Here is a 72,089-nt window from a genome sequence, read left to right as displayed (position 1 = left end):
ACAAAAGAAGCAAAAAGACCACTAATTCTACCATAAATACAAGAAAAGGAACAAAAGTGGACTGCCCGGACCCTCAACGGCACCTCCCAAAACAAAGAGAAGAAAACAGAGTCTGAACACGCCCCGTGTCCAGCGAACACGGGGGCGTGCCCAGGAAGCAGCAGAAAAGACAAACCAGTAGAAGCTTCCATTGCTCACCACGGGGCCGTGCCCAGCGGGCACGGGGGCGTGTTGAAAGTACAGCAGGCGCATTAATTGTAATTCGCAATTACAATTAATGAAGAGAGAGAGTGTCAGACGGGCACGGGGCCGTGTCCAGCGGACACGGGGCCGTGTCCAGCGTTCTGTCCAGCCTATAAATAGAGGAGCTTGGTTTCATTCTCTCTCATCCCTTGGCACACCACCTCTCTCACACCTCATCCACCACCCACCACCACCATAACACCATCATCCACCACCATCATCCATTGTCCATCGTAGAGTGTGTGAGTCGTCTCGGGATCCAAGATTGATCGTAAGAGTTCTTGACAATCAAGGCCATGTTTGCCTAAGTCTCTTACATCACTTGGTGAAGACAAGTGTTTAGTATAATACTTTTTATTTTTAATCTTTTGCACTTTTTATTTGGTTTTGTATTAATGACTTTAATAACTAGTTACTTATGTTGAAGGTGATCTTTCCTTATCGTTTGTCCGTGGTGTCTTGGCATTATTTTACTGTCTATATAAAATAAAAGATTTTCACCATTCATATCTCCACGGTCTATATGGAGGTATGTTGGCTACCTGGTCGGGGGTTAAGGGAACGGTTTGGCAAAGGTCTTGCCCTTGTTCAGCGTTTAGAGGTCCTGCTTGGGACCTGGGTCAAATTTAGTAGGATCTCCTTCAATACCCATAGGTATTGGATGGCGGGGATCCAAACTCTTTGACCCCCTCATAAGCTAACTACTATTAATACTATAACCCGGCTATTTAGGACTGTATCCCTGCTGACTCAGACTACTTAGCCGAGGGTAACGTCACCGCCAAAAGCGGGGCCTACCATAATTTGCATTAATAACTTAATTCATTATCTTTCAATAATCCGACCCTTTAGGATTGTATCCTTGCTGACTCAAACTACTGGGTTGAGGGTAACGTCGCCTTCAAAAGAGGGGCCTACTACAATAACTAAGATAATCTCTTAAACAAGTGCAAAAGTGCGAAAATAATCAAAGGTTATACTAATACACGTGTCGGATCCAAGTGATTCATCTTGTCTATCTGTTTTTATTTTATTTTATTTTTCAGCATTTAGTTAGTTTTTATTTTTCTTAGTTTAAATCATTTTTTCTAACCTTTTGATTTGATTAGACGTTGAGGATAAACCGGTATTAAAAGCTCTTGTGTCCTTGGACGACCTCGGTATCTTACCAACACTATACTACGTCCACGATGGGTGCACTTGCCCATATGTGTGTTTAGTGTTAGTAAATATCGTGTTTTATAAATTTAAAACTTGGCTAAAAGTGTAAAAAGGGCTTAAATAAATATCTAAAAACATATATACACTAACACGCATCACTACCTGTTTGGTACACGATACCTGTTAAGGCCATACACGATACCTGTTAACTTCGGTAGGTTCATGTCGTGTATTCATGTAAAATTGCCAGCCCTAGCTGCTGCTGCTGCTGTTGTTGCTGTTGCTGTTGCTAGGCTATTGCTGTTGTGGCTCTTGCTTCACTACCCTGTTGGGGCACATGTTTGCGAAGTGGTTGGGATCACCACATGCAAAGCAAGCTCTAGCGTGGATCGCGGGTGCAGGAGCTGCTGGTTGGCCTTGGGGAGCGGGAAGTAGAGCTTGTTGAGTAGGAGCTGGAGCTTGACGTGGACCTGTACGGCAGTTGGTGGTGAAATGGTCGTACATGTTGCAATGCACACAGTATCTGCAAGCGATTCCCACTGGGTGGTGATAGGTACAAGTAGGGCAAGCCGGGTGAGGACCAGTGTATGCACGCTTAGCCAGTGGTGCATGGGTAACCGGTGCCACTACTTGACGGTGTTGAGACTGCTGTTGAGCAGGTACGACTTGAAGTAGAGCGGCAGTGGTGACAGCGCAATTTTTGCTATTGTTGTTGTTGTTCTTCCTCTTGCGACGAGAGGACTTTGAAGACTGTGGTGCGGCGGCGGTTTCAGTGGTTGAGGCAGCGGTGACTTGATGCAGATTCTTGGCGGCTTTATCCCAGTATCCAGCCTTGACTCGCTTGTCGTTGATCTCAGCAGCGATTAAAAAAGTTTCCTCGATCGTTGATGTCTTGGCAGCCTGAAGGAAATCAGCCACGCAATCCGGAAGAGCACGGATATACTTCTTGATGGTGATTTCGGGCGTAGAAACTTGGCCTGGACAGATTAAGCTTAGCTGCTTGAAGCGAGCAGTCAAACCAGCGTTGTCGCCATCCTTCTGCTTGAGATGCCAGAACTCGTCCTCCAACTTTTGGAGCTCGTGGGGAGGGCAGAACTCTTTCATCATCAAGTTCGTCAACTCGTCCCACGTCAATCCATAAGCTGCATCATTTCCTTGTTTGTTTCTCTCGGCCATCCACCAATCTAAAGCGCGGGATTGGAAGACGCCGGTGGCGTTAACAATTCAGAGATTATCAGGACAGTTGCTCTGACGCAGGGTGACTTCAATAGAATCAAACCATTGAAACATGGCCGCAGGACCATCTTCTCCGGTAAATTCCTTAGGACCGCAAGCTTTGAACTACTTGAAGCTAAAAGCAGACTTAGGTGAATCAGTCCGGGACTTTTCAAAAGACTTGCTAGTGTTTTCATTCAGCTCGCTAACAATTTGCGGGATAACTTTCGCCATTTGCTTAGCGACGAGGGCGGCGATGCGTTTGTCATCATGATTGCGGCGAGCTGAGCGCGAGTGAAACGATCTAAATGACGACATTGTCTGCAACAAACAGCGCCATAGGATTCAAAACGCTATATAATCGAATCTCACCTCCCACGCACTACTACTAAAGCTCAGGAACATGAATAATTACATAAACACATAGGCGCAAAGACACAGAACACATAAGCACGTAGAGCACAGAAACACGTAAGCACGTAAGGCATAGAAGCACATAAGGCAGTTAGAACACAAAAACCATACTGTATTTTGCACGTATTCACCTATCATTTAAAGTCGCGCGTTCAAGAATAGCGATTGCGATTAGTGAGTACACAACGAGTAATATAGCATAAGCGAGTAACATAGCATGCGATTATCCACAAGTAGCAACGATTTGTTAGCATTGTGTAGTGTGTTGTGTGCGATAGGCGGAACAAGAAGCGTTAAATCGAAACCATCAGTATCTCAATACGCTAACAAATAAACAAAACCACATAAAACACATAAAAGTCCACATAAAACGACAAATATCACAGTCAGCAGTTGCGGGCTCAGAATCGAAACACATAAAATCAGCGATTGCGAGCTTGAAATCGAAAATAGATTGTCTAAGGCTTGATAGACATTGACTACCCAAAGTGATTCGACTATTCTCAAAGACTACTGGTATACGTTTTGGCCTAATAGACTGTGCTCTATCACCGGCATACGGTGAATGGCACGCATCCTTTCAGTTTTACGCAACTCGAGTCGTTGGAATCCATCGAGACTTTGGTGAGAGATTGTAAAAACAAAAATGGAGAATGGAACGAGTCATCAAGGTTCGGGTTTCACCCCTAACATAGCGACTACATTCCTGTTTGTGTTATGAAATCATGAGATTGAAGGAGAAATCTGCGTCGAAGTACAGATTTCACTCCTGATTCAACACAAATTCGAGTGTTTATGGTAAAAATGCGGGTCGAACAAGCGATCTGATCGAGAGTTTGCGGTTTTCACACCTAATCTCGATCTAATCACTCGTCCATTTTCGAAAATAGTGCGGTGCGACTACCTTAGGAAAGGTAGTGTGATAGTATAGCATAAGAGCGAGTCGATCGAGAAATGGCAATAAGCTCGTGCGGAACCCCTAACGGGTTTGCACAAGGCGGTCTGTTGGTATTTAGACTATAGACTAGGTCGTTTCTAAGACATCGACCCGAACTAGGTCGAGTCTTGCCTAATTCCCTATAGTTATGGCTCTGATACCAATCTGTCACACCCCAACCGATGGCGGAAACATCGGGGCGCGGCACTGAGCGAAACAGATTGTCCAGGAGTTCCCATAACAACTACGTTTACCAATTATTCAAGCATCACGTCCCATACCGTGACATAACAAGTAGCATAGTTATTACAGACAATTCAAAGACAAATAATTTTGTTTCGACAACTCAGATTCAAATGAATAAATTGTTTCTGTTTGTTTCTAGACTCCATCCTACTTGATTCCACAAAAGCAGGTAAAGCACAATATCCTAGGCACCTGTCACATACGTTAAAATAGAGGTCAATACACATAGTGTAAAGGTGAGCATACAAGTTTGATATAGTATAATAGAGTTCGAAATCGTTTACGCATAACCAGCATGTAACATGTACAAAGTGAAGGCAAGTAGGTTATCGACAGAGAAATATGCACAAACGTGACTGCGAGTTGTAGAATGCGCAACACATATCCCCAATGGGACACGTGAAGTAAAGCCCTTAACAACCCCTATCCATGACAGGTGCTGAGTCCAAACTATAGTACTATCGTTGCTAAGGTGTTAGGCAACAATCACTGTGTTAACATAACATACAAGCCTTCATCGAATAACACGTAGCATGCGATAACAGTCAGCGTATACATAGTGTTTGCGTAGTGTGTCGATTGTGATTTAGAATAAGTAACGTATGTAACACCCAAAAGTGCGTAAAGCAAAAAGGTTTCGAGTATACTCACAGATAACGTTTAACATGTAAACATTATCTTGGATTGAAGGGAGCGTTGAGAGATTAGCCTGAACAGTTAAAGATAGCATAAACGATGAGTGGCGCGTAAAACGGCGAAAAGTGACTAAGTGTCGAGTGGCAACCCAATCGGATGTCAATCGTTCGGATGGTCATCCGATCGGATGGTCATCCGATCAGATGGCCATTCGATTGGATTGACATTCGTTTGGTAAGGATGTGTTTGTGTATGATGGCTTTGAAGTTTTCGTTGTAGCATTTTGAAAACGGAGAAGTATCTCTTCCTTTCAAGTCGTCGATCGAACGGTCGTTCGATCGGATAATGATCCGATTGGCAGGACACTTACTGAGAACAAGTTCAAAGCAGGATTGTCACTCAATCGGATAGCAATCCGATCGATTGGCAATCCGTCAGCTACTGATGATCTTCAAAAATTATGAAAATGATTAAGTGTCAAAGTTCCAAATGTCACATGATCGGATGGTCGTTCGATCGGATGGCTATCCGATCGAGCGGCATTCCGTTCGACGTTCAGAGCTTTGTAAGTTGGAAGAAAAATGTTTAAGTGTGGAATCAGTGCATGCCGATTGGATAGTCGTTCGATCGGATGGCTATCCGATAGGCGGTAATCCATCCCTACGAACCCGATCGTCTTGAACTTGGTTGTTTTTGAAAGTTTTGCAGTTTGCTCGAGACGGTATGACAATGTTCTAAACAACGGAACCTCGTCAAGTCCCAAGTCGTTCGATCGAACAGGAATCACCCTAATCTGATCAGCTGACTGGTTTGTGCCGGTTGTTCATGTTTAACCCGAAATCGGTTGTCTCTTTAATAGAAACCAGATCTTTAACCAACACATTGTCACACCCCCAAAATCCACCCGCGGAGTACCACCGCTTGGGAGCGTGACTGACCAGGACCAAGCCATCAATCATATCAAACATAGTATTTAATAATAATAATAATAAATATAAATCATCATGACATGATTGATGTTCCATAAGCAAACATCGTTTAAATAGCGGAAGCATAGTATGTAATCTCAAAATAATTATAAGTTCAGATAAAGTTCATGATCCATATCCCACAACGACCTGCTCCTCCCTGTGCAAGCTCCAGTATACCTAAGGTCCTGCAAGGCATGCAGCAAATAATCAACAAACTAGTTGAGCGAGTTCACAGAAAGTAAGTTCATAACATAGTGCATAAGTATAGCTAGTGGGGGGTTTCCCATACTAGTGTGTTCTAAAGGTGGGGGGCTTCCCATGATTATCCTGGCTAATGAGGGCTTCTCATTAACGGTACTTACTAGACTAACTTCCGACCATGTGTTCTTCTTTACCGAGAACAGGAATACGTACAGGGTCACGTAGGCTTTACGTGACGTGCCCTTCCCCGAGGACAGTGGTACGCGTGGGGGCTACGTAGGCTTTACGCAGCGTGGCCTTCCGATCTGGAAGCCAGTGGATGGTATTGGGTTACGTAGGCTTTACGTAACGTGTCCTCCCGACCCGGGAGACATATGGCAATTGTACTGGGTTACGTAGGCTTTACGTAACGTGTCCTGACTAACCTGAGGACGATGGTCTATAGTCTGGTATATGCGTAAGTACGAGTAACTCCTTTTACAATAACATAACCAACCCAATTCCCAACCTGGGAATCCCATGCCTTGGCTGTGTGAACTCACCTTGGTTTGCTCGGCAGATACACAAAAAGTACAGGTAGCAAGTAAATGGTCAACCACGTCCTATCATGGTTATTATGCAAGTTAGGTTCGTATATAGCACGTTTGTATCACTTATGGTATCAAGTATGATCATGGCAAATCACATAACGTATCAGCAGTTCATATCGTGTAACGAGTCCAAGTAATCGGCCCAAACAAATAAGCAGTCCAATTAGCAGTCATGAGTGTACTTGTGCGTGTTAACCCTGGCCCAACATAACCCGGCCCAAATAGTAAACACATACTGGTCCAATTAACAAACAGTCCACAAATCCAAATCGTTGGGCCCAAATGATTGGACCCGTGACAGTGAAGGCCCAACAGTGTACGTGCATTAACTCGTCTCGAGTCGCAACCGGCGATCTCGAGTCGCAACCGGAGATTACGAGTCGCAACTGCTGGTTACGAGTCGCAATGGTGATCTCGGTTCGTCATGGTCTGGTTACGAGTCGCAACGGGACTCGCAACCGTGGTCTCGGCTGGTGCTGTTTGTGGTCTCGAGTGGGGTTCCGACTCGCAACGAGTGATACCGAGTCGCAACCGTGTGTGTAACTGGTTTTCCTGATTTCATGCAGATCGGTTACAATCACATAATAGTTTCCAATTATACTCAACTCAATTAACAGATTTCTAACAATTCGTTTAGCATGATATCGATCAAACAAGGTATTTTATCAAGAACTCTCATGAACCCTAACAATCATATGAACAATGAACATATATCATAACATTTAATCCAAATCGTCTAACACATCGACTGATTGCAAGCATTACGATTACCGTTTAACTTATATCATACCATCCGATTTCTTGTGACCCTTGACTATACACATGAGCCGATTAACATCATACAAAACACATATATTCGATTTCATGAGCAAGCCAATTACATGAACATTATCTATCATCGACCCAATCTAATAATATCATACACAACAAGTTTCGGTATCAAGCAATCATCAACATACAAATCATAACACACAATCAATCAATACATAATCACTAACCGGATTGGAGAAGAAACAAGGGTGATCCGAATAGAATTCTTGTGCCGTCGGGTTCCAAGTAAGCGAGAGAGAAAAGTAGCAACTAGGGTTCTTGCGTGAGTTATGTGTTTGCAACAAATGAAATCGTAAACCTCATAGGGGTGTTTACACGTTTGAAGGGGGTGGGCCGAGCCCAACTCGGCAACCTATGTGCCCGCTTACAAACCACACGGCCCAAAGAGGCTTGTGCGGTTGTGTTGTGTGTGTGGGTTGTGCGGTTCGGGTCGTGTGCTTAACATACATACATGTAACACATTAGCACATAATATTTATCATTCACGAATGTTCACATAATTGCACATCATAATGTCATGGCATTCAATAATTACATCAAGTTCATATACGTTGCACATAATACAAAACGGTTTCGAAATACGAGTTGTCACATTATCCCCAACTAATTGGAAATTTCGTCCCGAAATTTGGTATGCACTCACTGAGGAAGCTAGGTAAACTGTATTGTTCACTGATTTTCCTGGGGTGTCACATCCTTCCCCCGTTGATCTGGAATTTCGTCCCGAAATTCCGAAGTAGTAGCTTCAGCCTCAGTAGTGGTTGCATTGGTTTCGAATAACTGGGGGTACTTTTCTGTCATCCTGTCTTCGCGTTCCCAGGTGTACTCTGGGCCACGTTTGGAGTTCCAACGAACTCGAACAAGAGGGATTCTCTTGTGTTTGAGGACCTTCACATCCCGGTCCGTGATTTCAACTGGTTCCTCGACGAACTGCAACCGCTCGTCGATAGTAAGTTCCTTGAAAGGAATGATGAGGTTTTCATCTGATAGGCACTTCTTTAAGTTTGATACATGAAAAACATTGTGAACTGCCCCGAGTTCAGCTGGTAAATTCAACTTGTAGGCTACCTTGCCGATCTTTTCTATAATTTCGAATGGTCCGACGTATCGCGGATTCAGTTTGCCCCGTTTGCCAAAACGGACCACACCCTTCCAGGGTGAAACTTTCAATAAAACCCGGTCCCCGACCTCAAATTCCAATGGCTTTCTACGCTTGTCCGCGTAGGCTTTCTGGCGGTCGCGTGCTGCCGCCATGCGTTGTCGTATCTGTGCAATCTTTTCGGTGGCGTCCACTACAATCTCTGGACCCGTGATCTGACTATCCCCCACCTCTGCCCAGCAGAGGGGCGACCGACATTTACGCCCGTACAATGCCTCGAATGGAGCGGCTTGGATGCTGGTGTGATAACTGTTATTGTATGAGAACTCCACTAAAGGGAGGTGCTTTTCCCAGCCGTTGCCGAAATCTATAACGCATGCCCGAAGCATGTCTTCTAGTGTTTGGATCGTTCGCTCAGACTGCCCATCCGTCTGAGGGTGATAAGCTGTGCTCATGTCTAGTCGTGAGCCGAAAGATTTATGCATTGCTTGCCAAAGTTCTGACGTGAATCGTGCATCGCGATCCGAAATGATGGACGTGGGCACCCCGTGCCTCGAGACAATTTCTTTAAGATAGACGTCTGCGAGGGTGGAGAACTTGTCCGTTTCCTTAATCGGCAAGAAGTGTGCAGACTTGGTGAGTCGATCCACGATCACCCATATGGTATCATTCCCACGCTGGGATCTAGGTAAACCCGTAACAAAATCCTTGGAAATTTCTTCCCATTTCCACTGAGGTATCTTAGGCTGTTGAAGTAGGCCAGCTGGTTTCTGGTATTCGACCTTGACTCTCGCACAAGTCAAGCACTTTCCAACATACGTAGCGATATGGGCCTTCATACTAGGCCACCAATAAGTAGTGCTAATATCGTGGTACATTTTATCCGACCCTGGATGTACCGAGTAGCGAGACTTGTGAGCTTCATCCATCACAAGTTCGCGTAAACCGCCATAAAGTGGGACCCAAATCCGGCCCGTTACATAGTAGGCGCCGTCTGCCTTCTGTTCCATTTGCTGTCGTGAGCCGCGTAAGGCTTCAGCCTTGACGTTTTCTGGTTTCAGTGCTTCTACTTGAGCATCTCGTATCTGTGCTGGAAGGCTAGACTGAATCGTAAGCTGTAGCGCTCGCACGCGTCGTGGTAGAGTGTCTTTCCGACTGAGGGCATCAGCCACAACATTGGCTTTGCCTGGATGGTACTTAATAGCGCATTCATAATCGTTTAGTAACTCGACCCATCGTCGTTGACGCATGTTCAAATCCTTCTGCTTAAGAATATGCTCGAGACTCCTGTGATCGGTGTAAATCGTGCACCTGGTACCGTACAGGTAGTGTCGCCATATCTTAAGCGCGAAAACAACAGCTCCCAGCTCTAAATCGTGCGTCGTGTAGTTGCGTTCATGAACCTTGAGTTGACGAGAGGCGTAAGCGATAACCTTGTCGCGCTGCATTAACACACATCCCAGTCCCCGAATGGATGCATCACAATATACTACGAAGTCTTCTGTGCCCTCTGGCAAAGAGAGGATAGGTGCACTGCAAAGTCTATCCTTTAGGTGCTGAAAAGCAGTCTCCTGGGGCTCTCCCCAGCGATAGGTAACACCCTTTTGTGTCAATAGCGTAAGCGGCTGAGCAATCTTCGAGAAATCCTTGATAAACCGTCTGTAGTAACCCGCCAAACCCAAGAATTGGCGTATTTCGGTCGGTGTACGCGGTGCAGGCCAGTTCCTGATCGAATCTACCTTGGATGGATCGACATGGATCCCATCCTTGTTCACCACGTGGCCTAAGAAGTGGACTTCACGAAGCCAGAAGTCGCATTTAGAAAGCTTGGCGTACAACTGTTCCTTCCGAAGGAGTTCCAAAATAAGACGAAGATGCTGCTCGTGTTCCTCCTGACTCTTGGAGTAAATCAGGATGTCGTCGATGAATACTATGACGAACTTGTCGAGATAGGGTTTGCACACCCTGTTCATAAGGTCCATAAATACAGCAGGTGCGTTCGTTAACCCAAACGGCATGACAAGAAACTCGTAGTGACCATAACGAGTTCTGAAGGCTGTCTTGGAGACGTCCTCATCCCGGACTCTCAGCTGATGGTATCCCGACCTTAAGTCTATCTTCGAATAGTAGCACGACCCTTGCAACTGGTCGAATAAGTCGTCGATGCGCGGAAGAGGATAACGGTTCTTCACCGTCACCTTGTTGAGTTCACGGTAGTCGATGCACATCCTGAACGTACCGTCTTTCTTTTTCACGAAAAGTACTGGAGCTCCCCAAGGCGAAGAGCTTGGACGAATGAAGCCCTTTTCCAAGAGCTCTTGTAGCTGCTTTGACAGTTCCTCCAATTCCGATGGAGCTAAGCGATATGGTGCGCGAGCTATGGGTGCTGCTCCTGGAGCGAGCTCGATTTGAAATTCGACCTGACGGTGAGGCGGTAAGCCAGGTAAGTCTTCAGGAAACACCTGAGGAAAGTCACGTACAATTGGAATATCCTCCAATTCCTTTTCTTTCGCTGATGCGTCTGTAACGAGTGCCAGAATGGCAGTGTGCCCCTTTCCTAAGCATTTTTGAGCCTTCAAGAAAGAGATGATGCCAACCACTGCACCACTCTTGTCGCCTTGAACTTCTAGAGGTTCCTGACCAGAACGAGGAATGCGAATAACCTTCTCGCTGCATAAGATTTCTGCCTGGTGTTGGGATAACCAATCCATCCCAATCACAACGTCGAAGCTACCCAAAACTATGGGAATGAGATCAATAGAGAAGGCTTGGCCAGCTAGGATAAGATTACAACCCTGAACTACGTGCGTGGCTTCTAGACTTTTACCGTTAGCTAACTCTACTACATGTTTGGTGGGTAAAAGTGTTGGTGCACGTTTTAGCAGTTGACACATTTTCACAGACATATAGCTTGTGTCCGCACCCGAATCAAACAAAACAGTAACGTAAATATTGTCGAGGAGAAACTTACCCATAACAACGTTGGGATCGTTCACTGCGTCTCCTCTTCCCAAAACGAAAGCTCGACCTCTTGCCTCGTTGCCATTATTGTTGTTCCCGCCGTTGTTGTTGCCGTTGCCCTGGTTGTTATTGTTGTTGCGGTTCTGGTTCAACTGAGGGCAATCGCGTTTGAAGTGACCTTCAGCCCCACACTGGAAACATCCCCGGTTTCCACGCTGTGGTTGCTGTTGCTGCTGCTGGTTGTGTGGAGCGGGTTGCTAAGGCTGCTGATTCTGATTCGCAGGTCGTGGACTCCTACAGTCTTTGGCCTCGTGCCCCATCTTAAGACACCTTTGACAACGACCCTTGTTGCATGGGCCGTGGTGATGCCTGTTGCAGTTGTGGCACCTAGGTTGACTACCCTGATATCTCCTCTGTCTGTGGCTACCAGAGGATTGCTGACTAGGACTCTGATAATGGTCAATCTTCTGCTGCTGAGCTTGTGGCTGAACAGATGCTGAACCTTTACTGGAATCTCCATCCCATTTTCTTTTACTGTCACCAGATGTAGCAGGAGTAACTGAGGTGGTGACGTTAGCAGTAGCATTAACACGCTTGGGCAGTTTATTCTGGTCCACTGCCTGATCGGTGATACGGTGAGCGAGGCGTTGGATTTCCTGGATGTTTTCGAGGTTAGCCGACGTCACGTGGCTCTGAATTTCTGGCGCCAATCCCTTGAGATACAACTCAATGCGCTTGTATGGAGGGTCCACCATAGTAGGACACAGAACGGCCAGCTCGTTCGACCGTTTAGTATACGCTTCGATTTCTGATCCAACCATTTTCAGATTATACAGCTCGTCTTCCAGCTTGTGAATATCTTCACGCGTACAGTACTCACGCTTGATGAGTTCCTTAAAATCGTTCCATGGGGTGGCGTTAGCAGCTGCCAACCCTAAGATTTGAACTTGGGCGTTCCACCAAGTCAATGCTATTCCTTCCAAAGTACCGGTGGCAAACTTGACCTTGCGAGCCTCAGGGCACTCGCACATTTCGAATACTGATTCTAGCTTTTCAAACCAATGGAGGAGTCCCACTGCCCCCTCTGTGCCGCTGAAAGAGTTTGGACGACAGTCCATGAAGTTCTTAAAAGTGCAAACTTGCTGCGCTGGTTGACCTATTGTGTACGAATAGGACGAGGTTAAATACGAGAGTTAATGTAGGATCTAAAGATCCTAGTGTGTGCCTATACTGCAGGATATACTACCTGCTTGAGCTGCTGCAACTGCCGCAGCAACTTGAGCTTGAACGAGAGCCTCTAGCTGGGCTTGTGTCATGTTGATTCGTCCAGACATGATCTTCATTGTAACAAGTAGCATACGTAAGAATGGTTCGCGAGTAGGGCGATGACAGAAAAGTGTAAGCACGTAGGGATTCTTATGCTATAGTATCATGTGTATCTAAGCGTAATGCGAGCAAAGTTCTAAACAGTTCTAGCAAACAGGCAATAGACATAAACCTTATTACCTAGGATGTCGAGTCTTGCACGTGGAGCGAAGCGTCGTTGTGGATCGTTGAGAGCACTGTTCTGGTTATAGTCCGGTTTTAATAAAACGTTTTCCCATATTAAAACCAAGTTCTCTATAACCAATGGCTCTGATACCAATCTGTCACACCCCCAAAATCCACCCGTGGAGTACCACCGCTTGGGAGCGTGACTGACCAGGACCAAGCCATCAATCATATCAAACATAGTATTTAATAATAATAATAATAAATATAAATCATCATGACATGATTGATGTTCCATAAGCAAACATCGTTTAAATAGCGGAAGCATAGTATGTAATCTCAAAATAATTATAAGTTCAGATAAAGTTCATGATCCATATCCCACAACGACCTGCTCCTCCCTGTGCAAGCTCCAGTATACCTAAGGTCCTGCAAGGCATGCAGCAAATAATCAACAAACTAGTTGAGCGAGTTCACAGAAAGTAAGTTCATAACATAGTGCATAAGTATAGCTAGTGGGGGGTTTCCCATACTAGTGTGTTCTAAAGGTGGGGGGCTTCCCATGATTATCCTGGCTAATGAGGGCTTCTCATTAACGGTACTTACTAGACTAACTTCCGACCATGTGTTCTTCTTTACCGAGAACAGGAATACGTACAGGGTCACGTAGGCTTTACGTGACGTGCCCTTCCCCGAGGACAGTGGTACGCGTGGGGGCTACGTAGGCTTTACGCAGCGTGGCCTTCCGATCTGGAAGCCAGTGGATGGTATTGGGTTACGTAGGCTTTACGTAACGTGTCCTCCCGACCCGGGAGACATATGGCAATTGTACTGGGTTACGTAGGCTTTACGTAACGTGTCCTGACTAACCTGAGGACGATGGTCTATAGTCTGGTATATGCGTAAGTACGAGTAACTCCTTTTACAATAACATAACCAACCCAATTCCCAACCTGGGAATCCCATGCCTTGGCTGTGTGAACTCACCTTGGTTTGCTCGGCAGATACACAAAAAGTACAGGTAGCAAGTAAATGGTCAACCACGTCCTATCATGGTTATTATGCAAGTTAGGTTCGTATATAGCACGTTTGTATCACTTATGGTATCAAGTATGATCATGGCAAATCACATAACGTATCAGCAGTTCATATCGTGTAACGAGTCCAAGTAATCGGCCCAAACAAATAAGCAGTCCAATTAGCAGTCATGAGTGTACTTGTGCGTGTTAACCCTGGCCCAACATAACCCGGCCCAAATAGTAAACACATACTGGTCCAATTAACAAACAGTCCACAAATCCAAATCGTTGGGCCCAAATGATTGGACCCGTGACAGTGAAGGCCCAACAGTGTACGTGCATTAACTCGTCTCGAGTCGCAACCGGCGATCTCGAGTCGCAACCGGAGATTACGAGTCGCAACTGCTGGTTACGAGTCGCAATGGTGATCTCGGTTCGTCATGGTCTGGTTACGAGTCGCAACGGGACTCGCAACCGTGGTCTCGGCTGGTGCTGTTTGTGGTCTCGAGTGGGGTTCCGACTCGCAACGAGTGATACCGAGTCGCAACCGTGTGTGTAACTGGTTTTCCTGATTTCATGCAGATCGGTTACAATCACATAATAGTTTCCAATTATACTCAACTCAATTAACAGATTTCTAACAATTCGTTTAGCATGATATCGATCAAACAAGGTATTTTATCAAGAACTCTCATGAACCCTAACAATCATATGAACAATGAACATATATCATAACATTTAATCCAAATCGTCTAACACATCGACTGATTGCAAGCATTACGATTACCGTTTAACTTATATCATACCATCCGATTTCTTGTGACCCTTGACTATACACATGAGCCGATTAACATCATACAAAACACATATATTCGATTTCATGAGCAAGCCAATTACATGAACATTATCTATCATCGACCCAATCTAATAATATCATACACAACAAGTTTCGGTATCAAGCAATCATCAACATACAAATCATAACACACAATCAATCAATACATAATCACTAACCGGATTGGAGAAGAAACAAGGGTGATCCGAATAGAATTCTTGTGCCGTCGGGTTCCAAGTAAGCGAGAGAGAAAAGTAGCAACTAGGGTTCTTGCGTGAGTTATGTGTTTGCAACAAATGAAATCGTAAACCTCATAGGGGTGTTTACACGTTTGAAGGGGGTGGGCCGAGCCCAACTCGGCAACCTATGTGCCCGCTTACAAACCACACGGCCCAAAGAGGCTTGTGCGGTTGTGTTGTGTGTGTGGGTTGTGCGGTTCGGGTCGTGTGCTTAACATACATACATGTAACACATTAGCACATAATATTTATCATTCACGAATGTTCACATAATTGCACATCATAATGTCATGGCATTCAATAATTACATCAAGTTCATATACGTTGCACATAATACAAAACGGTTTCGAAATACGAGTTGTCACATTATCCCCAACTAATTGGAAATTTCGTCCCGAAATTTGGTATGCACTCACTAAGGAAGCTAGGTAAACTGTATTGTTCACTGATTTTCCTGGGGTGTCACATCCTTCCCCCGTTGATCTGGAATTTCGTCCCGAAATTCCGAAGTAGTAGCTTCAGCCTCAGTAGTGGTTGCATTGGTTTCGAATAACTGGGGGTACTTTTCTGTCATCCTGTCTTCGCATTCCCAGGTGTACTCTGGGCCACGTTTGGAGTTCCAACGAACTCGAACAAGAGGGATTCTCTTGTGTTTGAGGACCTTCACATCCCGGTCCGTGATTTCAACTGGTTCCTCGACGAACTGCAACCGCTCGTCGATAGTAAGTTCCTTGAAAGGAATGATGAGGTTTTCATCTGATAGGCACTTCTTTAAGTTTGATACATGAAAAACATTGTGAACTGCCCCGAGTTCAGCTGGTAAATTCAACTTGTAGGCTACCTTGCCGATCTTTTCTATAATTTCGAATGGTCCGACGTATCGCGGATTCAGTTTGCCCCGTTTGCCAAAACGGACCACACCCTTCCAGGGTGAAACTTTCAATAAAACCCGGTCCCCGACCTCAAATTCCAATGGCTTTCTACGCTTGTCCGCGTAGGCTTTCTGGCGGTCGCGTGCTGCCGCCATGCGTTGTCGTATCTGTGCAATCTTTTCGGTGGCGTCCACTACAATCTCTGGACCCGTGATCTGACTATCCCCCACCTCTGCCCAGCAGAGGGGCGACCGGCATTTACGCCCGTACAATGCCTCGAATGGAGCGGCTTGGATGCTGGTGTGATAACTGTTATTGTATGAGAACTCCACTAAAGGGAGGTGCTTTTCCCAGCCGTTGCCGAAATCTATAACGCATGCCCGAAGCATGTCTTCTAGTGTTTGGATCGTTCGCTCAGACTGCCCATCCGTCTGAGGGTGATAAGCTGTGCTCATGTCTAGTCGTGAGCCGAAAGATTTATGCATTGCTTACCAAAGTTCTGACGTGAATCGTGCATCGCGATCCGAAATGATGGACGTGGGCACCCCGTGCCTCGAGACAATTTCTTTAAGATAGACGTCTGCGAGGGTGGAGAACTTGTCCGTTTCCTTAATCGGCAGGAAGTGTGCAGACTTGGTGAGTCGATCCACGATCACCCATATGGTATCATTCCCACGCTGGGATCTAGGTAAACCCGTAACAAAATCCTTGGAAATTTCTTCCCATTTCCACTGAGGTATCTTAGGCTGTTGAAGTAGGCCAGCTGGTTTCTGGTATTCGACCTTGACTCTCGCACAAGTCAAGCACTTTCCAACATACGTAGCGATATGGGCCTTCATACTAGGCCACCAATAAGTAGTGCTAATATCGTGGTACATTTTATCCGACCCTGGATGTACCGAGTAGCGAGACTTGTGAGCTTCATCCATCACAAGTTCGCGTAAACCGCCATAAAGTGGGACCCAAATCCGGCCTGTTACATAGTAGGCGCCGTCTGCCTTCTGTTCCATTTGCTGTCGTGAGCCGCGTAAGGCTTCAGCCTTGACGTTTTCTGGTTTCAGTGCTTCTACTTGAGCATCTCGTATCTGTGCTGGAAGGCTAGACTGAATCGTAAGCTGTAGCGCTCGCACGCGTCGTGGTAGAGTGTCTTTCCGACTGAGGGCATCAGCCACAACATTGGCTTTGCCTGGATGGTACTTAATAGCGCATTCATAATCGTTTAGTAACTCGACCCATCGTCGTTGACGCATGTTCAAATCCTTCTGCTTAAGAATATGCTCGAGACTCCTGTGATCGGTGTAAATCGTGCACCTGGTACCGTACAGGTAGTGTCGCCATATCTTAAGCGCGAAAACAACAGCTCCCAGCTCTAAATCGTGCGTCGTGTAGTTGCGTTCATGAACCTTGAGTTGACGAGAGGCGTAAGCGATAACCTTGTCGCGCTGCATTAACACACATCCCAGTCCCCGAATGGATGCATCACAATATACTACGAAGTCTTCTGTGCCCTCTGGCAAAGAGAGGATAGGTGCACTGCAAAGTCTATCCTTTAGGTGCTGAAAAGCAGTCTCCTGGGGCTCTCCCCAGCGATAGGTAACACCCTTTTGTGTCAATAGCGTAAGCGGCTGAGCAATCTTCGAGAAATCCTTGATAAACCGTCTGTAGTAACCCGCCAAACCCAAGAATTGGCGTATTTCGGTCGGTGTACGCGGTGCAGGCCAGTTCCTGATCGAATCTACCTTGGATGGATCGACATGGATCCCATCCTTGTTCACCACGTGGCCTAAGAAGTGGACTTCACGAAGCCAGAAGTCGCATTTAGAAAGCTTGGCGTACAACTGTTCCTTCCGAAGGAGTTCCAAAATAAGACGAAGATGCTGCTCGTGTTCCTCCTGACTCTTGGAGTAAATCAGGATGTCGTCGATGAATACTATGACGAACTTGTCGAGATAGGGTTTGCACACCCTGTTCATAAGGTCCATAAATACAGCAGGTGCGTTCGTTAACCCAAACGGCATGACAAGAAACTCGTAGTGACCATAACGAGTTCTGAAGGCTGTCTTGGAGACGTCCTCATCCCGGACTCTCAGCTGATGGTATCCCGACCTTAAGTCTATCTTCGAATAGTAGCACGACCCTTGCAACTGGTCGAATAAGTCGTCGATGCGCGGAAGAGGATAACGGTTCTTCACCGTCACCTTGTTGAGTTCACGGTAGTCGATGCACATCCTGAACGTACCGTCTTTCTTTTTCACGAAAAGTACTGGAGCTCCCCAAGGCGAAGAGCTTGGACGAATGAAGCCCTTTTCCAAGAGCTCTTGTAGCTGCTTTGACAGTTCCTCCAATTCCGATGGAGCTAAGCGATATGGTGCGCGAGCTATGGGTGCTGCTCCTGGAGCGAGCTCGATTTGAAATTCGACCTGACGGTGAGGCGGTAAGCCAGGTAAGTCTTCAGGAAACACCTGAGGAAAGTCACGTACAATTGGAATATCCTCCAATTCCTTTTCTTTCGCTGATGCGTCTGTAACGAGTGCCAGAATGGCAGTGTGCCCCTTTCGTAAGCATTTTTGAGCCTTCAAGAAAGAGATGATGCCAACCACTGCACCACTCTTGTCGCCTTGAACTTCTAGAGGTTCCTGACCAGAACGAGGAATGCGAATAACCTTCTCGCTGCATAAGATTTCTGCCTGGTGTTGGGATAACCAATCCATCCCAATCACAACGTCGAAGCTACCCAAAACTATGGGAATGAGATCAATAGAGAAGGCTTGGCCAGCTAGGATAAGATTACAACCCTGAACTACGTGCGTGGCTTCTAGACTTTTACCGTTAGCTAACTCTACTACATGTTTGGTGGGTAAAAGTGTTGGTGCACGTTTTAGCAGTTGACACATTTTCACAGACATATAGCTTGTGTCCGCACCCGAATCAAACAAAACAGTAACGTAAATATTGTCGAGGAGAAACTTACCCATAACAACGTTGGGATCGTTCACTGCGTCTCCTCTTCCCAAAACGAAAGCTCGACCTCTTGCCTCGTTGCCATTATTGTTGTTCCCGCCGTTGTTGTTGCCGTTGCCCTGGTTGTTATTGTTGTTGCGGTTCTGGTTCAACTGAGGGCAATCGCGTTTGAAGTGACCTTCAGGCCCACACTGGAAACATCCCCGGTTTCCACGCTGTGGTTGCTGTTGCTGCTGCTGGTTGTGTGGAGCGGGTTGCTGAGGCTGCTGATTCTGATTCGCAGGTCGTGGATTCCTACAGTCTTTGGCCTCGTGCCCCATCTTAAGACACCTTTGACAACGACCCTTGTTGCATGGGCCGTGGTGATGCCTGTTGCAGTTGTGGCACCTAGGTTGACTACCCTGATATCTCCTCTGTCTGTGGCTACCAGAGGATTGCTGACTAGGACTCTGATAATGGTCAATCTTCTGCTGCTGAGCTTGTGGCTGAACAGATGCTGAACCTTTACTGGAATCTCCATCCCATTTTCTTTTACTGTCACCAGATGTAGCAGGAGTAACTGAGGTGGTGACGTTAGCAGTAGCATTAACACGCTTGGGCAGTTTATTCTGGTCCACTGCCTGATCGGTGATACGGTGAGCGAGGCGTTGGATTTCCTGGATGTTTTCGAGGTTAGCCGACGTCACGTGGCTCTGAATTTCTGGCGCCAATCCCTTGAGATACAACTCAATGCGCTTGTATGGAGGGTCCACCATAGTAGGACACAGAACGGCCAGCTCGTTCGACCGTTTAGTATACGCTTCGATTTCTGATCCAACCATTTTCAGATTATACAGCTCGTCTTCCAGCTTGTGAATATCTTCACGCGTACAGTACTCACGCTTGATGAGTTCCTTAAAATCGTTCCATGGGGTGGCGTTAGCAGCTGCCAACCCTAAGATTTGAACTTGGGCGTTCCACCAAGTCAATGCTATTCCTTCCAAAGTACCGGTGGCAAACTTGACCTTGCGAGCCTCAGGGCACTCGCACATTTCGAATACTGATTCTAGCTTTTCAAACCAATGGAGGAGTCCCACTGCCCCCTCTGTGCCGCTGAAAGAGTTTGGACGACAGTCCATGAAGTTCTTAAAAGTGCAAACTTGCTGCGCTGGTTGACCTATTGTGTACGAATAGGACGAGGTTAAATACGAGAGTTAATGTAGGATCTAAAGATCCTAGTGTGTGCCTATACTGCAGGATATACTACCTGCTTGAGCTGCTGCAACTGCCGCAGCAACTGGAGCTTGAACGAGAGCCTCTAGCTGGGCTTGTGTCATGTTGATTCGTCCAGACATGATCTTCATTGTAACAAGTAGCATACGTAAGAATGGTTCGCGAGTAGGGCGATGACAGAAAAGTGTAAGCACGTAGGGATTCTTATGCTATAGTATCATGTGTATCTAAGCGTAATGCGAGCAAAGTTCTAAACAGTTCTAGCAAACAGGCAATAGACATAAACCTTATTACCTAGGATGTCGAGTCTTGCACGTGGAGCGAAGCGTCGTTGTGGATCGTTGAGAGCACTGTTCTGGTTATAGTCCGGTTTTAATAAAACGTTTTCCCATATTAAAACCAAGTTCTCTATAACCAATGGCTCTGATACCAATCTGTCACACCCCCAAAATCCACCCGCGGAGTACCACCGCTTGGGAGCGTGACTGACCAGGACCAAGCCATCAATCATATCAAACATAGTATTTAATAATAATAATAATAAATATAAATCATCATGACATGATTGATGTTCCATAAGCAAACATCGTTTAAATAGCGGAAGCATAGTATGTAATCTCAAAATAATTATAAGTTCAGATAAAGTTCATGATCCATATCCCACAACGACCTGCTCCTCCCTGTGCAAGCTCCAGTATACCTAAGGTCCTGCAAGGCATGCAGCAAATAATCAACAAACTAGTTGAGCGAGTTCACAGAAAGTAAGTTCATAACATAGTGCATAAGTATAGCTAGTGGGGGGTTTCCCATACTAGTGTGTTCTAAAGGTGGGGGGCTTCCCATGATTATCCTGGCTAATGAGGGCTTCTCATTAACGGTACTTACTAGACTAACTTCCGACCATGTGTTCTTCTTTACCGAGAACAGGAATACGTACAGGGTCACGTAGGCTTTACGTGACGTGCCCTTCCCCGAGGACAGTGGTACGCGTGGGGGCTACGTAGGCTTTACGCAGCGTGGCCTTCCGATCTGGAAGCCAGTGGATGGTATTGGGTTACGTAGGCTTTACGTAACGTGTCCTCCCGACCCGGGAGACATATGGCAATTGTACTGGGTTACGTAGGCTTTACGTAACGTGTCCTGACTAACCTGAGGACGATGGTCTATAGTCTGGTATATGCGTAAGTACGAGTAACTCCTTTTACAATAACATAACCAACCCAATTCCCAACCTGGGAATCCCATGCCTTGGCTGTGTGAACTCACCTTGGTTTGCTCGGCAGATACACAAAAAGTACAGGTAGCAAGTAAATGGTCAACCACGTCCTATCATGGTTATTATGCAAGTTAGGTTCGTATATAGCACGTTTGTATCACTTATGGTATCAAGTATGATCATGGCAAATCACATAACGTATCAGCAGTTCATATCGTGTAACGAGTCCAAGTAATCGGCCCAAACAAATAAGCAGTCCAATTAGCAGTCATGAGTGTACTTGTGCGTGTTAACCCTGGCCCAACATAACCCGGCCCAAATAGTAAACACATACTGGTCCAATTAACAAACAGTCCACAAATCCAAATCGTTGGGCCCAAATGATTGGACCCGTGACAGTGAAGGCCCAACAGTGTACGTGCATTAACTCGTCTCGAGTCGCAACCGGCGATCTCGAGTCGCAACCGGAGATTACGAGTCGCAATGGTGATCTCGGTTCGTCATGGTCTGGTTACGAGTCGCAACGGGACTCGCAACCGTGGTCTCGGCTGGTGCTGTTTGTGGTCTCGAGTGGGGTTCCGACTCGCAACGAGTGATACCGAGTCGCAACCGTGTGTGTAACTGGTTTTCCTGATTTCATGCAGATCGGTTACAATCACATAATAGTTTCCAATTATACTCAACTCAATTAACAGATTTCTAACAATTCGTTTAGCATGATATCGATCAAACAAGGTATTTTATCAAGAACTCTCATGAACCCTAACAATCATATGAACAATGAACATATATCATAACATTTAATCCAAATCGTCTAACACATCGACTGATTGCAAGCATTACGATTACCGTTTAACTTATATCATACCATCCGATTTCTTGTGACCCTTGACTATACACATGAGCCGATTAACATCATACAAAACACATATATTCGATTTCATGAGCAAGCCAATTACATGAACATTATCTATCATCGACCCAATCTAATAATATCATACACAACAAGTTTCGGTATCAAGCAATCATCAACATACAAATCATAACACACAATCAATCAATACATAATCACTAACCGGATTGGAGAAGAAACAAGGGTGATCCGAATAGAATTCTTGTGCCGTCGGGTTCCAAGTAAGCGAGAGAGAAAAGTAGCAACTAGGGTTCTTGCGTGAGTTATGTGTTTGCAACAAATGAAATCGTAAACCTCATAGGGGTGTTTACACATTTGAAGGGGGTGGGCCGAGCCCAACTCGGCAACCTATGTGCCCGCTTACAAACCACACGGCCCAAAGAGGCTTGTGCGGTTGTGTTGTGTGTGTGGGTTGTGCGGTTCGGGTCGTGTGCTTAACATACATACATGTAACACATTAGCACATAATATTTATCATTCACGAATGTTCACATAATTGCACATCATAATGTCATGGCATTCAATAATTACATCAAGTTCATATACGTTGCACATAATACAAAACGGTTTCGAAATACGAGTTGTCACACACATCACTAAGAAAGAGTAGAAGGTCTGTACAATCTCCGATTCTAACAGTTTTGAGTGCATTGAGTGTATAAGAGTTGAATGAAAGTTAGAAAACCATCTTTCAATCCTTTTAACCATGATTATGTGTAGATTTATGCGAAAACATTGTTTATTCTTGTGGAAATCCTTTAGATCTGAGTTATTCTTGGTGGAATGAGGCCAAAACTTGAAGTGCATGAGAACTCCATGATGACATCACCCTAGAACACCTCAAATCCACTGATTTCACAGTTAAAAGTTCAGATTAAAAAGAGAAAATGATGAAGAAGTGTGTGTAGATCATAAAAGTACAAGATTTTGGTTGAAAACTTACAAGAATCGCGAGAAATCAAGAGAAAGAAGGCTTGAGTGCGGCTGGTCGAGTGAGAGAGCTGTCACATCACAAATGATGTGACAGGTGGGTATTTATAGCGTTTCCAAAAGAGGAAAGTGCACAAGGGTCGGATTGGCCACTGATCGGATGGCGCCTTGATTGGATTGCAATCCCATCGGATGGCCACTCGATCGGTTGGCCATTCGATCCAAGTGTCCGGTGTGTTGAGTTTTGTTGTTTCGATTCACGTGTTGAGCGTTGCGATGCGTTTCGAGCGAGCGATGCGATAGAATAATAAACACACAAATACTATATCTAAAATACAATCACTATAAATAACTTGCGTTCAGCGTTTGCGATTAAGTTGCGTTGCGATTGTGTTTCGATTAATCACCACAAAACATAAAGTAAACATGCACAAGTAACACACACACGTAAAACAATATTCAGAATCTATCAATCAAGGCGTGAATGCAATTGCGATGCGATAAGCGATAAAGCGATAAAACATGCGATAAACCTTGATTAAATCTCGATCATTAACAGATACTCCACATAATACAACTAAAGCAAATAAAATAAAAGATTCGATTACAAGTCAAAGAAGTCAAAACAGTAGTTGAGTAAGGAGTGACAGATCGCAATTAGCAATCTTTTCTTCCTTTGACTTCAATCTTGACTTTGACTTTGACTCTCGTAACACGGGGTGTTACATTAAATCTCATATAATGTACACAGTCACACTATGAATAACAAGACACCATAATATGTTTGAATTTCTAAAATAAAACACTATAGAAATAAGATTGAAAGATTGAACGTAAATAAAAAAAATTATTTGAATTCCAAAAATAACTACAAACACGGTTACAAGATAATGTTTATCTTTAATTAGGTTTTTTATTAGATTACTTAATTGCCCTTATCCTAATAAGTAATGACATGTTCTTGTATATATATATATATATATATATATATATATATATATATATATATAGGATTAGGTTCAAAAGTGAACACTAGTGTAGCTTGCGAACTGAGTGAACTAATCCTGGCCATACACGTGTGTAGATCAATTGATCTTATCATGTTCTTATATATATAGAAACGAGATCAGGAGAAAACGCTCAAAAGTGTGAGAACGGTAAGAACGCATTCTGGCCCAACACGTTTCCCGCGGCATAGAGAAGGGAGGATGGGCTTTTTTGTCTTTTCATTCTTCTTTTATTTTCCCAACGCGGTATAATATTTTCTGGCATCTAAGTTTTTTTTGGCGTTAATTGTATTTATTAAACTTTTTGGCGTTGAATTAATTGTTTTTGTGTCACATATATAATTTTTTGGCGTTATAGCGTTTTCTGGTTAATTTTTTTGGCGTTTTGTATAATAATTCACTATGAGTAATTAATATTTGCATAAGATTACAATAAGACAAATTTTTTTTGGCGTTTAGTGAATTTTTTGGCGTTTAATACCCTTTTTACAAGGTGTTTTGCCAGCAGCTGTTCTCCGAGTTTCTATACTACTAGTGTTTTGGTGTTTGTAGTTTTTGGCGTTTTATATAATAATTTATTTTATTTATAGAGAATTAGATAACAAAACAACATATAACTTGATATCAAAACAATATAAAATGAAAACAAAAATAATACAAAATGGTAATCTAATTTTCTTCCGAATCTTCAATGTCATCAACCTCTTCTTTCTTGAATTTTTTTTTGGCGTTTTGAACCTTTTTTGAATACTTTAGCTAGATGCCAACTTTCCTTCATAAACCCCATTTTTTTTAGAAGAAGCTGCTTAGTGGCAACCTGTTTTTTGGTGTGATATTCTTGTTTGGTGGCATGCCATTAAAGATCAACTCTTGCTTGATGCTATTTGTAATAATGGAGTCCAAAATAGCATTTTACACTTGTGTTGATCCCTTTATTCCATGCCTATAATCATCAAGAACAAAGCTCACATGATGGCATATCACTGTCATTAGTCTCTTTTTCTTGAATATTTGTCCATCTTGTAGGATCGTGACTTGACCCGAACGAGTCGTTCAGAGGCGTTCTCCTATGTTTCAGGTGCGGAATAACAAGAAACTTAGGTAGAAATAGCTAGTACTTCACTTTAATCCACTGTTTTATTGATTTAACAACGATTACAGCTCAAACGTCACACCGGCAGCACCTCGGTATGGAATTTGTCAAAGGTTACAAATGGATTCGCTTCAGGGGTTTGTATAGTGATGAGGTTTCACTTCAAGTGATATGATCACATAAGCGAAACCTATCACTTTGATATTCAAGCGAAACCTTCTAACAAATGACCCTTTAAGCGAAACCTTGACCTAAAACCTATACAATCTCATATTTTCTCGTATATTGTGCCCTAATCTATACGATACAATGTAGGACTCGATCTAAGACGAAATCAACAGATGTAGTGCACTAACAGACTCCCCCTCAGATGTTGATGGAGTCGTTCATCACCATGCTGTGACCTGATATCTTCAGTCTTGATCAGTCTCTGTGCTTTTCTTTCCTTTTCTTCACCAACAGACTCCCCCTCACGATTTGCTGGCATTCATTTGTTCTTCAGCAACATCTTCAGGATCTTTGTCTGACCTTCACAGATTCTCAGGATCGATCAACCTGGCTCAAACAGAGGTCTTCAGGAATCAAAACCTGGCACTCTATCTTCAGATCCAAGATCAAACCTGACTAAACCTGCACATTCTTACCTCAGCAGTAAAATTTCTAGTTTTTAACAAATTTAGTGCACCAATACTAACTCTTTCTCAAATCCATGTGTACCAACATAAACTCCCTATCAAAATAACTCTTCCACAGATTATGATGAACCACTTGAAGATTTGAAAAAAATATGTTTTGAAAATTAGTCACTCTCCCCCTCACAACAGTGTCATCATGTTTAGCACTTGGAACTTTGAAAATCAGCTTTCCAACATCAGTTGTCGAAAATCTTTTTGAATTTTCTGAAACTTTATGCTAAAACACACTAAAAATCTTTTTGGATTTTGTAATAACGAAACATGTAATGCAGTAAAGAAATATTTACAGACAATATTTTTGTGAGTTCGTGTAAGAGGATCATATCAGTTTATGAGACTTGTCACTAACACCGTTAAGCTTCATTTCATTTTAAGTTCTAAACAATTCACCTAGATTGTCAGTATATCGGTCCACTGAAATTTTCACACAAAGTTCAATTGATCTGAGATACGATGTTAATGTCTTAGATACTGACTTATTCGTGTGTCTCACTACTTGAATATACTCCCGTATCCAGATCCCAATATTCAGTCTTACAGGTGAGTATACCACAGCTGATATCTGTATAGGGGTTAGATGCGAGGGCCGTGAGAGCTCAGGTCGATACTTCCGTATACGCAGAGAGATGATGGCTTCGACTTTTCGGTGTGTCCCCTTTAGAGGATCTTTTGTTTCAACAGCAGTGACTATCAATTTTATTGTTTCATCAACTTGCTGAGGGCGGTGCTGTGTTTCAAGCATTTGCAGAAAGTATTATCCGGGGACTAGGTCAGTATTTCCATACAGCAGAAGTCCCGGGATAATACCCCAGATATCACTGAGCATAAAGACCTAGTATCTCAGAATAAGGGACCTTTCAAACAAGATTTCATGGGTTACCTATATATCCAAGTTTGTGTTAACCCACAGAACAAGCAAGTTTGAAATTTAGATTATATCTCGTCACAACTTACTAAATGTGTGAAAACCTACTGACATATCCACAGCGAGATTGTTTATCACATTTTTCTTTACATATCTTTAGCATGTTGTGACAGCCTACTGATGTACTATCATTTCCTCTTTTCACAACGAAACTCATTTTTGAATTTTATCATGTTTTTGGCTTTTTCAAATTTTCTAATGTTTTTGGATTTTCTGAAATTTTCCCTACTCCCCCTAAAATGCAAACACATTTCAAAGGAAATTTGAAAACTACTAGACTCTTGACCCACTTGAAAACATAGAAAAACAACACAAACTGTACAGAAACTTGACAACTGACATCGAATCACATCAAATCGCCATTCACTCGGCATAAACAATCTTAACTCCCCCTATTACAAACCATTTTCTCATTTAGATCTCAAAACACTTAAGTTTGTTTTAATCAAAATGATTTTTTCGGAAAATGAGTTTGCTTTTACCACTTGTAAGTTAGCATCCTATTCGGGGATGTGGTTCATCATCTTGTCTATTTTAACCATAGTTAGTAAATCAAGTACAATTTAATGTCCCTGATTTACCACTCACGGTTCACAAACCTCTGTACCACTTGTAAAAAATAACCACTTGTAGGAATATTACGTCTACATTTTACCCGTCAAAGTGCCGATTCCTGCTTCGCACTTACCAACCTGGAAGCTCCGGCGTAGTCCTTTCACCTGTAAAATTCAAACACTATTCAAAATCTTTCAAACAAACTTTTCAAACACTAGAATGATGCTGATTCCTGATCCACGATATAAACTTGGGATCTCCGGCGTAGTCCTAAGACTTTATGGAAAGCAAACTTCCATCCAAGTCTTTTCAGACTTGAGGGCTTTCAACTCTTGAGCAGTAGGGTTGTAAGTTGCCTTTTTAGTTGCGTAAAAGTCTTTAACCCCCTTCGCTTTCCCACTTAACATTTTTCCAAAAATCTTTTTAACATTCCCGTTGAATGTTTTCTCGACATCAAAATCCTTTTTCTCATTATAAAACTGATTTGAAATCTCATTTTTTCCAACTTTCTTTTTAACTTCCTCAAACTTCAGTGATGGAAATTCATCATCATTCACTGAAATTTTCTCCTCAACCTGTGGCTCTTCTGGCTTTGTGGAACCAGATTCATCACCGACATTCACATCAACCTTTTTAGCAACCCACACTTGGTTATCTTTTCCTTTCTTTTCATACCTATTTTTCTTTGAACACTCACCAACCTCATAAGTTGAATTCTCAAAAACTTTAAGTTTTTCAGTTGGTGGTTCAATATCAACAACTTTTTCTTTTAATTTCTGAGAAACTCCCTGTTTTGTTTTTGCATTCATTGAACAATTCCACGCAATGTGACCAGCTTCATTGCATTTGTAACAGGTTCTAGTCTCTCTTTGATACACCACTTCATCTCAATTCTTTCTCTTCTCAGCAAGAAACTCTTGATTTGACTGTCTCCAGAATGGTTTCTTCTGTTCATCTTCTGAGCTTCCACCTGACACAAATTTTGTTTTTGTATTAGTATTTTTCTCATTTTTTTAATTTTCTGGTGGAATAAAACCAAGACCTTTCTTTTTGTAGCTACGATTCTGGTTAGATTTCTTTTGAAAACCGGAACCAGAATTGTAACCTTTTTTTCTTGTTTAATCGTTGTTGAACTCTTGAAGTGTATTTTTTAGATTTTTCAAAACTTTTTAAAACTTTCAATTCAGGAATATTAATTTCTGTTAGTTTGAAAGTTTTATTAATCAATTCTGTTTTAATACTCATTATTGGGAACTCTTTGTTGTAATATAATTAGTCAGAACCATTCAAAGTATATAAACAACTTCGAATGTTTCATCATTCAAATTTGCCTCTGATAACAAAAATTCTTTACTATAAGACCGTTTGACCGACGAATATTCCCTGTTGACTGACGAACTTGACTTTCCAGACTCAGACTTTGACTCAGATTCCTCATCAGTATCCAACACCTGATCGACCACCTTTTTAATTAACTCAGACTCATGATCAGTATCGGACGAGGTAAACGTGACATCAATGTTATCTCGTAAAACGTCAGTTGTATTGGTTTTTAGCTTTATATTGACTGCTTTTTCCAATTGCTCCTCGTTTGGTTTTCTAGGAGAGTATCCTTCCCAAATTGGAGGTGGACACTTGTTATAGCTAACAATCGGTTTCTTACCACAATCTTTCTTCTTCTTTTGCTTCTCATCTTGAAAAGCTTCCATTCCTGCAACAGTTGGGTAAATACGATCAATGAGATAATCGGAACTAGAATAGCTTTGCAGTAAACGTCTAATCCTCTCATTTTCGATCTTCTCGGTCTCCAACTCTTGCTTCCACTTAGCACTCTCTTCGATGTAGAAGTTGATGGCTTTCTGCTTTGACATCATGACTGCATTCATCATCGTCAGTGCTTGTTCTCTTTCTGAGTTTGTCTTTTGGAGACCAGTTACTGTTTTGTTCAAGACATCGTACGATTCTTTCACGTAGTTGAGGTTGAACAGTAACTGCTCCTTCTTCTTCTCGTACTCAGCAATTATATCGTCTTTCGCTGCACATTCCTTGCATGCTTCCAAACACTTCTCGCAAGGCTTTACAACTTCGACAATCTTCTCAACTTCGATTGTTTTCACAACTTCAATCACCTTTTCTTCTTCAACCACCTTCTCAGCAACACTTTCAACATTCTCATTCTGAACAACCTTTTCTGATTTCTGTTGTTGTTGTTTCTTAGCAGCTCGTTTCTCCTTCAGCTTTTCCATGCGATCTGCAAAATAGAAATGAAAACTCTCAGGAGAAAGATGAGATTTTGCAATATTGATATGTTTTTCTTCCTCATCATCACTGCTACTATCAACTGGTGACTGATCAAATTGTACAGATTTTTTAGAATCAGCATCTGAAACACCAGAATCAGATGGTGTTTGATCAAATACAACTTCCTTTTCCGAAGTAACATCATTCTGAACACTCTCATTAGCACTTTCTGAGCTTTCATCAGACGTAACAGATTTTTCATCCTCACTTGTCACATTAACTCCAATAGACTTCATCCAGGTAGCAAACATGTCTTGCTCTCTGACAATCTTGGCGATGAAGGCTTTGAACTCTCCTTTTTCATCAATGAACATATCCCAGCTGAAACCTTCAGGTAGTCTCTCATCATCTTGATCAACTGTACAGGCTTTGCTGTCAGGAGATATGTATTTGTCCCAGCTAAAGTCCACTAAACACGCTCTCTTAGAATCTTCAATCTTCCTACCATGAGCCGTCTGTGAATCTTGTGATTGACCAACCTGCTGATAAATGGCTTTCCGGTAGTAATCATCTTTACCAAATGGATTCTGAGCACCGCTAGCTTCTCTATTCTTGCATTCCCGTTTGAAATGGCCTTTCTCCCTGCATCGAAAACAAGTAACTTTAGATTTATCAAAACCTAAAGTAGATACATGAGCATCAAGAAAGTCATTTCTCCCAGTGATTGTTTTGAACTTTTCAGCACGTCGAAGAACACTTGCAAGACACCATTTGATATCCATTAATTCCAACTCTTCAGCGTCTATTTGGTCGTAATCCTCTTTGGTGAGCATAGGATTTCCGATCCGACCAGCTACTAGACCCTCATAAGATAACAACACTGAACCAAGAAGAGCCATGTGGTCTTTAGCAGTGTCTTCTGAAAAGCTTTGGCCTTCTGGAAGATTTAGCGCGATATTACACTGAATCACATATCCATTTCCCGTTTTTGTGCTTTGTGACTGAAAACTTGAATTTGACTCTTTAAGATTAACACTCGGAAATGATGAGAATCCACTGCTGCTTTTGCCAGAACCCTGATCAGCCTTTTCTGATGAATCCCCAGCACTGAACGCAGTTTGAATTTTCAGACTTCTCTCAGCTTCAGGAACTGGAATACTACCTTTATAGTACATCTTCACATCCTGTTGACCACTCGGACTATTCATCCTCGCGATCTTTTGCTGTTCTAAATCCTGACTCTCGATCTTTTCGACAAACTGTGAGATTGTCAGTCCGTCATAAACACCCGTGTTCTTCAATATCATCAAATACGTTCCCCACTCCTTCTGAGGTAACGCATCAGCCAGCTTATCCACCCACTCTTCACGGTCTTTGGTAATACTGAGCATTGACATTGATCTCACTAGGTGACATTATCGTTCTATCAGCTTCTTCGTGTCTTCACCCGGTAGACTGCTGAACAAATCAAACTCTTTCTTTAATAGCGCCTTCTTGCTCTTTATTATATTTTCGCTTCCCTCAAATTTGACTTTAAGTGCGTCCCAGATTGACTTTGCAGTTTTATCATGCTGTAGCAGAATGAAGATGTCTTCCTTGATAGCTTGTTGAAGCAGACTGATCATCATCTTCTCCCCTTTATACATAACCCGTTCCTGATCTGTAAACTCCGATAGCTCTTTGAGAACCTGCAACTCCGTTCTAGGCAGCACATATTTCTTTAGTATGCATTCCCAAGACCTGAGATGATTCGCTTGAACCCAGTTCTCGAATCGATCTTTCCACCCGTAGTATTCTTCGATACTCATCAATTTCGGGGGCTTTTGGGTGGTTCCCGTCTCGTTCTCTAAGTTCATGGCCTGAGCAATCGCATCTGGACCAGACGGAGTAGCAAACGCGTTGTAAAACTCGGTATCCATCATGACTTAACACGTTTTCCAATAACAGTGACAAATAAGCAAAACAAATTGTTCACACAAGCGAAACTGCTGAAATGCCTTAATAAGCGAAACCAGAAATGATCACTGAAGCGAAACCAGTAAGCGAAACACCAAAGATAATCCTTGAAGCGAAACCTATAAGCGAAATACCAAAACTGTCTCTTGAAGTGAAACAATGAAGCGGAATCTCACATATAGTGACAGACAAGCGAAACTATGCCACAATTTGAAGCGGAACCCCTGATACTCGACTGGATAAGCGAGACTATTATGCAGTTTGAAGCGAAACTACTGAATGTCTTTTGAAGCGAAACCTGGTCCGAAGCTCATTTGGTTCATTTTTAATTCGAATTTTGGCAAGAAACTTTCTAGGGTTTGTCAATAACCAGTAACCCACAATCTGTGCAATTTTGATCCAAATCTGACCAATAAAACTTTCTGAAATGATAAAAGAAAGGTGTAGAAGCAAGAAATGATGATGAAATCCAGCTAATCTCTGTAGAAAACCTCCTCCCAAGCTCTGATACCACTTGTAGGATCGTGACTTGACCCGAACGAGTCGTTCAGAGGCGTTCTCCTATGTTTCAGGTGCGGAATAACAAGAAACTTAGGTAGAAATAGCTAGTACTTCACTTTAATCCACTGTTTTATTGATTTAACAACGATTACAGCTCAAACGTCACACTGGCAGCACCTCGGTATGGAATTTGTCAAAGGTTACAAATGGATTCGCTTCAGGGGTTTATATAGTGATGAGGTTTCGCTTCAAGTGATATGATCACATAAGCGAAACCTATCACTTTGATATTCAAGCGAAACCTTCTAACAAATGACCCTTTAAGCGAAACCTTGACCTAAAACCTATACAATCTCATATTTTTTCGTATATTGTGCCCTAATCTATACAATACAATGTAGGACTCGATCTAAGACGAAATCAACAGATGTAGTGCACTAACACATCTCATTCAGCAAAATATTATTGAGTTAACCCCCTCAGGAGAAGGATCCATTTCAGTGAAAGCTTTGCCATCTGTGGCGTTTAAAAGTGAGTGGTTTCTAGAGGATATGGCGTTTTGTGTTTTTCTGGGTGTGATTAATTTCATTGTGTATAGACCCCTCTCTTATAGGAGTTTTTTGACGCGTAGTTTAGGCGGGACTTTTTATTGTAATAAATGATGGTAATAAAGTAACTGTCTTTTCAGTAACTGTTTTTGTATTTACTGTGTTGATCAGCTTTTATCAGTTTTACAGGTTATAGACGTCCCATCTTCTAAGTTTGGCGTTTTTTTAAATGGCGTTTTGCACACCAAGATGACAAAATACAATAACGGAGTAAATAAAATATTAAGCAGGAGAAATATTTTTTGTTATTTTTGGCATTTTATAAGGGTTAACCACTTTTAGTATTTTTTGGCATTTTGCTAATAAAGATAGAAATATATCATTTAATTATCTTAAAAAAAGATTACATAGAAGAAAAAAAAGAGGAAAAAAAGTTAAATGCCTTCGTCAGAAGATACTTTATCCGAAAAGTATCCATCACTTACGTCATCTTCTTCCTCCTCGGAGTCTTCATCTGGATCTTCATCCATGTCATCACCTTCACCTTCATCAGCTTCTTGTTTCTGAAGATTCTGAAGCCTCCACCTGAACATGTTTTGCATTAACCCCAATTTTGAATCTATTTATGTGTTGGTACAAGTGGCGTTATGCAATTCTTCCATGAAACCCAAACGCTGCTTTGTCATGATGTTCTCTAGCCAGTAGACTTCCTGCTCTCTGCTGTCGTATGTAACTGTCACCATGTCTGTTTTATCATCAAAATGCCATGATGTCATGACAGGGTCCGACTTCACATCTGTTTTGATTGGTCCAAATTTGCTGGTTAATGCTTTCATAAGCATATGTGTTTCATGGCATTCGTTGTCTAGAGCGATGCCAATGGATAAGATTTGCCTCTGTATCTCTTCTTCCATCTTCAGAATTGCCCTGACCGTCTTAACATACACCCTCCTTCTGTTGTTAAAAAGGAAGACGTATCACCTGATTCCCAGAGTGTGTCTCCACGAAACGATTGTTGCCATTTTTGGCATTTTGGTTAGGTTGGCGTTTTTGGTTAAAGATGTTTTTTTTTTTTTTTTGCAGAAAATGGATAGATTGAAGTGATTATGGAATCTATGTTTTATCTTGTTTATATAATGATGTTTTTGGCGCGTAATTTAGGAAGGAATTTCTTGTAGTAAATGTTAATAACTGAAATTCAGTTACTGTGTTGTTTCATCTTCCTGTAATATTCAACGCGTTTTATTACTAATTTTTGGCGTTTTATTTTTAATGGCGTTTTTTTTGTATGGCGTTTTATCATTTGATGGCGTTTTGAATATGAGCGGTAAAAGACCCTTTTACCCTTAATGAAGCGCGTCCCACATAATAAAATTGATGTTATTTACGAAAATGCCACCGCGCAATCTAGTCCATGGATTGTTTTGATCGGACGATCCATAAGCGTTCTCACCGTTCTCACACTTTTCACCGTTTTCTCTAAATCCTGACCCTATATATATATATATATATATAGAGGCCGGTTATCATACAAATACCCTAATCGTACATAATGTACGCTACATTCTAGGCCGTCAGATCATCTCATTTAAACCGCGTGTTTAAGTATTAAATTAATCAAATTAAAATTAATAAAAGAAACCGCCAAGGTTAAAATCGTCCATAGCGAGAACAAAACCCCTGATAATCAGCACACAATAACTCACAATCATACCGTAAACCCAAAATCAACATTGCGTTCTCCTTCTCCAAAAGTTCCCTGCTACTCTCCGTTGCGATTTCAACTAGGATTCATGAATATTGAGAAAAGAAGCAAAACAAACAACGACAGACCACAAGCGAAGAAGATGAATCCAGGTATCGATTGACATTTGCGATTTTATAGTGGAATATACAAGGGCTTTAAAGTCAAATGCGATTTTGTTTGTTTATTAACGTTTTAACTGAAACGTAAATTTTATAACATTACATATTGTTCACAACTACAATTTTGCTAGGGATTACTACTGGTATGGTTATTTATTAGGTTTTGCATTTTTTTGCAGTTTTCTTAATGATACCTGATAGATGTGCGATATCATATAGGGTTTTGTGGGGGGTTTTGTATGACATTTACGATTTCATATGATAAAATATTGTTTGTTGAACGTTTTTTGTTTTAGGTTAGATTGAACATGCGAATTGATAAAAAGCACATGCGATTTCATATGATAAGTTAGTTTTAGTGTTTATGATTAAAATTATACATCCGATTTTATGTATATTAGATCCTTAAAGCATGCGATTTATAATAGATTGGCTAGATTTGGTAATGCTTAAATAACACATGCGAATTGATAACTCATTCATGCGAATTGACGACTAACACATGCAAATTGATAACTATCCCATGCGATTTTGTAGAAATAGAATCTGATGATGACTTTGAAGGCCCAATATCAACTCTGATAAAAAATAACAAGAATAGAAAGAGAAGGGTAGTTGAAGAAAGTTCTGAATATGATGACTTTGTTAAGCCACCCCCAAAAAAGAAAAAAGATGAGAGGAAATCAAAGATGCAGGCAAAAAAACATTCAAAAAGGTGGAACAACCTAAAACAGAACATAGGGAATTCTTCAAATACAGCAACGAAGCAATACTGCTGAGATGCCAACCTAACTCATACATGGATACTGTGAAGAAATTTTCAAAAAAACAGGTTGAAGAGGTAGAATATGGGATTTGGTGCTATTCTAGATATCAATATCAATCATATTTCGACACGATTGGCATATTGGCTAGCCAGAAACTTTGACGAGAAGTTCGATAAGCTAAACGTAGGAAAACACCAAATAAAAATAACATCGGACACAGTTTACGAAGTATTTGGAATACCAAAGGGTCCAAAGAAGGTTGAAATAATAGCCGATAAGAGAAAAGTCAAAAAGCAGGAGAAAATTTAAAAAAGTCAAGAACCGGGAAATGCTGTCAGGGATACATTCATCCGCCAGTGGGGGGAAAACACGAGAATTACCCATGGCTTAATTGCAAATACAATGGAAAATCAAAGAGACGGAGGGAACCTGTTTAAATTAAATTTCCTTGTATACTGGATGACCTTCTTTGCAGAAATTACAAAGGCAACACTTGCAAATGATAGATGTTTGCTTGGTGTAGAAGATGTTGAGGAAATACAGAATCTAGATTGGTGCTCATATCTACTCGACACCTTGCGTCGTACACGAGCGGGCTGGAAGAACTATAAAATACAGTTCGTGGGACCTGTTGCCTTTCTTACGGTATACATTATTACATTTAATAACATATTTGAAATACTAGTTTGTTTTGTTATATAATTAAATGATCTTGCGATTTATACAGCTTCTATACATGCATGAGTACAACAAAAGGCTTAACCTGTTTGAGAAAGCCGTGGAGATACCGGTTATTCGTTATATCACATCTTCGGAGATTGATAAAGTCGAAGATCATATTTCGGATAACGGACCTCTATGGATATCAAGTGAGAGTGAAGAAGAAGGAGAAGAAGAAAATGAAGAAGAAAATGAAGAAAAAAATGAAGAAGAAGAGGGTCCTTCTACGGATGATTATACACTATGACCACCGGTTGACACCACAATAAGCTACAAAAGAAGGACTGCGCGTGCAGTACAAAACAAAGAAACCGGGGAAGAGCCAAAAGATAACGAGAACATTGATGATTTCATGGATTTCAGTTTTGAAATCCATGAAATGTCTCAGTTGAACCTTGAGTTTGGAGTTGGAACACAGACACAGAAAATGATGGATTATTGCAACACTCCTGCTCAACTTTCACCATCGGTATTCTATGACACAGCCCACGAACGAGAACTAGAGGCTTCAAGAGCCAACAAAAAGGTAAGCGCAAAAAAATATTAATTTAACTTAATCAATTATATTTAACTTCTAGATTGATAGTATCTTAACTCGAAAAATATTACAGAATCTGTTGAAAAAAATGAAAGCAAATGTCAAAAAATACCTTAAAATGGTTCAAGATGTTCAGGTGATGAACAACTTAGTTTCAGAAGCAAAAACTAAGTGTTTTTGGGATCCAGAGATTATGAAGGCTTGTAAGGAGTGGGATGAGACGCTTCAGAATAATCCCATTTGTGTGCCGCCTGATTCGGTTCAAGAGCATGAAACTGCAGCCTCTCCTGTCATCAAGAACCTGAAAATCCAGCTTGTGAAGTTCATCATGAAGTTACTACAAACGAAGAAGGTAGAGAGGATGAAGAAGCTCAAAAAGTAATATCCACTGTTTTGGTACAAATGGCATCAGAAGGTAAAACATGCGAACTCAATATTAACACATGCGAAATCATGTAAATATTCACTAAATTTTATGCACATGCGAAACCTATAAAAAACACATGTGATTCTGTCAAAACACTTCAAATTTGATTTCGCACACGATGTCATGTATACCCCTGCGATTTTGATTCTACTGTATTAAATTAAATAATTTGTATCTGTGACAACCCTCACAAAACCAGGTATCCGTACGACTTAATTAACTATTAATTGTTGCCTAATTACTGTGCTTAACTGAGATTTCTGATAAACTGCTACTTGATTATTGATACTTGTTCATATCTGCATCATACTTTGATTTTCCGTCACTACATTATTTACTTACTGAACTCTAGTGACAAACATGATGCACAAAAGCACAGTAGCATTTGAACGGATAACCTATTGAACATGCTGATATAGCCAGCATCAGGCAAACACTGCCTCTAAAGGGCTGTATGAGCCAGAAATATTTTACTACACCCATAGTGTGTGTAGGGATACAAGGGTTGTATAATTGCGTCTCTAGGAATAAGATACAGAGATTGGATGTGCCTAAAACGTACTCTAAGCACGAAACACAGCACTTTTATTTACATACTAGCTTCTAGGTAACTAATAAAGTGCCAAAACATGAGGAATTATTCCTGACACTTTGCAGAATAAATTTTGTCGCTAAAAATATTATTTGCAACGCTTAAAGGATTACTTAAGCACTTTAACGGATTACTATCCAACCGAACAACCGGACTATACCCGGAACATAAAAATATTGCCAGAAATATTATTGGTATTTTTCTGAGCCAGTTAGGGTCCCTGATTACCCTAACACCCGCATTATAACGCGTTAAACAACTAACGGGGTTAACCACTAAAAGTAACCAACTTTATGTAACTGAACACTAACTGAACAATCAAGATCCAACCGGGTACCCCCCCCCCCCTTTAGGCCGGTTCCATTCTAATGGAACAAGGGTACAACCTTTTTTGGTTTCGTGGATATCTAGACGACATATAACCGATGGACGAAAGAGCTTGAATTTCTCTATAAAAACCCTCCACCACACACTAGAGTTCATCACACTTTCCAACCAACATCACTCTCTCTCTCTTGCTCCCTCTCTTCTCGGCCGAACTCCCCACACCCATCCATCATATTTTCGAGTTCTTGTCTTGCCATTCCAAGCTCACACAAGTGTCGGGGATCACGTACGAGGAAGCTTGAAGCAAGCGGAAGTTGAAGGACCACGTTCATTTGCTTTTATCCACGCCATTTTCGCCAAAGATCTTCCCTAGCCCCGAGCTAGAGGTATAACATTTAAAACTCGCTCTTGATCGTATCTAAAGTGGTTAAAAGGAATTTTAACGGTTAAAAGTCGGTAACCCATCTTTTGAATCTATAAAGACTACTAAAACTCGAATATTGTTGGTTAAAAGCTTATAACGCGTGTAAAAGTCATAGTATTCGAATATGTTGGTTGTAGAGACCCGATCTACAATGTGGTGGCTCTTATCATCGTTTAACCCGACTTTGTTAAGATCATGTATCTTAACATAAGCTTGTTTCTAGCGGTACGAGGGTTAAAAGGTGAAACTCCACCACACGGGAAACATGAACTTGTGTAAAAGTGTTTTGACATGAAAAATAGTATTTAAAACGAGCCGATCTACGTATGTACAAGTGGTACATTCGTAGAACCAAGTGTCGAGAAAATCATGTTTTATATAAGTTGGATAACATGCTAACAAAGATGATCTTTATAAACTACAAGTGTATAAACACTTGTGAAACGAAAGATCCGACAAAATAACAATTTTTATAAAAGTTGTCGGGAAGTTGTAAAGGATGATTTGTTCCAAAAACGGGGTTTTTACAAGACTAAATTATTTTATACATAGATCCACTAAATATAAGGTGATCTACACTATGATTTTCGGAAAAACTACAAGTTCATGTAATAATGTGATTTTACATACTAGTCTACAAGTTTAATGTATTGAAACTGGTCTGAAGTATCGGAAATTGATTGGTTGATTTAAAGAAATTGTTGAAGTGATTTGTAAAAGAAAATGATACGCTTGAAAGCGTGGCCACCTCCAGTTACAGGGGAAACTCTGGCGAAATTTTTCTAAAAATCTAACACTTAGAATTATTTACAAGTGTTAAACTATTTTGAAATGTTTTCAAAATATATTTCGCCATGACTTTATTTATCAAATAATCGGAGGTGGGGTTTTCACAAAAACTAGACGTGATAAATATTTATTCGATAAATATATTTTTCACCACACTGTTTATGATTATTTTGTGAAAATATATAAATATTATTTTTAGAGTAAAAATAATATTTACTAACTTTGTCGAACCCAAAATAATACCAACGCCTTCACGACAAACATATAAGTTACAACGGTAATTACTATTACCACTAAATCGCCAAAACGTAACTTACGCTTTATACGGAAATATTCATAAATGCGGATATTGTCAACGTATTATTTTGAAAAGTATTATGCGAAAACAAAATATATTATTTTTGAGAAAAATAATTATATTTTGGGATGAGAAATAAAATATATTAAGTGAGACTTAATATTATAAACACGCATGTATTAATTCCCCCATCCTTGGGAAGGAGATTTTCTACCAAGTATATACACGGAACGGTTGTCTAACCGTTTCCCGAAAAATTAAACTATAAAGCTAAGGCACGGCCATCCGTCTAATAGAATTAGCACATGTAGGTCGTTGCGCAGCAGTTGGATATTTGGATTACTTGGTATTGTGACGCACTCACTGTGAGTTCATGTCCCCCTTTTCTCTTAACTGTTTTCAGTTTTATAAACTGTGGGGGTGAAATACATGTTACTATGATTATGAATACTTGATACATGGTATGGTTAGCGTAAGGAGGGTTACTACTTAGATCATGTGAGTGGGTAGGCGCAACTTGAGGCCATTAATCCTCGTAGTAGGACCGAGGGACAGGAGCGGTAGATCTATCTGGGTGTAGCGAGCCCAGCCCCAGGTCCAGCTGAACGGACCTCGGGGTGACTTAGTGCCCGACGCATAAATCCGCTAGGTTTGAGTCATCCCTACTTGCACTTCACACATATCAATGGACTTGCAAACCATTGGTGATCTCTTTTTCCTTATTTGCTACATACCAGGTTTTTTTTTTGATAAAGATAAAGGTTTGTTTACGCACTTTCGCATGAACTCGCTCAACATTATTGTTGATTTTTCAACTTATATGTATTTCAGGAAACTAACGATCTGGCGCGGTATGGCTTGTTTTTCCCGCTGCATTAGGCCCGAGGTCATCCAGGGTTCGAGGCTTGTGACTCTTTCCTGGACAAGTCACAGTCCTTGAATCATGTTTATGTTAAGTTTGCATTTGTAATGTTAAGACAAAGTTATGGTTGATGGGTGTTAACCCGTTAAGACAATGTTTTAATATTTTTATTATCAATGGATGATCTTGCATATTTTAACTCATATAGCTTTGTTATGATTAAGCTATGGTATTAAGAAGTCACACCAAATTAACCACGCTTCCGCAAAGCCAGGGTGTGACAGCTTGGTATCAGAGCTCTGATCATAGCGAACTAGGATTCCTTCTCGAGTCTAGACTATGATCACTAGGGCTCTCAAGAAAACATTTTTCTGCATACCACTTAAGTCCAGATCCAAAACGTTTTTATAAACAAATGTTGAGCATATTTTATTTATTATTTTTAGGCTCAGTCTGGGAGGCTGAGGCTCGGTCTGGGAGACTGAGGCTCGGTCTGGGAGGCCGAGGCTCGATCTAATGGATCGAGGTAGTTGTCTAGTGGGACTAGGGAGTCAGTCTGGGAGGCTGGGAGAATTTGCTAGTGGGACTAGGGAGTCAGTCTGGGAGGCTGGGAGAATTTGCTAGTGGGACTAGGGAGTCAGTCTGGGAGGCTGGGAAAGTTGGCTAGTGGGACTAGGAAGGACAGTCTGGGAGGCTGGGAGGCTAGTGGGACTAGGTGGATTATGTGATTATTATTTGGTAACTTATGTGATTACCTGATTTACTGATTATTTGTGCATACTTGTGATTGTGTTACAGACACATGGATACATCAGGCACCGGAGACTCAGATACCACTGGACCTCTACCCATAGTGTCGGATGACATTGTGTCATCGGAGCATGAGATGCATACCTCAGACTACACGAGCACGGACGATGATGACTTCCAGCCGTTCGCTCTACCCGACGGCGCTGATGAGCATACTGATGACTCCTTGCCCTTCGCTCTACCCGAGGGTGCCTATGAGCCTATTGATGGCGATCCTGCTGAGTATCTTCCCCTTGTTGTGATTCCAGCTTCGATTCCTCTTGCTTCTTACCCAGCACACGAGCTATTACCAGACGCCGAGGCTGACGGCGACATTGATCTCTACGAGGACGAGCCTTTTGAGGACGAGGTTCCTGATGCAGCCCCTTTACCCGCTGGCGGTCTCTTGATGATCGCTGGTGCCCCAGCTGGAGACTCGCCCGTCCACTCACCAGTCCCAGACTCTTTTGAGTCTGTGGCATCTGTACCGTCTCACGAGGTGAGCACGCAGCATTTTGTTCATGACTCGGACCCCGATCAGGCATCTTCTGCCGCCCCCATTCCGAGCTTTGTGTTCGAGCACGACGATATTGAGGATTCCGATCCCGTTTTTCCTCCAGGATTTGATCCTGACCGCGATATTGAGTATATTCCTATGGACCAGCATATGGAGGACCCTGTTGATCCTGTTGATCCTGCTGATCCTATCGACCCCATTGATCCAGAGTTTGATTTTGACATGGCTTTTGATGACCCAGAGCATGCCTTGGCCCCAGAGCAGGCAGCTGCTCTCGATCCTGTGCATGAGCATGACTTGGTACATGCTGACGTTCCTGTTGAGCCCGTTTTGGCTGACCCACCTGTTGGTGATGTTCCTTTGATAGCTGATGATCCTGTTATTGATCCATCTTTTGTTGATCCCCCTTTGATTGCTGATATCCCTGTTGACCACCCAGTTGAGCATATTGCACCCGTTGATCCTGTCATAGCTCCGTTTGATCCTGTACCCCTCGAGCCTGAGCACGCTCTGTTTGCAGAGCATATGGATCCACCCGATGAGGAGGCTCAGCACGGTTGGATACCTGCTGACGAGGATGTTCCACCGTTTCCACCACATCACACTGATGCACATCATACTGATTTCTCATTTCAGATCCCACCGTTTGTACCTCCAGCGGGGCCTGGAGAGGGCTCTTCAGCCCACCCCTTTGGGCACATGCCGATGCCTATGCCTTTCATGCCTCAGATGACACCTGTTCCATCTTCTGTTCATGTAGCACCATTCGATCCCACCAGCACGCCACTGCTTTGGACATCTTCCTCTCCGATGCCACCCACTGATCCATATCATCCATTCCATATGGGACATACCATAGAGGACGTCTTGATGTCCTTTGTCCATCAGCATGATTCCCATACACAGCGACTCCAGGAGCTCGAGAGAGCTCAGTTATCACTAGGTCCATATCTTGGTCAGACATCCTCATCTTTTCAGCCTTTTCGATCATTACCCCCGGACTTTGCTGCCCGACTTTCGACTATGGAGCAGCAGATCGCTTCTGTTATTTGCACTCAGCAGGCGATGGAGGAGGATTGGCTTCATTTACGCCGCTTACTCTACACTCACATTCCCCCTCCTCCACCCCCATCCGCATAGAGCTCATCGGTGCCATAGTGGTAGACGTGGGTGAGACGACCGCGATTGTGACTGCACAGCCTTTTGGAGACCATCTGACGATACTGATTTTTGTTGATATTTGTTGATGTACTGGATGTATGTGACACTGATGTGATATTGTTTTTGACAGGGGTGATGTAGCCCCTATTTGATTTGTGATTGTATGATACAGTGACGTACTGATACCCTTACCACATTATGGTCTCGATATATATAACAATCGCCGTATTCTCACCATATCTGATTCACTTGATTGCTTATTTATGTTTTGTGACATGGGATGTTGTATGTATGATATTTGCAACATGGGATGTTGGGACATGGGATGTTGTATGTATGATATTTGTGACATGGGATGTTGGGACATGGGATGTTGTGTGTGATATATTGATAACATGAGATGTTATATGCTATTACTATTACTATATACGTATGTTTATTATGGCCTAATCGACGTAACACATCTTTAGAAGATGGCACCAAGACGTCAACCGCAGCCGATGCCCACTACTCATGAAGAACTACAGCAAGTTATCGCTAACGCCATTGCTCAATATGCTGCCTCGCAAGGAGGACCAAGCGGAAGTAGCTCGAACATTAACGGCAACCAAAATCCTCCTCATGGTAACCCTAAGTCATTAAGACATACCATGGCCTAAATGGATTCCTTTAGCAGATGCTAATGCCGTTCCTATGATGTAATGTATGTGCAGGGTGCACCTACAAACAATTCTTGGACTGTAAGCCCATAAACTTCGATGGCACAGGAGGTGCTGTTGCTTTCGTCCGCTGGGCTGAGAAGACCGAGTCCGTACTTCGCATGAGCAAGTGCGCATTGGATCAGCAAGTCACCTACATCTTAGGGCTATTTGTGGATGGAGCCCTATCCTGGTGGAATCTTCAGGTCCAGACCCTTGGCGAAGCCGCAGCTTACGCACTGACCTGGACAGAGTTGAAAGAGCTTATGCGCAAGAAGTACTGTTCTCGCGCGGAAATTCAGAGGTTAGAGACCGAATTCTGGCACCTAAAGATGGAAGGTTCGAAGATAGCTGAATATGTTCAGAGGTTCCACGATTTGTCGCATGTGGTACCCTATATGGTTACGCCCGAGTTCAAAAGGATTGAACGCTTCATCTGGGGATTGGCTCCTCAGATAATCAGCATGGTGACTTCTTCCAAACCTGCAACCATCACAGAAGCCATTGATCTGAGTGTGGCTCTCACCGAAGAGGCGATTCGGTTGAACAAGTTTGATGAGGTTGAGCCCAAGAAGAAGGAGACTCATGTGGAGTCATCTGGTGGTAATAAGCGAAAGTTTTCGAGTTTCAAGCAAAGCACCGGGATGGTGGTTAAGAAGGGAGAATCGAATGCGCCAGCTCAAGATACGGCTGGTGGTAGAAAGAAAGGGAAGGGATACATGGGTGCACACCCCAAGTGCAACTCATGCCAAAAACATCACTCTGGTCGTTGCAGCCTGAGAGTTTGTGAATCATGTGGGAAGACTGGTCATACGAAGGATTTCTGTTGGGCTAATGCTGGCCGGGGAGGCCAAGGAGGAAATGGGAATAGGAACAACCGTGGTGGTGCTGGGAACCGCCCACAAGGAAATCAGGGAGGTGATGGGAACCGTGTTAATAATGCTAACCAAGCGGGCGCCATGAATCGGAACCAGGGAAACCATCAAGCTGGAAACAATGGTGGAAACGGGCAGAGGCCCGGATGTTTCAATTGTGGAGATCAAGGGCATTACAAGAGGAATTGCCCAGAATTAACCCAGGCACGCGGAAGAGTGTTTAACATGGAAGCCAGGGAAGCGCGCCAGGATCCCAACGTTGTCACTGGTACGTTCCCTGTAAACCAACGTTATGCGTCCGTTTTGTTTGATACTGGTGCCGATTATAGCTTCGTATCGTTAGAATTTAAGAACATGCTTGGTTTAGCCGCCAGTAAGTTAGATATTCCTAACTCGATCAAATTAGCGAATGGGAAGTTAGTAGAAGCTAACGAGGTGATTCGAGGTTGCGTAATCGAGCTGGGAGAGCGTGAGTTTGCTCTCGATCTACTACCAGTCCAGTTGGGAAGCTTCGACGTGGTAGTAGGGATGGATTGGTTATCGAGTAACAAGGCAGAGATAGTTTGTCACGAGAAGATTATTCGTACCCCGACCGATGATGGTGAGACCATTGTTGTTCATGGGGAGAAGCGTGAGACGCCGTTAAGGATGATTAGCTGCCTGAAAGCGAGAAAGTGTTTGCAGAAAGGATGTGTTGCTTTTCTGGCACACATTGTGGATAAGAAGGCTGCTGAGCCGAAGATCGAAGACATCCCTGTCGTGAGGGAATACCCAGAAGTCTTTCCAGAAGACTTGCCTGGCTTGCCACCTCAAAGGCAAGTGGAGTTTCGCATCGACTTAGTTCCAGGCGCTGCGCCTGTGGCTAAGGCACCTTATAGACTCGCTCCGTCTGAGATGCAAGAACTGTCGACACAACTTCAAGAGTTGTTAGACAAGGGTTTTATCCGACCAAGCTTCTCGCCTTGGGGAGCTCCAGTTTTGTTTGTAAAGAAGAAGGACGGTAGTTTCCGTATGTGCATCGACTACAGAGAGTTGAACAAGCTGACAATCAAGAATAGGTATCCCCTGCCAAGAATCGATGATCTGTTCGACCAGCTTCAAGGTTCAAGCTTCTATTCAAAGATCGATCTTCGATCTGGATACCATCAGCTACGGATACAGGAAGAGAGTATTCCGAAGACAGCTTTCAGAACTCGATATGGACACTACGAGTTTTTGGTTATGCCGTTTGGTTTGACAAACGCACCTGCAGTGTTCATGGATTTGATGAACCGAGTTTGTAAGCCATACCTGGATAAGTTCGTGATCGTATTCATCGATGACATCCTGATTTATTCGAAGACAAAGGCTGAGCATGAGCAACATCTTAGAGCCATTCTGGAGCTACTAAAGAAGGAACAATTGTACGCCAAGTTCTCTAAGTGTGAGTTTTGGCTACGTGAGGTGCAATTCCTTGGGCACGTGGTGAATGGAGATGGAATCCACGTGGATCCCACCAAGATCGAGGCGATCAAAAACTGGGAAACGCCAAAAACGCCAACCGAGATTCGGCAATTCTTGGGTTTGGCTGGCTATTATCGAAGGTTCATCGAGAACTTTTCTAAGATCGCTCAACCGTTAACGCTCCTCACGCAAAAGGATAAGAAGTTTGATTGGGGAATCAAACAGGATGAGGCGTTTCAGATATTGAAGGATAAGCTTTGTAACGCGCCAATCTTAGCTCTACCAGAAGGAACCGACGATTTTGTGGTATACTGTGACGCATCGCGTCAAGGATTGGGTTGTGTGTTGATGCAACGCCAAAAGGTTATCGCCTACGCATCACGCCAACTGAAGGTGCATGAAAAGAACTATACCACTCATGATTTGGAGCTAGGCGCAGTGGTCTTTGCTTTGAAGATCTGGAGACACTACCTTTACGGTACGAAGTGTACAATCTTTACAGATCACAAGAGCCTCCAGCATATATTCAACCAGAAGGAGTTGAACATGAGGCAAAGACGATGGGTCGAGTTGTTGAACGACTACGACTGCGAGATCAAGTATCATCCAGGGAAGGCGAATGTGGTCGCCGATGCCCTAAGTCGTAAAGAGAGAATCAAGCCCATAAGGGTTAGGGCTATGGAAACGATAATTCAAACCGGCCTTTCCTCGCGCGTTCGTGCAGCTCAGAAGGAAGCTCTCAAGGAGGAGAACCTTGAGAAAGAATATCTCCGTGGGATGGAAAAGATATTGGTGCCAAACAGGGAAGGAACGTTGTGTTTTGAGAAAAGGATTTGGGTTCCTCTGTTTGGTGGTTTAAGAGAGATTATTTTTGATGAAGCTCACAAGTCGCGGTACTCTATCCACCCTGGAGCGGATAAGATGTACCAAGATCTTAAAGATTATTACTGGTGGCCTAGGATGAAAGGCGATATTGCTATTTACGTGAGCAAATGTTTAACTTGCGCCAAAGTTAAGGCGGAATACCAGAAGCCTTCGGGACTTCTGCAGCAACCAAAAATTCCCCAGTGGAAGTGGGAAGAAATCTCCATGGATTTTATTACGAAGTTGCCAAGAACGCCAAAAGGCCATGACACTATCTGGGTGATAGTGGATCGCTTAACAAAGTCAGCACACTTCTTGCCTATCCGCGAGAAGGATCATACAAGCAAATTGGCTGAAATCTACATGAGAGAGATTGTTACACGCCATGGAGTACCTCTCTCGATTATTTCTGATAGAGACGGGAGGTTCGTATCGAGGATATGGCAATCCTTCCAGGAAGCTTTTGGCTCAAAGCTGAATATGAGCACAGCTTTTCACCCGCAGACCGACGGGCAAAGTGAGCGGACGATTCAGACGTTGGAGGACATGCTGAGAGCATGTGTGATGGATTTAGGCGGTAGCTGGGATAAGCATTTACCCCTGGTTGAATTTTCATACAACAACAGCTACCACACCAGTATTGGTGCCGCGCCATTCGAAGCGTTATATGGGCGCAAGTGCAGGTCGCCGCTCTGTTGGTCTGACGCAGGTGATAGACAATTGGTCGGTCCCGATGTAGTTCAGGAAACTACAGATAAGATTGCGCAAATCCGAGATCGCATTAGTGCGGCTCGTGACCGTCAGAAGACCTACGCAGATCTGAAAAGGAAACCTCAGGAGTTTGAGGTTGGGGATATGGTTTTGATGAAGGTATCACCCTGGAAGGGTGTGGCACGATTTGGGAAACGTGGGAAGTTGAATCCACGCTACATTGGTCCTTTCAAGGTTTTGGAAAGAATTGGGACCGTAGCATACAAGTTGGATCTACCTGCCGAACTGAATAATGTTCACGATACATTTCATGTATCCAATCTGAAGAGAAGTCCAACTCAAGTTAACGTTGCCATTCCTACCGACGAAATTCATATTGACGACACGCTCCACTTCGTTGAAGAACCTGTCGAGGTCACGGATTGGAAAGTTAACAAGACCCGCCGGAGCAGTGTCAAGCTCGTCAAAGTTCGCTGGAATGCTAGGCATGGTCCTGAGTTCACCTGGGAGCGTGAAGACCGAATGAAAGAGAAATACCCCCACTTATTTCCTGAGAACCCTGCTTCTACAAGCAGAATTTAAAATTTCGGGACGAAATTTATTTAACGGGGGGAGAATGTGACAACCCTCACAAAACCAGGTATCCGTATGACTTAATTAACTATTAATTGTTGCCTAATTACTGTGCTTAACTGAGATTTCTGATAAACTGCTACTTGATTATTGATACTTGTACATATCTGCATCATACTTTGATTTTCCGTCACTACATTATTTACTTACTGAACTCTAGTGACAAACATGATGCACAAAAGCACAGTAGCATTTGAACGGATAACCTATTGAACATGCTGATATAGCCAGCATCAGGCAAACACTGCCTCTAAAGGGCTGTATGAGCCAGAAATATTTTACTACACCCATAGTGTGTGTAGGGATACAAGGGTTGTATAATTGCGTCTCTAGGAATAAGATACAGAGATTGGATGTGCCTAAAACGTACTCTAAGCACGAAACACAGCACTTTTATTTACATACTAGCTTCTAGCTAACTAATAAAGTGCCAAAACATGAGGAATTATTCCTGACACTTTGCAGAATAAATTTTGTCGCTAAAAATATTATTTACAACGCTTAAAGGATTACTTAAGCACTTTAACGGATTACTATCCAACCGAACAACCGGACTATACCCGGAACATAAAAATATTGCCAGAAATATTATTGGTATTTTTCTGAGCCAGTTAGGGTCCCTGATTACCCTAACACCCGCATTATAACGCGTTAAACAACTAACGGGGTTAACCACTAAAAGTAACCAACTTTATGTAACTGAACACTAACTGAACAATCAAGATCCAACCGGGTACCCCCCCCCCCCTTTAGGCCGGTTCCATTCTAATGGAACAAGGGTACAACCTTTTTGATATTATATTGGTTTCGTGGATATCTAGACGACATATAACCGATGGACGAAAGAGCTTGAATTTCTCTATAAAAACCCTCCACCACACACTAGAGTTCATCACACTTTCCAACCAACATCACTCTCTCTCTCTTGCTCCCTCTCTTCTCGGCCGAACTCCCCACACCCATCCATCAGATTTTCGAGTTCTTGTCTTGCCATTCCAAGCTCACACAAGTGTCGGGGATCACGTACGAGGAAGCTTGAAGCAAGCGGAAGTTGAAGGACCACGTTCATTTGCTTTTATCCACGCCATTTTCGCCAAAGATCTTCCCTAGCCCCGAGCTAGAGGTATAACATTTAAAACTCGCTCTTGATCGTATCTAAAGTGGTTAAAAGGAATTTTAACGGTTAAAAGTCGGTAACCCATCTTTTGAATCTATAAAGACTACTAAAACTCGAATATTGTTGGTTAAAAGCTTATAACGCGTGTAAAAGTCATAGTATTCGAATATGTTGGTTGTAGAGACCCGATCTACAATGTGGTGGCTCTTATCATCGTTTAACCCGACTTTGTTAAGATCATGTATCTTAACATAAGCTTGTTTCTAGCGGTACGAGGGTTAAAAGGTGAAACTCCACCACACGGGAAACATGAACTTGTGTAAAAGTGTTTTGACATGAAAAATAGTATTTAAAACGAGCCGATCTACGTATGTACAAGTGGTACATTCGTAGAACCAAGTGTCGAGAAAATCATGTTTTATATAAGTTGGATAACATGCTAACAAAGATGATTTTTATAAACTACAAGTGTATAAACACTTGTGAAACGAAAGATCCGACAAAATAACAATTTTTATAAAAGTTGTCGGGAAGTTGTAAAGGATGATTTGTTCCAAAAACGGGGTTTTTACAAGACTAAATTATTTTATACATAGATCCACTAAATATAAGGTGATCTACACTATGATTTTCGGAAAAACTACAAGTTCATGTAATAATGTGATTTTACATACTAGTCTACAAGTTTAATGTATTGAAACTGGTCTGAAGTATCGGAAATTGATTGGTTGATTTAAAGAAATTGTTGAAGTGATTTGTAAAAGAAAATGATACGCTTGAAAGCGTGGCCACCTCCAGTTACAGGGGAAACTCTGGCGAAATTTTTCTAAAAATCTAACACTTAGAATTATTTACAAGTGTTAAACTATTTTGAAATGTTTTCAAAATATATTTCGCCATGACTTTATTTATCAAATAATCGGAGGTGGGGTTTTCACAAAAACTAGACGTGATAAATATTTATTCGATAAATATATTTTTCACCACACTGTTTATGATTATTTTGTGAAAATATATAAATATTATTTTTAGAGTAAAAATAATATTTACTAACTTTGTCGAACCCAAAATAATACCAACGCCTTCACGACAAACATATAAGTTACAACGGTAATTACTATTACCACTAAATCGCCAAAACGTAACTTACGCTTTATACGGAAATATTCATAAATGCGGATATTGTCAACGTATTATTTTGAAAAGTATTATGCGAAAACAAAATATATTATTTTTGAGAAAAATAATTATATTTTGGGATGAGAAATAAAATATATTAAGTGAGACTTAATATTATAAACACGCATGTATTAATTCCCCCATCCTTGGGAAGGAGATTTTCTACCAAGTATATACACGGAACGGTTGTCTAACCGTTTCCCGAAAAATTAAACTATAAAGCTAAAGCACGGCCATCCGTCTAATAGAATTAGCACATGTAGGTCGTTGCGCAGCAGTTGGATATTTGGATTACTTGGTATTGTGACGCACTCACTGTGAGTTCATGTCCCCCTTTTCTCTTAACTGTTTTCAGTTTTATAAACTGCGGGGGTGAAATACATGTTACTATGATTATGAATACTTGATACATGGTATGGTTAGCGTAAGGAGGGTTACTACTTAGATCATGTGAGTGGGTAGGCGCAACTTGAGGCCATTAATCCTCGTAGTAGGACCGAGGGACAGGAGCGGTAGATCTATCTGGGTGTAGCGAGCCCAGCCCCAGGTCCAGCTGAACGGACCTCGGGGTGACTTAGTGCCCGACGCATAAATCCGCTAGGTTTGAGTCATCCCTACTTGCACTTCACACATATCAATGGACTTGCAAACCATTGGTGATCTCTTTTTCCTTATTTGCTACATACCAGGTTTTTTTTTTTGATAAAGATAAAGGTTTGTTTACGCACTTTCGCATGAACTCGCTCAACATTATTGTTGATTTTTCAACTTACATGTATTTCAGGAAACTAACGATCTGGCGCGGTATGGCTTGTTTTTCCCGCTGCATTAGGCCCGAGGTCATCCAGGGTTCGAGGCTTGTGACTCTTTCCTGGACAAGTCACAGTCCTTGAATCATGTTTATGTTAAGTTTGCATTTGTAATGTTAAGACAAAGTTATGGTTGATGGGTGTTAACCCGTTAAGACAATGTTTTAATATTTTTATTATCAATGGATGATCTTGCATATTTTAACTCATATAGCTTTGTTATGATTAAGCTATGGTATTAAGAAGTCACACCAAATTAACCACGCTTCCGCAAAGCCAGGGTGTGACAGTATCTATAGGTATACTGCAACCAGATGATGGAGGAGTCACAGACACCCTTATTGCAAACATTCAAACTGTGGAACCGGGTGTATACGCTTACCAAACACCTGCCAAGGGTAAGAAAGCACTTTATGTTAGGAGAAAAATTAAAAATCACAAATTATTGTATTTCTTAAATTACTCAGGCATGCAGAAACTGGTGAAAACGAATCTGTTATCGAAGAAACAGTGAACTTGGCAGAATCTACACAAAACATTCAACAAAAAGTTCAAGAAAAAGTGCCAGAAAAAGACCCTCAACAACCCGATACGGAACTTGAAGTTGAGAAGGAAAAGGAAGTTGAATGCCCTCAGGTAACGGCTGAGGAATTGCATTTAGTTGAGTTGGTTTTGAGCCTGGGACCCAACTTGGAAGAAGATAAAGAAAAAAACCAACTAAGGGGAGAAAAAACTCAAAGCCAAAGCAAGTTCCAAAACAAGTTATGCCAAAAGGGTTAAATGAACTACTTTTTAAGACAATAGAACAAGCCAAAATCCGAGCTGAGAAAAGATGTGCAGAGCTTGGAGACAAATTTTGTTCCCCTTACTGAAACAGAGTGGTAAACATGCACGAAGCACTATTGACTCAAGAATTGTGTGTGATTCGGTATACAATTGCTACATTTGCAGGCATGCAGTAAGTAAAAATACTTATATCAACTAACAAACATCTAAAAAATATACACACAACAAATACTAATTATTTATTTTATGACTGGCAGAGACGAATTTTACCGATCAAAAACTGAAGTTGCCACATTCAAAGCTATATTTGAAAGCTTCTACAGGGGTCAATACGTAGCATCGAACGGAATAGATGCATTTGTGGATGTTCTAAACCTTGAAGAGAAGAAGAGGGATATAAAATCATCACCATACAGACTCTTCTTGTTTAGCACAATGATGGTATGTTTTCATGTAGATTTTGGCATTTTAAATTACAACAGTAAATGCATGTTCAATGATTCCGCACACTAATTGTATCTAAATCGCATGTAATATAGAAGAAAGTTTTCCTGTGAAACAAAATTTCTCATACTGTTGAAATTTCGCATGTGGTATATATATTATTCGCATGTGAAAAAATACATTGTTTGCATGGCTTTGACTCTAATTACATAACATACAGTCGAATATCTTTTACGACGAGGAGAAATACACAGACAACCAACGACTAAAAATATTTGCCTCAAATTTTGAAGACATATTACTGAGATATGAGGTAAAAAAAAAACTTGATTCGGTTGACCTGGTGTTTATTCCGGTACTTCAAGGTGACCACTTCTATGTCTTGTGCTTCAACTTGAAATCCGGCAAAATTGAGCTGATTGACAATTCAGCAGCTGAACAAGAGTTTAAGGATAGATACAAGGGGCTTCCAGACACACTGGTAATAGAAAAACTTATTCATATACATGTTATGTTTTATGTAAAAAGCTACTAACACAATGTTGCTATGTTACAGAGAAGGGTATTGGTTTTATACCTAGAAAAGGCTTTAAAACCAACACCGGCTATAAAAGAACTTGCAAGCTCAGTTATAGAAAGAAAAGAAATGGATTGGAGAACGAAGAATAACGGCGTAGACTGTGGAGTGTTTACGATGCGTCACATGGAAACGTACAAAGGAGACCAAAAACCATGGGTGACTGGATTTGTAAAAGAAGATGAAGTAAACAACATACAGAATTCACAACTTCATCTCCTAAGGCACAAATATCTCAGTAAAATCATTCTATCAGAACACAATATGCATCATCAAGAAATAATTAAAAAGGCAAATGCTTTCGATAAAAGGCCAGACAAAGAGAGGTATATGAAAGATTTGGATAAGATAATCCCAGATAGGATGAGTAGATATTTTGGAAAGCCAAAGTAAACTTCATTGATGATGGATTTATGTTACATATTTAAACTTGTTAGTGTTTTTAATTTCGCATATATTGGTGTTTTTAATTTCGCATTTGTGTTTTTTATTTCGCATGTATTATGTTTAAAATTGCATGTTTGACATTGAATTATAAAAATTTGCGAAATACAAGTCCATTACATAACACAACATGCAAATTTATTGGAACATGCACCAAAAATAAACAAAAGTTCATTCAAAAGATGAAAGAAACTCCATTTTCATCTTCATCGAGCATCTTAATACAGTTATTGCATCAGCCAACTCTTTCAACTATTTCCCATCCCTCTCACCCAAATCCACCATAAACATAACAGCAATTTCTTTAAGACTACTCACTTGCATCTGAGATAGCAAGTTCAGAATTTCTTGTCTTCTCTTCATGTTTTCTGTTACACGAGAAACGTTGGCCTCCAACATCTCTTGACATGATTGATCCTCTTGAATTTGTTGCTGAATCCTTTTCCTCAAAGCCTGCTTAATACTTGGTTCAGAAGAAGAGGATGTTGGTAGATCTGCCATTTTTTAATTGGATGTTTGCAATAGTGATAAAAACATAAAATATATAATAAAAGAAAAATTATTGATATGAATTATTGAAATCAATTATTGAACTGAATTATTTGATTTCAATTATTGAAACACACTGTGCGAAAATAAAAATAATTATTAATAAAGAGTGCGAAATAAATAGCTACAGTTGATAAATACTTTAAGGTTTGCGAAGTCTCGAATTTAAACATGCGAAATTATATATTAAACTTCATTGTGTGCGAAATGTCTATTTTAAAACATGCGAAATTATACAACGGATCCATTCTTAACTAGTTGGATTATGCTAAAACATCACATGCGATATATCAAAACAACACATGCGATATAGTAACACAACAAGTAAAACCAGAAACACTTATCTTCAACCCTTATTACAATCTAATAAAATAAAAAAAAAAGCTTCAAATCAAATAAAACCCAGAACTCAACCTAATAAAACTATTGACGAATCCTAAATGACGAATCAAGCATTTTCGGAAATCGCGGTTCTGTGAGGAATCAATCAAAAACCCTACAAAATCGAATTGATACGAAGAATAATTAAATGGGACGGTTACGAAACGAACTCCATATCTGCTTATAGTTGACGGAATTCCATGATTAGCCCTCGAGATGTTGGAATAGAATGTCTGATATACCCTTATTTACTTAAATTATTTATTTTCAATTTATGTTTTATCTCATCAAGAAAATTGAAATGTTAGTAAAAAGTCTTGACAGAATTTTAACACATTAGTTTTAAGTCAAATTAGTGTCACTATAAAAGTTTGAATTTGTTTGCACAAAAGAAAACTATTATTCGATTTTCCTTGCAATTTCATTAAAATCAAATTCTAAACATTGAAGTGAAATGATCAATTGTCTTGTATCATTCCTATTGTTCATTTACAAAATATTTCATGAAAAAAAATAAATTACTTACAACGTGTTTTGGTTGGGAATGTGTTACGTTCGAGCTAATGTGTTTAGCCCGTTTAATTAAACAGAACTTGCTTACTTAACTTAACATGTATATTGTATACGTGTTAAAAAAATTGAAAATAATTTTTACACCGATAACCCGCACACTCATTTAACACATTAAGTATAACTTGTAAATCTACTTATGATCACAAGTGAAGCAATACAAATACAAGTTGTTTGACCGAGTTGGGGTATTTTAAGTGGGTGTTTGGGTTAGCTTATTTTGGAGCAACTTATAACTTATTGACTTATAAAAGTTAATAAGTTGTTTTTAGAGTGTTTGTTTTAACTTATATAAGTTATTTTTGTGTGTGGAGAAGTTGTTTTTGAGAAGTTAGGAATTGTAACTTATAACTTATGACTTATATAAGTTAATAAGTTGTTTTTGAGAAGGAACCCCAAACACTAAATATCTTAAACATATGGTAGTGCGAAGTGTCATGCATCACTATCTATCTATCTATGTGGAGGTTAAAAGTCACCTTAGTCGTGAGCAACCGGAACACGCCTTGGGTGGATGATGCGTGTGGGATGGATATGGGGTCGAGCTGTCCACATTCACTCTTTCCGTAACCCCATCCCAACCCCATAAAACCCCCTGTTTTCTTATTATATTCATCGAGATATGTGGCTGTTTCGAAGACCAGGACCCTCTGGATTCTCCAAGAGTGCAACCGCCGAGCAGGTTACCGATGGAATTGACGCCTCTGGACTCACCGCCATTGTTACAGGTCCAACTACGTGTTTTCTAGTCATCATTTAGGTTAGGTGTCTATTTTACTGACTGACTGACTACTATGATAAAACCCTATGAATGCTAGCATTTTCTTGACATTTTTCCAAGCAAACAGGAAACATTTTGGTAATCGTCCCAATAAGATCATGCGTAGTGGTAAGGGTGAATAATGCCTCACCCTTGGGTGTTTTTCGCCATGTGGCAGTAAAGTCTGCAAGGACATTATTGAGCGTTTTTTTTAAATTTGTGTAGTGGGGATGTAGGCATTATGTTAAAAGGGTGTAGAGAATTAAATAAAAATAAAAAACCAACAAAAAAAGCTATTGGCCAAAAAAAGGAAGATTAAATGTTATTGGCACTTCAAATTTGCTCAGAGAATTAAATAAAAATAAAAAACCAACAAAAAAAACTATTGGCAAAAAAAGGAAGATTAAATGTGATTGGCCCTTCAAATTTGCTCCAAGCGTGATTTTAAACACGGCAAAACACAAAAACCAGCCAAACACGCCCAGGGGGTGGTTCCCCGGCGTGTTTGGGCGGGGATTGGTGGCAAAAAACGCCCAGTACGCTTGGTCTAATAATTAACGCTGACTGAAGTGACATATGACGTGTAAGTAATTTAGTGGGGTGGGATTGTCAAAATGCAATTTGCCTAGTAGGTTTATTTGGATCAGTGATTAGAATGATCAACCGGAATACATTATTAATGTTTGAACGCACAGGCGGATCAAGTGGCATTGGCCGGGAAACAGCACGAGTGCTAGCTCTGCGTGGTGCACATGTGGTGATGGGGGTCAGGAATGTGACTGCTGGCAAACAGGTTCAAGAAGCAATCATCAAAGAAATCCCAACAGCCAAAGTTGATGCAATGGAGTTGGATCTTAGTTCCATGGCATCTGTTAGGAAATTCGCCTCTGAATTTAATTCAAGCGGTCGATCATTGAACTTGTTGATGTAAGATTATAAGCTTACTTAATTATTACAGCATACAACCTTTATTATTACAAAAGCTAAAGCTTTCTGTTTACGTTTCCATGTTGGTTTTGTTAAGAAACAATGCAGGCATAATGATGACTCCATTCTTGCTTTCCAAGGATAGCATAGAACTACAATTTGCCACCAATCACCTAGGTATGCTTCATGTGTGTTTTCTTCGGGTTTCAGCATTTCGTTATGGTGTGTTTTATTGGCAAAAACCATGGTGTAAGCAGGTCACTTTCTTCTAACACATCTATTGCTTGACAATATGAAGAAAACGGCACGTAAAAGTAAGATAGAAGGAAGGATTGTCAATGTGTCTTCAGAGGCCCATAGGTTTGCTTATCCTAAAGGAATTCGGTTTGATAAAACTAATGATGAGAAACAGTAAGTTTTGTATCTTAAGATTGTTTCATTACACTTTTAGAATCACCATTCTCATTTATGGGGCTTGGTTTTCCTTCAAAACAAGCGGTCCATTACTCCATTATAAAGGGCTTCATCAGCAGTCAAAACGGGTTGATGTGAAACACATTTTTTTTGAACAACTGTCTAGGAGACATTAGCATTGCACATACAACTTCGGATGACTTTTGATTCATTCGACACATTTCCTTGCACGCTAATTCTTTTTATTTTAGTCTTTTGACCCGTTAGAGATTAAAACCTGATTTACTTATTCATGCAAGGGCCGCACTAATATCTTTTTCCTGTGCATTTGATATTATGTAGAGGTTGTTGAACAAATCACAATTTTACTTTTAACTTGATTAGGTGATGTTGTACAGGTACAATAAATATCAAGCATATGGTCAATCAAAGCTAGCCAACATCCTACATGCTAATGAGCTTACAAGACATCTAAAGGTATAAGTTCCATGTTCATGAATTTCTATAAATCAAACCTGTTTTGGCTTTTAAAGTCAAACGGGACGGTTATCAACTTCAAAACTATAAACATATTACAATAATCGTATCGAGTAAAATACTACAATTAGAAACAAAACTATGCTTGAAGTGAGGTTTATTTGTTACTTGAACGAACAGGAGGAAGGAGCAGAAATAACTGCAAATTCTCTTCATCCCGGGGTAATCTCAACAAACTTGTTCCGTCACGTTTTTACTCCTCCCAGCTTTGCACAAGGTAATGTTTCTTGAATATTTGCCACAAAAGGAAAAATAATAATATGAACTTATATTACCTTACAAATCTTGCTTATGTTACCGCTATGTTTAAAATGCAGGTTTTGTTAGCAAGCTCAGCAGCCTTCTGATGAAAAATGTTCAGCAGGTTAGTAATTTAGCCAACTTGAGCAGGCTAAGTGAGTAACAGGTAACTTTGATACAGGTCAAATATTGAGTTGACCCGTAAACATTTGTCTTTATTTACTATTTTTTTTTCCTAAAACTGATTTATTATTAGAATTATATTGATTGAATTAAATAACGTGCTCTTGGATATAACTTGTAAGCATTTAAAAATTAAAAATAACTTTGGGTTCATTTTCGACCCATTTGACCCCCCTTTAACCTATTCCGTAAAGTTACCCGTTAGACTCTGATGATTGGTCTCTTGTCAAATCACAAAATACGTACATAATTACATGCACGGACATTCTTGATTTGGTATGTTTTAAGCAATATAGTCGTTTATTTTGAGAGTTTGAAATTCAAAGTTAATTATGTTGTAGGGGGCAGCGACGACATGTTATGTGGCACTGCACCCGCAAGTGAAAGGGGTAAGTGGTGCATATTTTTCAGATAGTAACTTGGCGAAAACGACAAAGCTCGCTAAAGATGTTGATTTGGCCAAGAGATTGTGGGATTTTAGCATGAATTTAATCAAGTAAAACTTTGACCCAATTGTTCATTTGTTACCAACTTGACTCTATGTAAACAATTATTCACATTGTATATATCTAAATAGATAGTGAGAGAGAGATGACAATCAATTTTATGTAGAGAACTGCGCTGATCCACTTAAGCACTTCTATGTAGTGCATGTCCGATGAAGTGGTTGTTGTGTTACATATCTATTTATAATTTATATGGTTCTTATAATTCTCTACTTGATTATGTATAGAACGTCCCATGTATGTATGCAAAAGGCAAGAAATGTATGAAAGCCCACCTCCGAATGAGATCATAGATCAAGGATTCGACATCCTTATAGCCCCATTTCCAGTTAAAATGAATGAGCACACCTTATAAAGGATTCAGATCCAAAGATGGTTTGAAGTTCACTTTGTCCCTAAGAAGCAAATGCGAAACAGAATCAGCCAACACCGCGTCTCCACCAAATTGCCTCTTGGCTCGAAACATATCAGGGACGGGATCATGATAGGATATGTTTGTGGACTTTGAGATCTCGTGCAGGTATACCGACTGGTTAACGTGATGAAATGGGATATTGGTTGGCGGAGTTGAAGTGCCTGAAGCGGATCGTGGGCTAGATATGGGTGATGGGGACATCCTTGAATGTAAAAGCGGGCTTCCGATCGGTGACACGGGGCACGATACATTCCTTGGAATTTGAACATCGCTACAAATATGATACAAGAACTAGACTGTAAGTCGCACAAAATTATAAAGTTATCGTCAAATGGAGACATACCTGAAAATAAAACCGGGTCTTGACACTCTAAATGAATTAGTGGCAGCAAGCCTATTTGAATTCAATGCTTGCTGGTTTCTTGGATGTCCAATTCCCTGGAAAACATTAATGAACATTCCCTTTTATTAGTCCGAAAAACCAATCACCCTGAGACATGTAGCTGAGCAATACCTACCAAACCACACTGAACAGCCATACATGCAGCAAGTTTGAACACTTATCTATGTCAAAAACCCTATGTCCACTAGGGGTGACAATTGTGTCAGGTCAGCAGATTGACGGGTTAAACTGGAACACGGTCCATATTTTTATTCATGCCAAAAACATCAACCCTAACCTGCACACGCTTACCTAAATACGACCTGTTTAACCCATTTATCTAGGTGTCAAACGGGCTGACGGATAGGCGAGCAGTAATCAAGTTTTAGATGTGTTAATCGAGTTGGTGGGTTGTACAAAAACATGTTAAACAGGCAAGCATGTCGACCTATTTAAACTAGGCAACCCAAAACACGACCGGTTTAGATATGACAAGCCAACACCTGATTATTTTCACGTCATGTCGGAAATTGCCACCCCTACTGTCTACAAATATGAACATACTTTTTGAATATCATATTATAAAGTCAGTTTCTAGGTATAAAAACAAAAGTATAGGTAAAAGCAGGTTGAGAGATTTTACCCCATTTGAAAAGGCAGGTGGATCAGATGGGTCAGAATCTGGCACAGGAGCCGCATTTTTCACAAAAGGGTGATCCAACAACTGATTAGCCGTAGGACGACACAGCGGATTTCTCTGTAGACATTGTCTTACAAAATCCTTCCCTTCATCTGAGAGATGATCAGGTATAACCGGGAGTTCTTTACTGTTTCCGATCTTGAACAAGGCAGCAACCTATAAACCAATACGTACTGTCTACATTATGGGTCGGAATCATGTAAAGAAGTTCAGTTTTGACACTACTGACCCCTTCATGTTGGTTCCAAGGTGGCTTTGTCGTTGCCATTTCTATAACAGTACACCCAAGACTCCATATGTCGACGGCAAGGTTGGAACCATTGCTATTCTTGATGATCTGTGTTGGATATAAAAAACTATAAAAAATACGTAATATATTTGGAGGCCAAGAAGAACAATATGCTAACCTCAGGTGCCATCCAGTAAGGACTTCCTTTAAATGACAATGGACATGTGTTCCCTGTGATCTGCAATGTTTATGGATGTCATAATAACATTGGTATACATGCAATGCAACCTCAATACTCATTTCAAACGTATAATGTAAGGTCGCAAAATGCCAAAATGAGTCGTCTCAAAGGGTAATTCTTTAGTATGGGTCAAAACAAGTTGGGTGGCATGTCAAATATGATTACAGATTTACAGATATTATATTATTTCAACAAAATACTCTTATCATTACATTAGATAATTTAGGAGGTGGTTTATGAACACTTTGGGCGTTCTGATGTTTGACCCATTTAAAGCGTTACAAGTAAATGGGTCAAAACTGTCACCGCTATCATTAATACATAACATAAACTTACATGCTTTGCCATTCCAAAGTCTGCCAACTTGACTCGGCCATTTGGGTCAACAAGGATATTTGCTCCTTTAATATCCCTGCAAGCCCTAAATTTTAGTTATGTTGAAGAAGAAACGCACAAAGAATAGGGTTTTGCATATTGATTCACCTATGAACGGTATTCTTAGCATGTAGATATGATAGCCCTGACAAGATTTGTTGGGTGTAACTTCGGATTGCCAGCTCACCAAATTGTCCAAAATTTTGAAGAAGTTTATAAATGGAACCGCCCGATACGTATTCCAGATATATATAAAGTTTGTCATCCACCTATTGTAACTCAAGGGTCAGGGAAATCAATACAAAGAATCAAAAGATCTTCAAAAACAAGAAATCAATTAATAGTCCGTCTAGTGTTTATGTGGAAAGAAACTTGCCATTTCAGACCCATAATAGCGCACGATATTTGGATGGTTTAACCGGCTCAATAAATAAACTTCCTGCCAAATTTGGATAAATGTAACCAACCGTATATGAGTATGGAAGACATGAGAAGATGTGAGAAATAGAAACTATTAAAATACATACTTGGCTCAACTGCTTTGCACTTTCCTTTGACTTTGCATCATCAGAAAACAATGTTACTTCCTTCATAGCACACATTTCCCCGCTTTCGCTACACCAGCAACATAATCCCAGTTAAAAACAACCCTCAATAAACTATTAAGATTATAATTAAATGCCATAAAAGGCTCTGGGCCATTTTCGACCCATTTATACATACAAATACGTCGATTTGGGTTGTGTTAGATCTTTAATGGGTTAGGCAGAAAGATTAAACTATAAGGAGAATGAGTCTAACCTTCAAAAGCAATATGTATATAGAAAATGTTAAGATGATTATCACAATAATATAGTCGTGTGATCAATTTTAACACTATATAGAAGAATATGAAAATGTTTGTGGGTTGGTCCAACCACTTTTAACCAAACAAATAATTACCCACGACCCACCCAATTTGCTACCACTAAAACAACAAGAAAGGAAAAGGAAAAATGGACCACTACCTGTTGAAACCGACATAAACATGCCCAAACGAGCCTTTACCCAACAGACTCCCCTTCTTCCATCTATTATCGGGTCGTCCTGGACTTCGTGGTACAGAAGGTGATGTAGCTGCTGAATTAGACTGAGAGAAAGGTAAAGAATTAGAAATCGTGACCGGAGGAAGCGGTAACCGGTGACTTCTTTGTTTTACATCTTCCGGCCGTGAGTCAATAGCTCTTGGATGAAGCGGTGTGACTGCACCACTATGGATTCTAGAGCTAGGGCCTGGACTCGTCATCTTGGGACTAGGAAGTGGAGAATATTCAGGGCTAGGGCTACCCCTGCTGGGTTGCCAAAAGAGCCCCGCCATGTCACCGCCCATAGAGTTCTGACCTGACCCAGGGCTTGAGCAGTGGCCCGACCCAAGCAAAGGTTTAGTGGAGTAGAAAGCAGTGTTTATGACTTGCTCGGTTCCAAATGTTCGTAACGGGCTTCTAGAAGGGCTTGATATCGAGCTGTCTGGAGCACTGAAGAACGGTTTCATTCTAGAAGGTGAAGAAGATATATGATTATCAAAAAGATGGTCTGGTGGTTTTACTACATCTCTCGAGTGGATTTTTCTGGCAGGCAACTGATCCTTAACAATCATACTTCAACAAAAAAAAAAAAAAGTTAGTTTTTGATATCAAGTAATTACAATATTATTTTTCAAAATGTAAAATAAAATAAGCATACTTGGAAGGGCTGCCAGCTGTTGTTCGACTCCCAGTATCATAATCAGATGCCAACGGGCTAAGCTGACTAGAGTCAGGTGGATCATCACTATCGCTATAACATTCACTAAAAACCGATTCCGCTCCATCCAAATCTGCGGCATCTGGCCTAGCCCGTGTGTATCCGGTATGATGGAGTGGAAGAAACGGTGAAGGTTTGGACCCCTTTTCTTGTCTCGTTTTTCCAGATACACTGATGCTCGACTCAGTTCGAGCCACACGGGACGGGTGAGAAACTGGAAGCGGGAGTGGTTGAGCCTGTGGTCTTTCTTGGAAACTTTGACATCTAGCCACAAGTTTGGATTCTTTGGAAGGTGAAACTGACCTGGATAGAGACCCGAGCTCTGAAACTGTGTCACTACAACCTCTCCCTGATCTGTTGGTTGTTTTTTTATCAGAAGGGATTCTAAACTTTCGAATTGTCTCAATAATACGCTCCTTGGTTGTCTTCTTCTTTGGAGTTTTTGATGATGACTTACCCCACCATGAAGGCATAGTTTTTGATATTATACAGGAAAAATGGCACCCAAAGTATAATCAGTCAAATCCCTTGATATGAGATTACTCAGTGTCTCTCATCCTGTTATGCTTCTCTGGTCTGGTCAAACTTTATGCTTTACATGGAGTGACTTCTAAAATATAAAACGTCAAAGAAAAGATAGATCAATCAGTGAATACAAACATATGAACCAAAGATTAATTATAATTACAAAGTGTGGTTAAATCTTTGCTGCAAAAGTTAATTTCAAAAACACTTGAATTCCAAGTTTCGTGGCAAAAACTTTGATGCTCAAAAAGTAAAAGGAAAAAACAAGCCCATGTCCTTATTTACAACCTATGTCCATAAAACCGAAACAAACACAATCGATAGAGTGGTTTATCGTACCACAAAAACAAGCCTTTTGTCCCGAATAAGTTGAACTTGAAAACCAGTTTGACCACAAACGATTGATGTAGTCGTCAAGTCCATGGTTTTAGAAAACGGGTGAGGCGTGCGCCTCGAGGCGCGCCTCATGGGGTTTCTATTGTACGTGCGCCTCAGAGGGGCTGAGGCGCTAAAAAGGCTGCACCTCAGGTGCGCCTCAGGGGTTTCTGATGTTTGTTTTTGATGTTTTTGACTTTTGGTGTCAATTTCTAGCAATTTATGTCTTTTTTATGAGTGTTTTTGATGAATTTGATGATGAATTTTGTTAGTATTATTATTTTTATAATATATATAATTTTTATATTTATTTTTTAATTCCACCTCGGGCTTACGCCTCGTGAGGCGAAGAGATAACGCCTCGAAACTCGTTTCCGTTTTTTTAAACCTTGGTCAAGTCTACCATCTTCCCTAAAATCACCATTTTCTATACTACCCAAATGCAAGAGTGAGCTTAACATAAAAATCATGCATAAATCAAGCCATGAATTATCTATTCGCTTCTCCATAAAATCATCGTCATACATACAAGATTAAAACACATCAAACACAAATTCAAATCATTTTCCCAAAATGACCACAAACAACATTGCAAAGAAAGGAAAATCAAAACTAATCCTGTCAATCAGCACAACTATTCACATCAATTTCAACCAAATCGATCTTCAATTCAATCCATTGTTCATGAAAACTGAATTCAATCAAACGTCCCAAATTGAGCAAATTCAGTTTGTATGAAACAAATTATCACTCACAATAGAACAACTGAGCTTCGAGAATTCAGTTAGTTTAGAGAAAAACAAAAATGAGACTATTAACAAATTCTGATTAGGTTAGCAATCAATTTGATCAATACTGGTCCAAAATTGCAGCATTTGAAGATAGATCTAGGTTAAACAGAGAATCGAACAAACAGACCTAATGGGAAATGCAATCAAAGATTATGGAAGCTTACAGGATAAAGCATGAAATAGCAGCAGATGAATGCGTGTGAATTAAGCTAGAAGAAGAAGAAAAAGACGAGAAACAAAGAAAATCTAGGAAAAAGATTTTGGAATTGTGAGGTTTCCAAGTGATGTTCTTCGAGAATAAACTCTGAAAGCGAGAGCTAGTGAGAGGTTTCTTTAATCGAGGAAAATGAGTGGACTTCCCCTCTTTATTTATTTATATTTTTTTTTGTCAAGGATGGACCAACTCATTATATGATTTTTTCCTTAAATATATAAAAAAAATGTTTGTATATAAGCAATGCTCACCGAAAGAGGTTAAACTTAATGATAAGGGACACCTTGTTAATGGTAGGTTGCTAAGGCTAGTCGGTATGGGGTTCGGCCCCGGGTTGTCCTGGGTCGGCGACGGTCCAAACACCGTGCCCCCCGTCCCGTCTTCCGCGTCGGATTCCTGCCGTTTGCGACGAAGCAAAAGTGGTGGGCCCTTTAAAAATTGTGACCGTTGAAAATAAAAAAAAATTAATTTCTAATTAACATTAAATATTCAAACGGTAATAATTCAAAATATACCCAAATTCACTTCCATTTTTATAAATACTCACATCTTTAACCATTTTTTTCACAACTTTTCACCCACTATCACCCCATCTCTCTCACATTTTATAAACCACTCTTCCCTTTTTATAAAAACTCATCATATTTTATACCGTTTTTACACACTACCACCCCATTTCTCGCTAAAAAATTATCATGGCTTCACCCATGTCTTCCATTTCTTCAATTTCTTCTATGTCTTCATCGGCTTCGTCTGCGTGGTATTCATCATCTTCGGAAGAGGATGACATTATGCACAACATGATTATGAACGCGGCTCAAGTCTTCATGGCGGCTGATCAAGGGTCGTCCCAACGGCTAACTAGACGAGCAAAATATAACCGAGACCAAGAAGGTATTTTACTTTTTTTCCTTATGTTTTATATAGATTTGAAAATGTATTTATGTTTCGTTTTAAATTTATAGCCGGCCACGCTAAACCACTAGCCGATTATTTTGCCGACGAACCCGTGTACCCAGCCGAGATTTTCCGACGTCGGTTCCGCATGAGTCGTCCACTGTTTTTACGTATTGCAGGAGACATGGCCCAGTCTGATACGTTTTTTACATTGCGGAACGACGCTAGGGGGCTAAGGGGTTTTAGTAATTTACAAAAATGCACGTCGGCTATTCGCCAACTTGCGTACGGTTATGCACCCGATGCATTAGACGAGTATATTAGGATGTCTGAAAGAACCGCACGTCGATGTTTGCACAAGTTTTGCGAATGGGTTGTCAAATTGTATAGCAAGCGATACCTGCGGAAACCGAACGCAAACGACGTTCAAAAATTATATCAAGCACACGAACAGAGACATGGTTTCCTAGGAATACTCGGGAGCATTGATTGCATGCACTGGCCGTGGCAGAACTGCCCAGTCCAATGGCAAGGTCAGTATACTAGGGGAGATCATGGACATCCGACTATTATTCTAGAGGCGGTTGCGTCACAGGATCTCTGGATCTAGCATGCTTTTTTTGGTCTACCCGGTTCGCTCAATGACCTTAACATCATATACCAGTCACCGATATTTGAGGATGTAGTGGCGGGTACAGGTCCAGACACAAGCTTTACAGTTTCGGAGGTGGAATACAGGCGAGGTTACTACCTAGGTGATGGGATATACCCAAAGTACTCGACAATCGTTAAAACTATTCCACACCCGACAGACGACAAAAGAAAAAAGTTTGCGAAGTTTCAAGAGGGTGCGAGAAAAGATATTGAACGGGCTTTTGGTGTTCTACAAAAAAATGGCACATCATTGAACATCCAGCACGTTCACAAACACCAAAGAGGTTACGACACATTATGTACGCTTGTATCATCCTTCATAACATGGCCATTGAAGACGAAGGTAGAGCGATATGCGAGTACGACGAAGACGCGTCAACTTGAAATTCTGTTCCAGTTAGTGCGGAACAACAAGATTTGAACATGTTCGCTCTACGTAACGAGTACACACATCATAACCTACAAGCGGACTTGGTGGAGTACATTTGGAACAACGCTCAAAACGAACCCGGCCACGACATAGAAGACGAAGACTAGTTGCTTCTTTTAATATATTAGGATATTTTTAAGTTTATTTTTTTAAGTTTATTTTTTTTAAGTTTATGTTTTTTTAAGTTTATGTTTTTTTTAAGTTTATGTTTTTTTTTAATTTTTTTTTGTTTAAGTTTATGTAATGTTTTTTAATATTAATGAAAATATTTTGTTACTTTATTTGTTAAATGTTAAAAAAAAGTTGAAGATTAAAAAAAATAAAAAAAAAACATAAAAGTGGTGGAGGATGATGACTAGGACCATCTTACCATGCCCTCTAGTTTTGGAGGATGGACCATCCTTGGGAGGATGATGACGTGGAGCCTACGTGGCGGATCATCCTCCAAGGATGATCCATCACCATACCGAGTAGCCTAATATTAAAGTGGTTATTATTGTTGACGATTTCGTAATCGTAAAGACTTATTTTGCAGCTCATGGCTATTTAATGAAGAAGTCAAACGCACCTGATCAAATAATTGTGTTCTTTTCATCCCTTTGAAAAAGTCTATCCCTGGAGTTTGAAAAGATTTCGTGTCGGTTGAGTCGGCTTTCTTTTCGGCATCAACTTAAAGGAGAATATCGTGGCAGAGGGGGCGACATGGAAGTGGCGTACGGACCTGAATGGTTCCTTCTCGGTCAGGCAGGTCCGCTTGGATATCGAAGCGGCTGGTGTCGGGGCGGTCCACGATTCTTTTGGGTTTCGGTGGAATAGCTGGGCTACCCCAAAAGCTAATCTTCTTCTTTGACGGGCTATCACAGGTAAAATTGCGTCCAAGGTTGGTCTAATTCACAGGGCGTTCCCATTATGGGTGTGAATTTCTGACACGACTCGAAAACCCGACACGAACCTAACACGAAATTCGTGGGTTTAGGTTTAGTCTAAACGGGTTCAGGTCAGTTTCAGGTTAAACTCACAAACCCGTTTAGGTTAACGGGTCGGTTTCGGGTCAACCTGGTCGGGTTGGCGGGTTGACCCGTTTAACACATTTATACTATATTATATTTTTTACAATATATTTTATGGAGTAAACTGCAATTTTACCCCCTGGGGTTTAGGCCAATTGGCACTCTGACCTCCCCTAACGAAATAATTGCAATTTTTCCCCCAACGTTGATGTTATGTCGCAATTTTACCCCCCGGCGTCAATTATGTTAACAGATCTGTTAACTTTAATATGAAATGACTATCTTACCCTTTAATATTACCCCCCAACGTTCCTGTTATGTCGCATAATTACCCCCAATGGTAAATTACTAAATTGTCCTTTGTTATTACCCCCTATACTTTGTGTTAAGAAACAATATTACCCCCTGTAACTTCCAAAACCCCCCTGCAACTTCCAAAACCCTTCCCGCCAAATCAGAAACCTATAAGTATACTCAAAATCAAACCTGTTCAAACCTGTCACATGTTGTAAATTCACTTACCAATCAGTTTAAACACATATACTAGAATCTGACCACAAACTAATCATGATTTCCAGGCAGTACCCATGATCCCATTTCCAACAGCAGCAGGTTTTATGGTTGCAAATGCACATTAACTGAAATGGACATGCTGCAAATGGACATGAAACTGAAATGGACATGCTGCAAATGTTCAAACCTGCCGTCATCAACATTTTTATCCATAAAACCTGCTGTCATTAATGTTGCTGATCCATAAACAAACCAAATGGACATCTAACTGTCATTAAACCTGCTGATCCATAAACAAACCAAATGGACATCTAACTGTCATCATCTAACATTTTGATCCATCTAACCTACTGCACATAAACAACTAAGTTTGCTGCACATAAACAACTAAACCTGCTGCACATAAACAAATAAACCTGTTGCCTATAACCTGCTACACAAAAACAACATTTTGATCCAAACAACTGCCCTAACAACTATTTAACAAACTTATTACAAAAATGACACTTATAACCCCTGCACATACATGTTGATTAGCAAACAACTGCCCTAACAACTGATTAACAAACTTATTACAAAAATGACACTTATAACCCCTGCATATACCTGCTGATTAGCAAACAACTGCCCTAACAACTGATTAACAAACTTATTACAAAAATGACACTTATAACCCCTAACAACTGATTAACAAACTAATAATAGACCTTTATAACCCCTTATAACCCATGTATGCAGCTGTTTGGCTAATCACAGCTTTGACTTATGCTAATCACAGCCTTGACTTATGCTAATCACAGCCTTGACTTATGCTAATCACAGCCTTGACTTATGCATAACTCTTCTATATATAACTAACTCACAATAGACATTCATTCCAATAGACATTCAACAATAAAAAACAATAGACATTCAAAAACAAGCATACCATGCAATAGACATTCAACAGTAAGCATAGTTAAATAAGGATCATTGTTAAATATCATTAGTCCTACTACATTGTTGCATTCAACAGTAAGCATAGTTAAATAAGGATCATGATATATACACAAAATGCATGTTTAACTTAACTTAACCTACATATTACACAAAACATCCTAATATATTACAGTTCAACTATGCAACCATTTCCTGCTGAGGGGGAAACTGGAAATGCAGGAAAGGGCGGCCTCGCATTTTGACAACCAAGGACACCACAATTGATCCTAGTGAAACACGAATCCTCATGTCCACTGTAAACACAGAAAGATCCATGTTCAATAACCCCTGTTTTTTTTCAAAAACCCAAGTTCAGTAACCCCTGTTTTTTAACCTCACATTACTTGTTCTGTAACCTGAGATTACTTGTTCATTAACCACAATCACAATACTTGTTCGATTTTACCTGACAAGTGTGAGAACAAGGAGGATCGGCGGTGGACAGGTGGGTCGCCGGTGGACAGGGGGATCGCCGGTGGTGTGGACAGGGGGATCGCCGGTGGTGGAGGTGGAAGCAATCTCTCATTCTCTAATTGGCTCATTCTCTCCAGGGGACGGACATGTGGCGTGGTCGCCGCTAATGAGGAAGAAAGGTGTGGTCGCCGGTGGTGGAGGTGGAAGCTTAGGGGGGTAAGATTGTAGTATAATATTAAGGTACAGGGGTAATATTATATATAAGGTAACTATTAAGGTAAAATTACATTTCTGCCCTTTGACCCCCTTTGACCGTTTAAAGATAACCTAGGAATTTGACGCCGGGGGGTAAAAGTGCGACATAACATCAACGTTGGGGGGAGGGGGGTCAGAGTGTCAATTGGCCTAAACCCCAGGGGGAAAAATTGCAGTTTACTCTATTTTATGTCATAAATTAAATGGGGTGTGTATTTTATGCTATGATTTTAACTTAAAAAGAGAAACTAACATAGATTTTATAATTAAAATATGATATTATTATATACATTTGTGTTTTTAAGTATATTTTATTTTTAATATATTAATTTCAGAAAAAATGAAAAAAATTCGGGTTAAACGGGTCGTGTTCGGGTTAACTCACGAAACTTCGGGCCGTGTTCGGGTTCTTATGTATGATACGATTTTCAAGTTCGGGTTTTTGTAAAATTTTCGAGTTCGGGTCGGGTTGAACCCGCCAACCCGCTAACACGACCCGTTTAGCACTTCTAGTTCCCATAGCCGATAGTATATGTTCTTGTTGTGGGATCTGCGATGAGGACTCGGACCACATTTTCGTTAATTGCCTTTGGTCTCGGTGCATTTGGTGGAATATGTTGGCTTGGGTGCGAATCAGTTTTCCTACCGATACTAACAATCTATATAATCTGATTTCCTACTTGATGAAATGTCCGGGTTGCAAAATTTGGAAAAAGACTATATACATGATTATTATGGCGACCGTGTGGAGGATTTGGATAGCCAGGAACAAAAAGGTTTTCGATGACAACTTCATCCCGATCTCTAGGTCGGTGGATCAGATAAAGGAAGAAGCATTTCTATGGATGTGCAACCATTCAAACATAAAGACGCCTTCGTGGGAAAACTGGAGAGATTTCGACATCCTAGACATGTTGTAATCGTTTTGTCTTGTCTTTGTTTTGTTTTTTCGTTTTTTTCGTTTTTGTGTTGTTTCCCAGTTTCTTGCTGGCTTTTTATATCTATATATAAAGTGAGTTGCCGTTCAAAAAAAAACAAGAACGCTTGTTTCTCTAGATGTTAAAAGAAAGATTAAAGGCAAGTTACTACTTAGATTGTTTGTACTCGGGCTTCATATAGCGCCAAAGAGATGCAAAACGCTCTATAGGGCCACTCCACACCGTCCTCCGGGGCGCTATACAACCCAAATCCAGTTTTCTCGCAAAGGTGATAATGGGCCGATGGTGAACAATTCAATAAAAAGGATCATTTGACAACGGTCAATTAGAATAAAAAATAATAATTTCATAACTGTGTGTGTGTGTGTATAGGGTAGGGATAGTGTACATTAATTTAGAAGTGTGAGAAGTGTATTATAACACTATATAACACCATATAAACACCGTATAACACTATGTAACACCATATAACACCATATAACACTATGTAACACTGTATAACACTGTATAACAATATATAACACTATACATCTATCGTAGACATGCTATCAGACAAAAATATAGTGTTATATTTGTTATATAATGTTATATAGTGTTACATAGTGTTATATGGTGTTATATGGTGTTACACAGTGTTATACGGCGTTTATATGGTGTTATATAATGTTATATATAGTGTTATAATACACTTCTCACACTTCTGGATTAATGTACATGATCCTCTACCTATATATATATATACCCTTTTAAATAAATAAACCACATACAAAACTCATTCTACATCCAATCAACTCACCAAAAATATTCTTTACAATGTATTCGCCTCCATTCGAAGATTCGTTCATCGATCTATACCAAAGATTTTTTTTCTTACGGAGAAGTCGTAGAGGAGGAAGAAGTGGTTACGAGTGTGTGTGCACTCGCGATTAACGCCTTACACCATGTTTAGTGTTCTTCCCCGCGTCCGACCTTGAGGAGGGAATATGTTGTGCGAGGTCGTGAAGCCGCAAATAATCGTTTAATGAAAGATTATTTTGATCTTAGGCGGCCCCGATGTTTTTAGGCGCCGATTTCGGATGAGCAAAAGGTTATTTTTGTGCATTAACGAAGATTTGGAGGATAAGTATGACTACTTTAAGCAAAAGAAGGACGTGAGAGGATGTCTAGGATTCACATCAATTCAAAAGTTAACTTCCGTGTTACGTGTACTCGCCTACGGAATCACGTACGACATCAACGGCGATAATTTGAAGATGACGGAGAAAATAATACGCGATACCTTGGAACATTTCTGCTACGGTATATTACTTACGCTTATATATATTTATATATATATATATATATATATAATTTTAGTTTATTGTACAATAAAGTTACAAAAGTTAAATACAGTTATATATATAATTTTTAATTTTTAGGTTTATGCCAATTATATGGAAAACTTTACTTGAGAAACCCGACTTGGAACGGCCTTCAATAGATATACGAAGTGTATTTAGAAAAACATGGATTACCATCATGATGGTAGTATAC

General features: G+C 40.9%; 2 protein-coding genes across 3 annotated transcripts; one reads left to right on the top strand and one right to left on the bottom strand.

Annotated features, from left to right (window-relative positions):
* Positions 1 to 55,350: 55,350 nt before the first annotated feature.
* LOC110940259 (short-chain dehydrogenase TIC 32, chloroplastic) lies at positions 55,351 to 58,650 on the top strand. Of its 2 annotated transcripts, none has more exons than XM_022181808.2 (8): positions 55,351 to 55,599; positions 56,327 to 56,558; positions 56,656 to 56,735; positions 56,816 to 56,969; positions 57,371 to 57,449; positions 57,630 to 57,726; positions 57,827 to 57,873; positions 58,274 to 58,650. In XM_022181808.2, the coding sequence occupies exons 1-8, from the start codon at positions 55,494 to 55,496 to the stop codon at positions 58,430 to 58,432; spliced, it is 954 nt and encodes a 317-aa protein (XP_022037500.1). In that variant the 5' UTR covers positions 55,351 to 55,493; the 3' UTR covers positions 58,433 to 58,650. The 2 variants fall into 2 exon arrangements, with proteins under 2 accessions (XP_022037500.1, XP_022037501.1); XM_022181809.2 differs by having other exon boundaries at positions 55,367 to 55,599; positions 57,827 to 57,915; positions 58,274 to 58,534.
* Positions 57,445 to 64,601, bottom strand: LOC110940547 (mitogen-activated protein kinase kinase kinase YODA). Its single transcript, XM_022182092.2, has 13 exons — positions 64,418 to 64,601; positions 62,503 to 63,172; positions 61,788 to 62,417; positions 61,308 to 61,395; positions 61,157 to 61,219; positions 60,889 to 61,049; positions 60,742 to 60,817; positions 60,343 to 60,402; positions 60,165 to 60,272; positions 59,879 to 60,091; positions 59,197 to 59,291; positions 58,714 to 59,124; positions 57,445 to 57,852 (listed from the first exon to the last, which is right to left on the bottom strand). Exons 2-12 carry the CDS (start codon positions 63,033 to 63,035, stop codon positions 58,788 to 58,790), a joined length of 2,364 nt encoding a protein of 787 aa, XP_022037784.1. The 5' UTR covers positions 63,036 to 63,172; positions 64,418 to 64,601; the 3' UTR covers positions 57,445 to 57,852; positions 58,714 to 58,787.
* Between the last annotated feature and the right edge of the window lie 7,488 nt (positions 64,602 to 72,089).

This window comes from Helianthus annuus, chromosome 5, assembly GCF_002127325.2.
Source record: "Helianthus annuus cultivar XRQ/B chromosome 5, HanXRQr2.0-SUNRISE, whole genome shotgun sequence".
NCBI lineage: Eukaryota > Viridiplantae > Streptophyta > Magnoliopsida > Asterales > Asteraceae > Helianthus > Helianthus annuus.
The sequence above is the reverse complement of the archived record's forward strand: the minus strand, read 5'-3'. Positions and strand labels throughout refer to the sequence as shown.

What these genes read in the sequence shown, in the direction of transcription:
- LOC110940259 (XM_022181808.2), top strand. Translation starts at nt 55,494, where the DNA reads ATGTGGCTGTTTCGAAGACCAGGACCCTCTGGATTCTCCAAGAGTGCA. An exon ending in AAAACTAATGATGAGAAACA is followed by an intron (nt 56,970 to 57,370) that starts GTAAGTTTTGTA and finishes GATGTTGTACAG; the next exon opens with GTACAATAAATATCAAGCAT. An exon ending in TCCTCCCAGCTTTGCACAAG is followed by an intron (nt 57,727 to 57,826) that starts GTAATGTTTCTT and finishes TTTAAAATGCAG; the next exon opens with GTTTTGTTAGCAAGCTCAGC.
- LOC110940547 (XM_022182092.2), bottom strand. Translation starts at nt 63,035, where the DNA reads ATGCCTTCATGGTGGGGTAAGTCATCATCAAAAACTCCAAAGAAGAAG. An exon ending in ACAGCTGGCAGCCCTTCCAA is followed by an intron (nt 62,418 to 62,502) that starts GTATGCTTATTT and finishes TTTTTGTTGAAG; the next exon opens with TATGATTGTTAAGGATCAGT. An exon ending in CTTACTGGATGGCACCTGAG is followed by an intron (nt 60,273 to 60,342) that starts GTTAGCATATTG and finishes TATCCAACACAG; the next exon opens with ATCATCAAGAATAGCAATGG.